The 58,352-nt window shown below is 36.7% G+C and overlaps 3 protein-coding genes across 5 annotated transcripts; 1 reads left to right on the top strand and 2 right to left on the bottom strand.

Moving 5' to 3' along the window:
- Positions 1 to 1,686: 1,686 nt before the first annotated feature.
- On the bottom strand, positions 1,687 to 10,327 carry zdhhc16b (zinc finger DHHC-type palmitoyltransferase 16b). Its single transcript, XM_016294917.1, has 10 exons — positions 10,196 to 10,327; positions 7,283 to 7,530; positions 6,923 to 7,117; positions 5,831 to 5,919; positions 5,642 to 5,670; positions 5,389 to 5,522; positions 3,399 to 3,484; positions 3,201 to 3,324; positions 2,587 to 2,657; positions 1,687 to 2,461 (listed from the first exon to the last, which is right to left on the bottom strand). The coding sequence occupies exons 2-10, from the start codon at positions 7,520 to 7,522 to the stop codon at positions 2,359 to 2,361; spliced, it is 1,071 nt and encodes a 356-aa protein (XP_016150403.1). The 5' UTR covers positions 7,523 to 7,530; positions 10,196 to 10,327; the 3' UTR covers positions 1,687 to 2,358.
- Positions 10,328 to 11,776: 1,449 nt separating this feature from the next.
- Positions 11,777 to 21,178, top strand: prkar1ab (protein kinase, cAMP-dependent, regulatory, type I, alpha (tissue specific extinguisher 1) b). Of its 3 annotated transcripts, none has more exons than XM_016294914.1 (11): positions 11,777 to 11,906; positions 12,878 to 13,077; positions 13,213 to 13,380; positions 13,465 to 13,556; positions 14,492 to 14,553; positions 14,645 to 14,691; positions 16,741 to 16,899; positions 16,982 to 17,042; positions 18,788 to 18,909; positions 18,992 to 19,073; positions 20,103 to 21,178. In XM_016294914.1, exons 2-11 carry the CDS (start codon positions 12,904 to 12,906, stop codon positions 20,273 to 20,275), a joined length of 1,140 nt encoding a protein of 379 aa, XP_016150400.1. In that variant the 5' UTR covers positions 11,777 to 11,906; positions 12,878 to 12,903; the 3' UTR covers positions 20,276 to 21,178. The 3 variants fall into 3 exon arrangements, with proteins under 3 accessions (XP_016150400.1, XP_016150401.1, XP_016150399.1); XM_016294915.1 differs by having other exon boundaries at positions 11,777 to 11,919; XM_016294913.1 differs by lacking the exons at positions 12,878 to 13,077; positions 13,213 to 13,380; positions 13,465 to 13,556; positions 14,492 to 14,553; positions 14,645 to 14,691 and adding exons at positions 14,805 to 15,004; positions 15,142 to 15,309; positions 15,394 to 15,485; positions 16,421 to 16,482; positions 16,574 to 16,620 and having other exon boundaries at positions 11,778 to 11,906.
- A 3,427-nt stretch (positions 21,179 to 24,605) lies between these two features.
- On the bottom strand, positions 24,606 to 41,879 carry fam20a (FAM20A golgi associated secretory pathway pseudokinase). The gene is made up of 11 exons (XM_016294916.1): positions 41,220 to 41,879; positions 37,788 to 38,037; positions 34,349 to 34,361; positions 33,011 to 33,089; positions 31,576 to 31,668; positions 28,271 to 28,386; positions 27,448 to 27,628; positions 26,979 to 27,088; positions 26,671 to 26,752; positions 25,131 to 25,190; positions 24,606 to 25,022 (listed from the first exon to the last, which is right to left on the bottom strand). Exons 1-11 carry the CDS (start codon positions 41,564 to 41,566, stop codon positions 24,755 to 24,757), a joined length of 1,599 nt encoding a protein of 532 aa, XP_016150402.1. The 5' UTR covers positions 41,567 to 41,879; the 3' UTR covers positions 24,606 to 24,754.
- Between the last annotated feature and the right edge of the window lie 16,473 nt (positions 41,880 to 58,352).

Raw genomic sequence — 58,352 nt, 5'->3', positions numbered from 1 at the left:
CGGGACATAGAGGAGAAACAATAATGTACAGTATGTGGAAAATAATGTGTTTTTTGAACCTTAAACCACATAAGCACATTTCATTACACCAAATACACAAAATCATGTTCTTTTTAGCAACATCATGACCCCTTTAACTTTTTCAATGCTTGGGTCACTTTTTGAAAACTCCACAAAGTGAGCACAACTGAATCATTTATCATTGCTTTGGTACAAAATTCATTCAATGACTAAGTCTTTAAAATTGCATGAATTCTTTTCCCTTTAAAATGCATCTTTGATAATCAAAAGGACACGCATAAATGTTTTTTTTTTTCAAATGGTCATTTCTTAATGTCTTAAAAAGGCTTGAATGTAAACCTTTCCTCATTTAGTATGTGAATCATGAATATGCTAATTATCCCCGCCTCTCAGTCGGACCTGCTCCACTTTCACGCCGTTAAGTAGTAAACGCAATGTAAAACGTTCACAAAGTTTTCCGTTATAACCAGTGAAGCGCTACACCGCACAATGAACCTCTTATTTACATCATGTCAACACTTTGTTGTAATGAGAGAATTTGCGAGTGCGCAGAATTCAGCACTGAAACAAAAACTAGTTTTTTGAGCAGTGCGTATTCTAATCTTAGACGCATTTGATTGGCCGGCGCATTCAAGAAAGCAACAGATATGTCTGTGATTGGCTACATCCGCTACAAACATTCTAAATCGAACCCTTTCACCAGTTATGAAAAGCCCCGCCCCCGCAGGTTGATGGGATTGGTTAAATGTCTGTGACGTAGGAAACGGGCAGATTCAAACCGAAGCGTTTTGTGAACTGTAGCAGTGTTGCCAAGTAATTGGGGTACTTTAACACCGTTGCCGCAGGTTGTTTTTCATGTCCGCGGGTTGAAGCGACTCCGATAACACTATATTTATCCCCTGGAATGCGAATTTTAGCAGCAAAACAAAACTGAAAAAGACAGGAATTTGCTACAGTAATGCCATGCTGAAATATAATACAAATTAATATATAATAATGGGCTGCTTCAAAGCGCGAAGGAAAGACGAACAAAAGAAGATTTAGGTCAAACAAAATTTATGTTTAAAAAGTAAAGATACAAATGGTGACCTTTGTGTCTCAATTTCCCAGTAGTTTTATATCACACTAGTATAGAATGTGCTGGAATGGCCTTAATATGAACCTTTTTAAGTTACAAACATATTTCAGGTAGTTAAACCACAAAATGATCTAATTACTCAAATCACTGAAACAGCAAAACAATATTTTCATCTTGCTTACATTTATGGGGAACCCAAAAGTCTGAGAACATGCTGAAAATATGGTCATTTTAGGCTTCATTTGTTTACTGCATTACTTAACATGAACTGACAACAAAATACTTATACAGTATTTATAATTTCAACATTTACTAATACATTTTTTTAAATCAAAAGTTGTATCTATTAACGTTAATGCACGTTCAGTGAACAATTGCATTTTCATTAACCAACAGTAACAAGGATTAATAAAAGCATTAAAAAACATTGCTCAATGTCAGTGTTAGCTAATACATTAACTAATATTAACAAATGAGACATTACTGTAATGTTACCTAATATGATTTTTTTTTTTTTTTAATGAACAAAACCTTGTAGTTTTAGGATTTAGAAAAAAAATTAAATCTAAGACATGAAATAAATATACTTGTACAAATATTATGAGTGTGTAATAATTCTAGGACAACGATTAAATTTTTTTTTTTATAAGTAATAACTTAAGTTATAAGCAAGTTAAAGCAAACAGGGAACTTATCAAATATCAGGCATCCTAAAATCCATGTTTATGCTTTTAATCTATAATGTGACAATTAGATCATGTAAAATAATATAAAATATGTACTTTTTTCCCCCAGTGCTCTCAGACTTCTGGAGCCCACAGTAAACACGGTAAAACTGCAGACGTATTTCATGTGTAAAACCTGCTCGTTAGAAAACATTTGCAAAAGAAGGTAAACTAACTTCATTTTAACAAAATGCATGGACCACTTTGTAAATATCTGGACATTCAAATAGTTTTATAAAGAACACAGATTCCCATTAATGTCCGAGTTAAAAAATATAAATATTCCACAGATGTCACCACAATCCATTCACATAAAGCCTTTGGCACCAAGTCCTACTCTGAACTCGCACGTGTTGAGAAAAGGATCTCGCGCTGTACCATAAACACACATTTCAGTAGACCATCATTAACAACCTCTAATAAGAGATTGTTCATTTGTAAAGGACAGGGGTGATGCAGAGACCCCTTCAGTCATCAGAGTTCAAGAGATGAGTTTATGAACGGATCTGATCCATCAGGTCCATGACTGTGAGGTCATATGGCCATGGTGTTGCTCTTGTGTGCGGGACCGTCCCACGTCAGGCCGTCCCCGTGAGGGAGATGACTGGAGGGCAGCAGAACTCGCGTCAGCCAGTCACTGGTGGATAAGAAAAACATGGCAGATATTATAAAATATTGAATTAGAAATAGTTGTACATTCAACTTTCACCTACATCTAAACTGGGGAATAATAACCGTGGGACAATAATAAAAACATCTCACCTCTGCTTCTCAACACCAAAAAATATTTTCCAGTTGTTAATTTTTCCATGATGGTATGGATTACGGAAAACCTGCGAACAGACAGTCGATTTCACAACAGTTTTGAGAATACAACTTGTTTTGTCTAACTTCATCTCTGAAAAACAAAAAACGATATATAATCAGCATTATTATTATTTTTTTTTTTAAATTTAGAAACAGTATTTTTTCATCTCTGAAAACAAAAAGAACATGAAAGCAAAATAAAAGATCTTATTTTATTATGAGATTTAGAAATTAATTTTGCAATTGTGCTGCTAAATTGACATTTTTAAAAAAAATTACTATTATTAAGAACAAAAATATCAACATCTACTACTTCAAACTCTGCACATATTGCATTTTGAGCTGCTAGTTTTATAACTTCCTCCCTGAAAACCAACAACTAAAAAATGTAATAATCAAATTTGATCAAATTATTATTATTATTAATACTACTACTCATTTTTTTATAATTATTCATTAAATAATATTTTTTCCAACTGCATTTAGTGACTTCAAAGTGTATACCTTGGTCTTATTTCTTCCAAATTGGTGGTTGTTCCGCTAATCTGATGAGCACATACTTCTCTTACCTTGCCCTTCAGTCGCAGTCGTCTCCTCTCTTTGTGGTTGATGTGTCTCTCCACGCTGGTCTCTCCTCTGGTGATCAGTATCGCGTGCCACAGTGTCAGGCCTCCTAACGCTACAGCCACTGAACTGGAAACACGTCAGAAACGTCAGGCCGCAAGCACAGGAGAAACACATGCCGAGTGTAAATTGAGACGTCTTACCTCGTCAACACCCACAGATAAACGAGGCTCTTATGTACCATCCTCTCCTGACGGGTGAAGGCGGGTGGAGGTGTTTGATAGGAGCTCTTCAACATAAAACAAAGACTCACCTTAAAGGAACACTCCACTATTTTTGAAAATAAGCAAATTTTCCAACTCCCCTAGAGTTAAAGAGTTGAGTTTTACCGTTTTCGAATCCATTCAGCCGATCTACGGGTCTGGCGGTAGCACTTTTAGCTTAGCTTAGCATAGATCATTGAATCTGATTAGACCGTTAGCATCTCGCTCAAAAATGACCAAAGAGTTTCGATATTTTTCCTATTTAAAACTTGACTCTTCTGTAGTTACTTCGTGTACTAAGACCGACGGAAAATGAAAAGTTGTGATTTTCTAGGCCGATATGGCTAGGAACTATACTCTCATTCCAACTATACTCTCAATGATATTACTCAGCGCTTGAAAATAGGCTAACTTCCGTCAACAACCAACGTATGTCATTCTAAATATCATTGCGCCTGCTGCACCCATGGTACAGCAGCAAAGTTCCTTGATTATTACGCCAGAATGAGAGTATAGTTTCGAAACTCTTTGGTCATTTTTGAGCGAGATGCTAACGGTCTAATCAGATTCAATGATCTATGCTAAGCTACAGCTAAAAGTGCTACCGCCAGACCCGGAGATCAGCTGAACGGATTCGAAAACGGTCAAACTCAACTGTATATCTCCAGGGGATTTGGAAAATTAGCCTATTTTCAAAAATAGCGGAGTGTTCCTTTAAGAAGATAATCATGTTAATCATAGCTAAAACCAAAACTTTCACAATTAGTCTACAGATCTAATATTCTACTGTGTGAACTAGTGCTTCTTCATCTACTGTCTGCGGCTGCAGTTCACTGGGCAGAAACTCTTAAACTCAGCCGCTAATATCTGATGTGGATTTCATTCGAACAGCAACCGTAACAAACAGCCAAGATTACCTCTCAAATAACAGCTAATTGTTTATATTCATGTCCACTTGATAAGCATTTCAAATGCATCTGTCTGTGATTATGATGCATGTGATATCTGCAATTATTGTCAACCTAAAGTTGGCTAAATCAGCCTTTTATTAGTGGGACTACTCCAATATTTCATAGGTGATTTTAATGCCTGTAGTGTCACGTAAACACATAATGTAGGTCTTGAGAAAGAGTCTACAATGCTTTGCACCATAGACTTCTCTTGTAAGAGCATTAGCGCAAACTGAAACTGCTGTAAACTGAAAACAGGCTGAACTTGTATTTAACCCGGGAACAATCCGTACAGTAACTAAAGTTATTGCCCTCTAGGAGTTTTGCCAGTGTGAAGCTGCAGCCTCTGTGTAGCTTCTACCTGCTGTGAGAACGAGATATAGATTAGCCCCGCCCCCGGGACCACCTCCCCCTGAGAGTGAGCGTCCAAATACCTGCCTGACTGCAAAAACAATACAAACGCAAGCCCACCATCCAACAGAAGCATTTTTAGAAAGAAATTCTCTCTTTTATTCATCAAGGATGCATTAAATTGATCAAAAATGATAGTAGTTTAAAAAAATCATATTTCAAATAAATGCTGCTCTTTTGAACTTCCGGATAAAAAACGTATCACGGTTTCCACAAAAATATTCTGCAACACATCTGTTTTCAACATTGATTATAATGAGAGCAGCAGATCAGCATATTATACTGATTTCTGAAGATCATGTGACGCTGAAGACTGGAGGAATGATGCTGAAAATACAGCTGCGCACCACAGAAATACATTACAGTTTAACACAGATTCACATAGAAAACGGCTGTTTTAAATTGTAATATTATTTCACATTTTTACTGTATTTTTGATCAAATAAATGCAGCCTTGGTGAGCAGAAGAGACATAAAAAAAAGCTAGTGCATGTAAATCAACAGAGAAAACAATCTGAAGGCATTCAGAGCTTCCCCAAGAGGAAGTCCAGAAGCTGATGAAGACTGACCTCGATGGCACTGTAAGCGTCCAGGAACATGTCTTTGGCACTGATGCTGCAGTAGATGCAGGCCATGGTCATGAACAGACAGAAACTGAAGAAGTAACGGTGGTTGAACTGACCCACGCAGTTATTTAACCAGGCTGGATGAGAGCTCAGTTAAGACGGAAACCACAACAGAACACCGTCACATAATAATGAAACATTACTTTTTCACGTTTCGGAAGGTCGGTTTTGTTTACTAGCTGCTTCACAAGGATACGACAGTGGTGGTCCATTTTCAAAATACATCTGAGATGGAACAAACACACAAAAAACGCATTATTTTATTTAAAACCTTATTTTCATAACTGATTAAATTGACCTTTTCTTTTTGATTAATCTGATGAAAATTTAAAAGTTATAATATACATTAAATTTATAATGTACATTATATACAAAATGTACGTACCGGTTGCAGATGCTGCAGTGATGGGTTCTAGCTGGTTTGGGAACGATACATTTTTTACAGATAGTAACAGTTGGTATATCACTCTTTTCCTAAAACAAAACACAGAGTAACAAACACTTAATTATAATGCTAAATGTTAAAAAAAGAAAAAAAAATACTTTTGCAAAGGACTCGGAAAATAGCAAAAATAATGATTTTTCCATTCATTTTTCTTATAGGGATATTAGAAAGTCTTCATTTAGGAGATATCAGCCATTAACCAATCCAATGAGCTATGGGGAGAACCACAACATTACAAACTTGGATTTGAAGTAAAAATGTATTTGAATTTTGCTTTTAATATTAAATATATAAATAAATATTTAAGAAGGTGAAGGAAAGCTGACTGAATTACACTGAATTTCAGGGGAGTTCTTTGGCACTATTTACATGTGAATCTCTGATTGTGGAGATTTCTTTGCAGAATCATGGGAAATGTAGTTTTTTTTAAAACAAGGAATTCCATTGTTAAACTTGTTTATTTAAAAAAAACAAGCTGAAATAATGATGGCTGATAACTTAGACAAAAGCATATTTATTGATTAACAACCTCTGAGCTCACAGTTAGTGTGTCTTTAAAGGTTTTTTTTAGTTATCCTTAAAAATCAGTTCCCCTATGGAGAAAATGAATGGGATTTTCAATTTTGGAATCTGACTGTTGTACAATATTGATTACTTAAAATGTGACACTAAATATAAATTAAATTAAATCAATAAATACAAATTCTTTAAAAACACACACATATATATATATACATATAGAAGATAAAACTAACTAAATAACTAAAAACATAAATAAATTAAAATTCTAAATGTAAAAAAAACATTTGAAAATAAAAATAAACACACACACAAAAGATATTCCTAAATAAATAAAAATTCTAAATAAAAAAAAAACAACGTTTGAAAATAAAAATAAATACACACACGAAAGATGTACCTAAATAAATAAAAATTCAAATGAAAAAAAATAACACGCACACAAAAAGATATTCCAGGATAAATAAATAAAATAAAATATTTTTTGAAATATCTTCTGAATGTGAAAAACACCTGCGGCGAGAACCCCGGACATGTGGTCGTGGCTTTATAGTAATGATAGACCAGCATGAGCAGGTTCCAGTGTCCGTAACAGAGGTGCCAGAGGATCCAGAGAACGGGGTACGTGCTGAAGATGATGGGCAGCACACACAGATACACGATAATCACCACGGAGCTGGTCAAGGCGATCACCAGAGACACAAACACCTTCACCGGGAAACAGAGACCGGGATTAGAAATGGTCAATCCTGTACGCTGTTAAACTTTAAACACACTTTAAAAGAGAGACTGTGAACTATGCACTAGCTTTTATGATGGATGCAGCTTACTTGGTGCTAAAACGCTATAAAAAAAAGATGGTATTCCACCTACCACTCCAAACCAGCGGGTCATATTGTCCACCAGCCAGTAGATGGGCTCAAAGACACAGTCCAGCGCCGTGTCTGAATTGGTCAGGACGTTGTAGTACAGGGACTTCAGCAGCACCGTCCCATAGTTCCACAGGTCTCGTAATCGGCTCGGCCGCTTTCTGCGTCCTCGTTGAGGACAGAGCCTGAACCAGCGCAAGAAGAGACGCATGACTCTGGAGAGGAACCACCTCCAGCTGCGCATGCCACCGCCTTCAACACACAACGACAGGAGCTCACACACACACACACACACACCCACGCTAACAGCTAACAAACACCCCGACCTGTACGACGCTGCCAGAAATCAGAAACACAAGCTTCCTGACCTTCAGGGTCTTCATCAAGCACACAAATCCTGTAAATAATACAGCAGCCTAAAGAAGCAAAGACTTCTGTGATTAACAAATGACTGATCATCAACAATTATAACTCTATTGATTAAGATTTTTTTTTTTTTATTATTATTATTATATATGAGAACATATATAATAAAGTGAAGTAAAGAAGTGCCTCCCTAAATGAAGGGGGAAACCATCAAAGAAGACATTCCAGAATATTCCAGAAAAAATAATACAATTAATTAATTAAAATCAATTTAAAATGTTTAAAACTTAAATAAACACACATACAGAAGACATTCCAAGATGTTTTATGAAAACTAAATAAATAAGTTAATAAATAAATAAAACAAAACAGACACACACACACACACACATATATATATATAGAGAGAGAGAGAGAGAGAGAGAAGACATTCCAAGATATTCTAGAAAACTTAATAAATAAATTCACATTTAAAAATAATGAATTACATATAGAAAATATTCCAGAAAAAAAAGTAAATGAATAAAGAAAAATATATTTTTGGAATCTCTTCTGAAGATCTTACTAAATCTTGACAGACTGTAATAATGTAAAAGTCCTTACCCAGCTGTTATGATTTCGGATTCTCTTCTCAAATAAATATATTAAAAAAAGGACCCAACAAAAACTGTTCTAACTCATCTGTATCAAGACAGAAACTGCCCTGAAGCCCATTTCCAAGACACTTACTCCAGCAGCGTGCACACACACACACACACACACCTTCTCTGACACACAAAAGCACTAGTTTGATTAGATAAAACATAGCGAGCTCAAAATACATTGTCAAGGGGGTGGATAACTATTGCACAGGATTATCAACTAATGTCCGAGACTAAATATTTGATCAAGTTCTTGGCAGTTCACCCAATGTGACAACAACCAACTTAAGAAAAGCTTCAAGTCTCAAGAGCAGTGTAACCCGGCACTGCATGCACTTCCTCAGGAGCACAATAAGAGCTCATCTGATACGGCCAGTGACTGATGAAAGTGAGTATTAGTTACAAGATGTTTCAATCTACGCCCCGTGGGGTTCAAATGAGACGGGACATCTGGCCACCCGTGACCCGTACACACTTCTTTTTTTCCAAACGTCGCAGGTGGAAGCTGAGCTCGAGGCAAAAACAACTGCGTGACGTGACACCATGATGATGCTGTCAGCTTGAGGTCACATGGTTACGATAAAAGAAAAACACTTGAACTCACTGATGCATCATGGTGACCACTACAGATGTTAGAATCATTTCCAATTATTAATTCCATATTATCAGTTTGAAATTTAGGGGGAAAAAAAGTTCAGTTACTGTTAACTATTTTTGTATTATTAAAAACTACTTAAAACTGTTGTTTTTCACTGAAATAATAAAAAAAGCGATATTAGAAGAAGAAAAATTCTTTAAAAAACATATAGAAAAAAAGGAAAAATGAAAACTACGTGGCAACTAAACGAAATAAGAATAAGAAAAGAAGTTCTAAATTACTAAAACTAGAACTGAAATAAATAACACTAAAGATAAATGAAATGTAAAAAAAAAAAAAAGACTAAAATGTAATATTTAAATAACCAAAATAATAAATAACACTGATTTTATATATTTGTATCACAGGGTTAAGAAAAGATGATGCTCGAATGTAAACTCTATGGTCAGTATATAGAGTTTAATGTTTTGATGAAAAAAATTAATAAAAAAATAAAAAAAAGAAGAGTAATTTTTGCTATGAAATAACAAGAATGGAAATATGGAGATTATGCAGAGACCAAAAATAAACAAAAAATCTTATATTTGAGCTTCTTTGTCTAAATTATATCTGATCAAATGCATCCATTAAAAAAATACTAAAATAGAATAATTTATAAAACAACGATATTACATTTAATAATTAATACATGAATAAATAAACATAAATAGGCACAGTTGATTTGCCTACAAGAATTCATTTAAGCATTAAATATTCATCATTTGCTCATGCTCCTATTCGCATGACTTAATTTACACAGACATTAGCCGAAGTACAGTCTCGCTTTCATTTTATGGAGAGAAAAAATGCAATGAATTTGGACGGTGACTGATGGCTGTCTCTAACCATCTGCATAAAGCGAGTTAATAAAGGCATGCATCCACTCTGTCTGCAGGGAAGGAGCTTACAGCAGATACTCTCACGTGTCCTGAGCACTACTCCTGCACTTCAGCACACTTCAGGACTAATATAATATCATACTAACTAGCAAAGCTGCACTATCAGCATGTAGCGCATGCGCACATCTGCCTGCACTGCAAACACACACGTGACCTGGTTATGACTGACACACTGTAACACTGAGACGGGTTCTGATCTCAGGTGTCCAACAGCACTTTCACTTCTGATCAGAAGATACACTTTCCATTGCGACGGACATATTAGCGCGCAAGCCCGTAAAGAAGCATGTGAATGCATATTGAAGTAACGAGGGCTGCTGTGTTTCTGCTGCACATTCACATCAGCCGAAGCGCAAAACACACAGATAACCTACCGAACCCGGTCCCGTGAACTTATTCGCCCGAGTCGCTCATGAAAAGATGCAGGTCATGTTCGCAGCGGAATGAAACGCACTCAATACAGCTCACTTAATGCTGTGCTGCTGCAGCATGAGCTGAGTGACAAAGGAACTTCCGGTGTTTACCGCAGTTTCCAAAATAAAAGTCGCGGCTGCAGCGCTCGAACGGAAAAATCGAATATTTTTTAAATTTTATTTAATAATTAAAAGATTAATAAATTATGTAATGTTCTTTTTCTGTAATACTTTATTATAATTAATTAATTAATTTTGGCCCTCCCAAAAATTCTGTATCAGGCAATGAGAATTGAAGATAATTTCAGGACTTCCTTCATAATATTTAGGGTAAACATACCAAATAGTAAAGGTCAAAGTTTACTGCATCTACATAATAATATTATGCATTTACACTAGGACACTAGGAAAATATTAAGTAAACCATACATTTGTAAATAAAATATGTATTAATTCATAAAAATAATATAATAATTCATAAAAAATTATGCAGTGTGTCCACGGTATTGGAAAGAGTATAAATAAGCTAATTTGACTGTTTATCATAGTAAAAATTTAATTAAATAAATAAAATATATTTTATATCAAATGTCTTACTGCATTTTCTGCAATTAGGTGCATATATTTATTTAATTGGTAGCAATTTATGATAAGGTTTAATTTGTTAACATTAGTTAATGCATTAACTATTAACTAACAAGGACCATATTTTTTTATACAATTCACAAAATAAAATAAAATATAAAATAAATAAGATATGATAAGACAAGACAAAATGAGGTAGATAAAATAAAGAAAATAAGATAAAATAAAGAAAATAAGATAAAATAAAGAAAATAAATACAATTAAATAAAATGAAATAAGACAGATAAAATAAATAAAAGAAGATCAAATAAAATAAAATAAAGAAAATAAATGCAAATAAATAAAATGGAATAAGACAGATAAAATAAATAAAATAAGATAAAATAAAATAAAATAAAGGAAATAAAGAAAACAACTACAATTAAATAAAATGAAATAAGATTGATAAATAAAATAAAATAAGATAAAATAAAATAAAGAAAATAAATACAATTAAATAAAATGTAAATAAGACAGATACAATTAAATTAAATTAAATCAAATAAGACAGATAAAATAAATAAAAGAAGATAAAATAAAATAAAATAAAGAAAATAAATGCAATTAAATAAAATGGAATAAGACAGATAAAATAAATAAAAGAAGATAAAATAAAATAAAATAAAGAAAATAAATACAATTAAATAAAATGAAATAAGACAGATAAAATAAAGAAAATAAGTGCAATTAAATAAAATGAAATAAGACAGATAAATAAAATGAAATAAAATAAAATAAAATGAAATAAAGCTGTCTAAACAGGTAACATACATAAAAGATCAAGATGTTAAAGATCAAGTGTTTTATTAAGGAAGGTCTGAGTACGGTACCCAGGTTGAGTCGTGCTACGCGCGCTTTAATGTTGCCAAGGTTACCGTTTCCATGCGCGAACGGGGCCTATTGACGTCACCGGCAGACTTTGCTTGGTGTTGTGCTGCTTCCGGCGAGCACGAGCAGACGTCCGAGCGCCTGTGAGGAAGAACGAGCTGCTGTGCCGCGTCTGAATAACGGAGTAACGCAGAAGCCGAGTCGCGTTTTAAAGGCTCGGTAAGGAATAACGGTAGTTAACGTGTCATGTTTGTCGTGCAGCATCTATGATGATCGCTGAATGCTGGAAATGACATTTGTTTATGATACAGATAAAGATGGCGACCGCTCAGCGGCCTTCTCTTAGAGACTCAACGGCTGCTTATTTTCAAATATCGAGCAAAACCGCTCACTAACCTTTTATATGTTGTGCGCTTTACGGGTTTAACGTTCTCGTGGAGGTTAGATAGCGCCATGTCTGCTCAGTGTTGTATTTAGACCGTCTAAATGTGTGTTAAACTCATATTTCATACGCATCGCATAATATGTGTATGTTCCTCTGGTCGTGTAAAATAGATCTAAGTGTATGATCGCGTGCTTAACCTTCGTTCTACACACACTAGTATTCTGATGGATGTTGTTGAAGTGGAAAAATGATGTTATGTCAACATAATAATAATCAACCTGCAGCATTGAGTTCATGCAGTGGATCAAACTGTCCAGGTGTGCTGAAACAAAGATAATCTCCAGATTATTTCTGAGATGATGCTGTAATCCAGCTCGGGCAGAACATTCAGTGACCCCTTTAAATGTATTTATAGTCATGTGCAGGCATTAATGATATTTTCATGAATGTTAATTACTTTGAGTGTTTCTGCATTAATTCTGCACAGGATTGCAATAGCCTCTTTTTCCATCATAACAAACAAAGTACATTACACGACATTTAAAAACTCCAGAATAACATTATTAGGGTTCGAGACAGGTGAAGGTTTGTTTGTTTAGTTTTACTGCATTTTCTGCAATTGGGTGCATATATTGATTTAATAGTTAATATATAATATAATATATAATAAATTAGCTAATATAGTTAGCAAATGAAACCTTATTGTGAAGTGAAGCCGTTTCATTTTGTCCGCCAAGTTACATTTTGTCGGTGTGTCACTTGTTGTAATTGTAACGCAGTGATTGGTGTTTGTGCACCGCTGCAGGTCAAAGGTCAGATCCAGCGTTCAGCATGGCATCAGGCAGCGTGAGCAGTGAGGAGGAGAAGAGTCTGAGGGAATGTGAGTTATATGTGCAGAAACACAACGTCCAGCAGCTGCTGAAGGACTGCATCGTGCAGCTGTGCACCTCACGACCCGACAGACCCATGGCCTTCCTCAGAGAATACTTCGAAAGGCTGGAAAAGGTTTGCACTTATTCGTACAGAATTCTGACATGACATAAAAGCAACAGATCAGGAAACGTCAACAACGGTTGGCCCATGCGGTAATGCACAACCACGTGTATCTTTGTATTTATATTCATGCATCTTCATGTGCAGGAGGAAGCTAAGCAGCTCTTAAACCAGCAGAAGGCCAGTTCTCGCTCAGACTCTCGTGAAGATGAGGTGTCTCCTCCCATGAACCCGGTGGTGAAGGGCCGCAGGCGGAGAGGAGCCATCAGCGCTGAGGTCTACACCGAGGAGGACGCCACCTCCTACGTCAGGAAGGTCTGTATCTCTCAGAATGACGTAATGTCTCGTGTGTTGGACTGCATAGGTCAGTCAGTCGTGTTTTCTGTCTTCTCTGTGAAGGTCATTCCTAAAGACTACAAAACCATGGCTGCTCTCGCCAAAGCCATCGAAAAGAATGTGCTCTTCTCACACCTGGACGACAATGAAAGAAGGTGACTTAGTGTTTTAGTTCCTTTATCCATTATTTAGGTTTTTAGGCGGGACACTACAGGCAAAACGTCTTTTTTTTTCGCATGCACTGGTCACTTTTGAGATTTTTTCCCCCCCAGACTAGTGAAAAGGAAAATGCAAAACAAACTTTTAAGTGTTTATTTTGTTGCACGTTATCTATATGTGTTTAGATTCTTTAAAGGCCATGATAATTTTTTCCACTTAAGCAACATTTTCATACACCAAACATTATCATTTGCATGATTTTATACAATATTGTATTCCTAAAAAAAAAATACAGTTTTTTTTCTTTCTGATTTCTGATAAAAAGAGAAATCCAAAATCACCTGTGTAAAAAAATATTGAAACTGGATTTGATTTTTGTTCAGGATATTTATGTGAATTATCGCATATTTAATTAGAAAATGCTTCATTTGCATATTTAAACATAACATTTACGAAAACGTGTAATACAAAAAAAAAAAAAATTTCTCGAGACATAATGACTTTTTTCTCGAAATTTAACGATTTTAATCTCGAGATGGTTTTATTTTTTATTATTGCTTGGCCCTAATCCTCTTCCGTGTATGAAAATGTTGCTTAAGTGGAAAAAAATAATCGTGGCCTTTAAAGAATCTAAGCACATGTAGATAACGTGCAATAAAATAAACACTTAAAAGTTTTTTGGGAGATATCCAAAATCGCCTCTGTAAAAATATTGAAACTGGATTTGAATTTTATCCTGGATATTTATGTGAATTATCGCATATTTAATTAGAAAATGCTTTATTTGCATAATTAAACATAACATTTCAGAAAACATGTAATGCAGAAATGTTTGTAACTCCTAATGAAATCAAGCAACAGGGGGAGTGTGGTGATGTAAAAGACATAAAATAACTTACTGACCAAATTTGTCTTCTGTTTTACCCTACAGTGACATATTTGATGCCATGTTTCCAGTCACCTACATCGCAGGAGAGACTGTCATCCAGCAAGGTAGAGCTTTAAAAACACTGATGAGCAATCATATTGACCTTATTTATACATTGATTTACCTTTGCTGTTTTGTTTCACACTTGTTTCCTAGGTGACGAGGGTGATAACTTCTATGTCATCGATCAGGGTGAAATGGATGTGAGTTATCCTAAACACGTCTTCGCATAAAAACAACCTAAGAGTGCCATCCTGGATTTGTTCTCAATCAATACGGCACATTATGCAGGTACAGAAGGTCATAAGTGCGTTTGGTCAAAGGTCAGATCCAGCGTTCAGCATGGCATCAGGCAGCGTGAGCAGTGAGGAGGAGAAGAGTCTGAGGGAATGTGAGTTATATGTGCAGAAACACAACGTCCAGCAGCTGCTGAAGGACTGCATCGTGCAGCTGTGCACCTCACGACCCGACAGACCCATGGCCTTCCTCAGAGAATACTTCGAAAGGCTGGAAAAGGTTTGCACTTATTCGTACAGAATTCTGACATGACATAAAAGCAACAGATCAGGAAACCAACAACCAACGGTTGGCCCATGCGGTAATGCACAACCACGTGTATCTTTGTATTTATATTCATGCATCTTCATGTGCAGGAGGAAGCTAAGCAGCTCTTAAACCAGCAGAAGGCCAGTTCTCGCTCAGACTCTCGTGAAGATGAGGTGTCTCCTCCCATGAACCCGGTGGTGAAGGGCCGCAGGCGGAGAGGAGCCATCAGCGCTGAGGTCTACACCGAGGAGGACGCCACCTCCTACGTCAGGAAGGTCTGTATCTCTCAGAATGACGTAATGTCTCGTGTGTTGGACTGCATAGGTCAGTCAGTCGTGTTTTCTGTCTTCTCTGTGAAGGTCATTCCTAAAGACTACAAAACCATGGCTGCTCTCGCCAAAGCCATCGAAAAGAATGTGCTCTTCTCACACCTGGACGACAATGAAAGAAGGTGACTTAGTGTTTTAGTTCCTTTATCCATTATTTAGGTTTTTAGGCGGGACACTACAGGCAAAACGTCTTTTTTTTTCGCATGCACTGGTCACTTTTGAGATTTTTTCCCCCCCAGACTAGTGAAAAGGAAAATGCAAAACAAACTTTTAAGTGTTTATTTTGTTGCACGTTATCTATATGTGTTTAGATTCTTTAAAGGCCATGATAATTTTTTCCACTTAAGCAACATTTTCATACACCAAACATTATCATTTGCATGATTTTATACAATATTGTATTCCTAAAAAAAAAATACAGTTTTTTTTCTTTCTGATTTCTGATAAAAAGAGAAATCCAAAATCACCTGTGTAAAAAAATATTGAAACTGGATTTGATTTTTGTTCAGGATATTTATGTGAATTATCGCATATTTAATTAGAAAATGCTTCATTTGCATATTTAAACATAACATTTACGAAAACGTGTAATACAAAAAAAAAAAAAATTTCTCGAGACATAATGACTTTTTTCTCGAAATGTAACGATTTTAATCTCGAGATGGTTTTATTTTTTATTATTGCTTGGCCCTAATCCTCTTCCGTGTATGAAAATGTTGCTTAAGTGGAAAAAAATAATCGTGGCCTTTAAAGAATCTAAGCACATGTAGATAACGTGCAATAAAATAAACACTTAAAAGTTTTTTGGGAGATATCCAAAATCGCCTCTGTAAAAATATTGAAACTGGATTTGAATTTTATCCTGGATATTTATGTGAATTATCGCATATTTAATTAGAAAATGCTTTATTTGCATAATTAAACATAACATTTCAGAAAACATGTAATGCAGAAATGTTTGTAACTCCTAATGAAATCAAGCAACAGGGGGAGTGTGGTGATGTAAAAGACATAAAATAACTTACTGACCAAATTTGTCTTCTGTTTTACCCTACAGTGACATATTTGATGCCATGTTTCCAGTCACCTACATCGCAGGAGAGACTGTCATCCAGCAAGGTAGAGCTTTAAAAACACTGATGAGCAATCATATTGACCTTATTTATACATTGATTTACCTTTGCTGTTTTGTTTCACACTTGTTTCCTAGGTGACGAGGGTGATAACTTCTATGTCATCGATCAGGGTGAAATGGATGTGAGTTATCCTAAACACGTCTTCGCATAAAAACAACCTAAGAGTGCCATCCTGGATTTGTTCTCAATCAATACGGCACATTATGCAGGTACAGAAGGTCATAAGTGCGTTTCCTCACAGGTGTATGTGAACAGTGAGTGGGCCACCAGCATCGGGGAGGGCGGCAGCTTCGGAGAGCTGGCACTGATCTACGGCACCCCGAGAGCCGCCACTGTTACAGCCAAGACCAACGTCAAGCTCTGGGGCATCGACAGAGACAGCTACAGGAGAATACTGATGGTACAGCTGCCCTTTACTCACACACATAACACCACACACAACAATACTCCAAAACATCCTTCTGTCTTGTGTTTGATCATAGGGAAGCACATTGAGGAAGAGGAAGATGTACGAGGAGTTCTTGAGCAAAGTATCTATTTTAGGTAAGTCTTGTCTGTCTATCTAGGTATTAGGGGTGTGACGATACACTTCACTCACGAGACAAGACGAGATGATACATGATATTGAATTCACAAGAAGATGTTTTTTAGAATCTTATTTTATTTCAAAGTCACAAAATGCAAAACAGTTCAAATGCATTTTGAAATGTTTTAATTAATCATCTCGGAATGAATGTCAATTCAGTTCTACTTTCTGTGTGTGAATTATCATATGCAGTAAAAGACCGAACAATATCCAAGCACTGTAAAAGTTTTTGCCACAGACTCAAGACTGGCTTCTCTCCTGTATGATTTCACACGAGTCTCTTCAGACCTTATGACAGTCCATGAACTATGCATGAGCTTCTGACTTCTTTTAACTCTTTCCCTGCCAGCATTTTTGAAAAATTTAGCATTTTTTATCATTTTCACTAAAATTTCATGGCCTCCCGAATATTTTGTTGCATGAATATCTGAACATGCAATGCATCAAAATAAAGAACAGAGCCTCTACTTTTAAACAAAAAAAAATCTATATATCAACACTTGAATGTAGGTAAGCTTCATAAAAAAAAATTTTGTTTAATTTTTTTTTATCAAACTCACATTTTTATCAAAAACTGTATCTGGATCATATTCAGTTCGATGACCAAAGCATAGATGCAGTAGATCGCTTTCATCAACACCCCCAAAGATTCACAGTCCTTTACCACTTCCGGGATCGCCATTTCACTCAGTAACATTTGGCAGTTTTCATTTATATGCTGTTTATTGTTGATGATCGCATTATTTTTCATATGCATCTGCTTACATATGAGATCGCTCGTGGCCTGTGCTTTTGATTGGGAGATCGTAGACTCATTCAGGAGATGTGTAATAGTGCCCCCGAGCATATAACAGTTAAAACGGAAAACCTTAATCTCTAGCTTCCGCTAACTGTTGTACGTGCGTTCATGAGAGAGTGGCGTCCAGCGGAAGACGTAAGACGTAGGCGTAGCATAGGCTCTGGTGAGAATATACTAGTCTCGCGAGAAACAAGTTTTGTTTACATCAAAGAAAACCAGTGTCCTCTTGGCTTATATCGAAATCCTCCTACATTTTTCTTTACAAATCCTCGTTTTGTACTACTAATTCGTGACCGGTGTTTTGTTTTGCTTTCTCCTCTGTGCTTCCGCGTGCATCACTTCTGCGTTCTTCACTGCGTTTGCCTACGTCTTACGTCATCCGCTGGACGCCACTCTCATGAACGCACGCACGACAGTTAGCGGAAGCTAGAGATTAAGGTTTATAAAGTTGCAAATATGGATTTTTTTCTGACACAAACACGTCGCGTCGCTTCAGAAGGCCTTTATTAACCCCCCCGGAGCCGTGTGGACTTCTTTTATAATGGATGGGTGAAATTTTTTGGACTTCAAATTTTGGGCTACCATCCACTCCCATTATAAAGGATGGATTAGCCTGGACATTATTTAATATAACTCCGATTGTATTCGTCTGAAAGAAGAAAGGCATATACACCTAGGATGGCTTGAGGGTGAGTAAATCATGGGGTAAGTTTCATTTTTGGGTGAACTAACCCTTTAATCTAAACAATTACATGATGTGCGATCAGTATCATGAACCGTATCGCATCGTAAGTTGAGTGAATCGTTACATCCCTAACTACAGATGATATATAGAGAGAGAGAGCGAGAGCGAGAGCTTTGTCTGTGTAGTTCCTGTATTGTGAGTGTTTCGGCTCTCTGCAGAGTCTCTGGATAAGTGGGAGCGTCTGACCGTGGCTGACGCTCTGGAGCCGGTGCAGTTCGAGGACGGCCAGAAGATCGTGGTTCAGGGAGAACCAGGGGACGAGTTCTTCATCATTCTGGAGGTGCAGTATCCCGTCTGCTGAAAGTGTGTCCGTGTTGGTGAAAGTGTTGTGTTTTCTGAAGTCCTGCTGTCTGTTTCCTCAGGGATGTGCAGCCGTTCTGCAGCGCAGGTCAGAGAATGAGGAGTTTGTAGAGGTCGGCAGGTTAGGACCGTCAGACTACTTCGGTAAGTGACATTAAACATGGAGGAATCAGAGCACATTCTTAAAGGATAGTTCACGTCTGAGCTTCTGTTTTCCATACAGCAAAAGTGGATGGTGAATTTTGCAGTATAAATCACCCTCCACTTTCCTTGTTCTGAAAATGGAACCTCAAACATTTCATGAAAGAAAGAAACTAATTTAGGCTCAGAACAACATTTTTATATGAACTGTCCATTTAATGTAAAATATATTTATGCAGTAAGTCTCTGAATATGATCTGTTAGTCAATACAATTCTAAATGTATCTCATCAGATAGGATACAATTTATTCATTATAATGGAATTCTTATTAGTTATTCATGAAGCTATAAAGAGCAAGTATAGAAAATAAAACAATATAAATGACATAAACCTATGAATTCAGTATTTATGGATTGCATGTTTCTCACACCTCACTCTCACTAGTCAAGCTAGCTTTGTTGATATTAATAACAAAATATATTAATATAGTAGGTCTCTGAATGTGATCAGTCAGTCAATACAATTAAAAGTTTATCTTAATGGATACATAGTTTATTTTTTTTATAACGGGATGCTTATTAGTTATTCATGAAGCTATATTATGGAAGCATGTGAAAAAAATACAAATAAAAAAGGTGATAGTGACTTTTTTCCTCATAACTCTGAGGGAGATACAAGTCAGAATTACGAGATATAAACTCAGAATTCAGATTTAATTTTTTTTTTTTTTTTTGGAGTTTACTGAATTTTGCAATTCCGTTTTTTGTTTTCACCATAGAAAAATAAAATAAAAATGTGACTACTACTCCTGTCTTTTTTTTTCTTCTCAAAATTGTGAGTTTATATTTCACAATTCTGACTTTTATAAAAAGTTTATATCTCGCAGTTTAGAGTCTATATCTCGCAGAATTGTTAGACCAAGAATTTGCAATTCTCTTTTTTTAAGTCATTATTAAGTTCATTATTATACTTAATTAGTGCAGTTAGTTAAGTATAAAAATAAAATCTTTGTGTTTCTTTGCTCTCACTAGGCGAGATCGCTCTGCTGATGAACCGACCCCGTGCAGCTACCGTGGTGGCGCGCGGGCCGCTCAAATGCGTCAAGCTGGACAGGCCGCGTTTCGAGCGTGTGCTGGGACCATGTTCGGACATCCTCAAACGCAACATCCAACAGTACAACAGCTTCGTGTCGCTCTCCGTCTGAGACGCCCCACCCCTAAAAACCTATACCGCAGGGTCCACCTCACCATTTAGCTTCTCATTTAAGCGTTCCCAGGCTCATTACTGCTTCATTAAGTGCTTCCCATGTGACTGTCACGTCAGCCGAGAGCTTTAACAGCCGCTTTCATCGTCGGACATTCAGAGCCAAATGAAAGGCCAGACAATCAAACGTACGTTCCTCCAATCAAATCACAGCCTTTACTCTGCAGTGTTTTTACCTTTAATTCCAAGCAGTAAATGAAAACAACATAAATATATTTATAGTAGAGTTATTCTAAAACCGTTTTAAATTCCTAGTTTTATAAGGTGAACTGACTACATATGTAACAGAGTAAGACAGACGAGTGATGTTTGGCTGTACTGATTATATTCTTTAAGCCTTACTGCCTCATTTCCCTCCTCTATCAAAGCTACACGGAGAAAAAGCAGTCAGGAACATGAACATACATGCGGTTTTATTTCTTCTCATCATTCCAGCACACACTCTCACTATTTGTGTTTCAGTTGCTTACTGTAGTAACTAGTGAGGCCGTTCCTGTGCAGTATCTAAACGTTTAGGGTTTATTGTAAGAGAAACTGGCTGACTGATTTTTAAACTGATATCTCCTCAAAACCATAGTAGTTTCTGTTCTGTTACGATGCCAGTGCCAAAAGTTGGACAGAGCCTCACGTCTTGACTTGAATTTAGCTTCTAGAGGTGAGCGTGACAGATATTTGACAGCGTGATAAAAATTGTATTTGTGTATTCCCGCATGTGCGCCGTCACCGAATGAGCTTTCAGTCCGACTGTTTCAGTATTTACCTTTTTGTCAGTATATGCCGAGAAATACCAGTTTTATTTTTTAATAAGCTTATTTTTCCACAACGGTGCGCAGTGGCATATTTAGTCGCATGTCATAATTTCAAGTGTTTCTGTGGCTGTTTTTTTAAGGAATAGTGCACCAAAAATGAAATTTTTTCTGAAAATGTACTCATTCTCAGGTCAGCCAAGATGTAGATGAGTTTGTTTCTTCATCAGATTTGGAGAAATGTAGCATTGCATCACTTGCTCACCAAAGGATCCTCTGCAGTGAATGGGTGCCGTCAGAATGAGAGTCTATTTGTTTCTTACAAACTCACAGCTTTTGTCTTCTCCAGATGTTAAATGATGCACTGGAGTGCTGTGGATTATTGTGATGTTTTTATCAGCTGTTTGGACTCTCATTCTGACGGCACCCATTCACTGCAGAGCATCCATTGCTGAGACACTGATGCAATGCTACATTTCCCAAAATCTGATGAAGAAACAAACTCATCTACATCTTGAATGGCCTGAGGGTGAGTACATTTTCAGCAAATATTTGGGAAAACTATTCCTTTAAACTGGCTTGTAGCAGTTTTAATGTCGAAATAAAAGACTGAAACGATTATAAGCTGAGGTTTTAACGTCCACGCCGAGGTCTCTGGTTTCTAGTGGTACTGTTTGAAAACAGAGGCTCACAAAAACAGTCATAAAGCAGAAAATGAAATTCTTTCTGCTTACAACATCATGAATGACGTCAATATCTTTGATAAGTTTTTATAAAAACTCCACAAGGAGTTCTTTAAGTTAAAATGAACATTGGTGATTTGATGTTTACGTGTCCATATTCTGTTTTGCTGTTAAACAATCCAAAGCGATCAATGTTTGATTCTCTTTTAGATAACAAGTCTCATTGTTCCTTGTTTTAGTTTTTGAGAAATGCGTATTAAAATGGTGTGCAACACAAAGGTTTTTCAGATTCTTTCAGCTTTATCTTGGCATCTTCGTCACATTTATTAGGTTAATTTCCCCTGAAATAATAGGGCCAGAATCTCACGCACACCCATCTTCACGACCGTGACGCTTGTGTCTGTGTGAATGGGCAGAATGACTGATGAATAGAGCTGCACCTTCAAACCCAAACGTTTCTGCTAGTTCTGTGACCTGCAGTCATCTTATGAGCTGCTGATATATTGCGGACCACTGATGATGTTTTATTTGTCAATGTTACCCATATGTGTAGTCTGATTTCCAGTGAGTTTTGCGCAGAAAATAATCTTTTTGGTATAGATCATCCAAATGGCAGTTTAAGCAATAAAAAGGTTGTTATTGAACCATCAAATGCAGTAGAAGACTTTCTTTCCAGGCAAATGCTCAAATTTCTTACAAGTTGTCATAAATATACAAGGGGGCAGCGTTCAACCGAGAAAAAAATCTGACCGTTCAGAATGGAATTATTACTATATATATATATAATTTTAATAGTAAGTCAAACTTGTAGGCATTATGCAACAAATAAATAATCTCAAACGGCAGTATGTTACATGGTTGTCATGATCATGTGGCATATGAGTGCTGTTCAGTTATTACACTGAAAATAAATTATTTGATCAAATAATTTTTATTTTGTGTTAAAATATATTCATTTTTGGCAGTTTGATTAAAATGAGTTTCTGTCACAGAAAAGGAAGGTCCACTTGAGTACACTGCATTGTGGGATATATTACATGCAATGTGCTTTGTTGTACACATTCAAAAGTTTGTGGTCAGTAAGATTTTAATTTTTTATTTCCGTTGAGTTATAATTTCAGATATCCTTGGTTTGTATGCTGTGTGGCATTTGCTAAATCTGTTCTCATCCAACAGATGGGACTGAATGAACTGAATTGTAATTTTTTTGCATGTCATGTTCTTAGACAAGTCATGACTGCTTGAGTGCTAAAATCAGATGTTTTTATGCTTAAATTTCAATTTTATTATACTCAAATGTGTTAAAAGATAATACAAGTGTTTACACGCGTCACACAAGGCTTTCTGTCAGCTGGCAGTCAGGAACTGGACTGAATCGGAAAGAATGCAAATATTTAGTTATTTTAATGAGGCAATGTGAGAATGTGACAAACAGTCATGAATAACTGACCGGGATTTGATTTACAGTTTTTCAGATTATGTTTATCCACCACCACCAATTCAGAAATTAACATTTTGAGCATTTGATCTGGATTTGGTAAACCCAAATTTATTTCTGCTAGCTGAGACACTAATGATGACGAATTTAATCTAGCTTCGACTTGCAGTACAATACTGCAACAGAGTGGTGAACCACAAGTTGCAACAAGGCTTTTCAAAGATCCCACTTGACAGCCTGTGAAGTACAACCAGATGAGACCGCTGAGGATTACACACTTCGGATCCGTCTGGAAAGTCCGAAATCTGTCTCGCAACCTACCGCAGAGTTTCTCTGGTGATGTGGCCTGTTTGTGTGCTACATCACCAGCTCAGCTGCCACTAATAGTTGTTTGTATAAAAATGGACAGAAAGGGAACGGATAATCAGAGGAAATGCTTCTTGCTGTGCAGTTAAAGCACCACATGAATGGTGTGTTTGCTGATGTAAGGAGATCTGTAGATCATCTGTCTGGCTCTGGGATTTTAGAGCCGTCGGCAGCTTTTGTTAGGGAGCTTTTTGAAGTAATATTACATGGCCTCTTTTTAGCATAATAGAGTCATAAACATGAGATAAAAGGTCCAAATGATAAGATGAGAAGTTGAAATTATGAGGTAAAAAGTGATACTGAGAGATATGAGATAGAATGTTGGAATTATGAGATATTCATCATGACAGTCAAAATTGACAAAAAGAAGTCTTTTTTGGAATTGACTTTTTTTATTTCACTGGTTTATGATCATTTGGGCATTTTTGTGTCAATAATGACCTATTTATCTCATAATTTTGACATTTTTGATTATCATATTTATAAGTCATAGTTTCAACTTTTTATCTCTGGCTTATCTCATAATTTCTACTTATGTGATAATTTTGGCTGTTATAATTATGACTTTGTATCTCGTAATCTTGACTTTTTGTCACTTTTGACAATTAAGATTTGTTTAGTAATATCAGACAGCCCTTTTTAGCCAATCATAATTAGGATAAAGTCATAAATATGAGATAAACAATCAACATTATGAGTTAAAAATACATACCTTTGTAGTTGTATTATAGTTATATATTGACATTGAGATACTAAGTCATCATGACAAAAATTTTACTTTTTAGAATTGACGTTTTATCTCATTTTAAATGTTTCATGATCATTTAAACTTATCTCATAATTTACATTTCTTGTCAATTTCAGAGCTCTTCATCTCGATAATTACTTAATTATCTCATAATATTGATTGTCTCATAATTATAAGTCATAATTTCAACTTTTTTTTATCTCTGTGACCTTTATCTCTTAATTTTAATTTGTGAAATTTTGTTAAATTCATAATTATGACTTTGTATCTCATAATTTTGAACTTCAGAAATATGAATGATTTTTCCTCCTGGTGTCCTTAGATGCCATGATTTTGGACAAAAGAGGTGATTTAGTTCAGTGGCTTAGTCTGGAAGTTATCATAACGTCACTTCAGTGGATTGCTGATATCTCCTCAAACCCTCGCTCTTCTCGTTCCGTCACCTGTTATTTCCTCCTGGGTGGCTTGTAGTTACTCTGGATGACTCTACAAAATCTCTGATCACCACTTGTGGTTCTCCCAGCTTCTTCACACACTTTCCTACTGTCCTGAGCACATGGCCGAGCCGGCGGTCCAAGGCCTGCAGGTGGTCCTCAGTCAGAACTGGCGAGAGAGGGTCTCTGGAGAGGGATTCCCTCATGACGTCGCTCAGGCGGTACTCGGACTTCGCCAAAAGCTTCAGTCTAAACAGCGTGGAACGCTTGATCCTGTGAGAGGCCATGTGTTTTGTGAGTAGGACTATATGTCTCATACAACTGTTCGTAAATGAACTTCAGAATCATATAATTTAGTAAATATTTCAGAAAGATTCTTACATGCAACATTGGGTCAATGGAGCAAGAATGGACATCTCATCGTCGGAATGCCGGCCGAATCTGCAGTAAACAAGAGGATGAAGAAGCCCGTTTTGGCCATATAATAATAATATATATATATATATATCATGCTTTGGTAAATCATAAATTAGGAGATTTAAAAAAAAAAAATCCAATTTATGACAAAAACATACATTTTTAGATACTCATATCTAATATGTTTCTATCTAATAATATGTCATAATCATAACAGACAAAATTATGACAGTCATAATTATGACCTAAAATTCTACTTTTTATCTCATATTTCGATTTGTGTGTGATCATTTCCACTTTCTCATAATTTTGACTGTCAAAATTGTGAAAAAGTCGATTTTTTTTATCTCAGTTATGACCTACTAAATACATTGACTTTTTTTCATAATGTTGACTTTTTATCTCATATAGATATTTTTCTCATAATTTTGACATTTTGTCACATTTTAACTTCTCAATTTTGACTTGCGTGATTATTTTGATTTATGTCATGATTATGACTTTGTATCTCATTAATTTCAACTTTTTATCTCTTGACTTTTTTCTATGATTTCGACCTTATCTTATCATTTTAACTTTTTTGTCCATTTTGACTTTGATCTCAATTATGACTTTATCTCATAATTTGAACCTGTATCATAATGTTGACTATCTTATAACTGACTTTTACCTTATAATTGACTTTTTGTCATGATTTCAACCTTTTATCTCATAATTTTGACTTTTTTTGTTAGTTTCGACTTTTCTCTCATCATGCCAATTTTTTTTTTGTCAATTTCAACTTTTTATCTCATAATTGACTTTGTCATAATTTCACATTTTATGTCATGATTTACCAAAGCATTATATTTTTTCTTATATCAAAAATGAGCTTTCATAACCACTCAGTGGAAGGGGCTATTCACACATAACATGTTTTTTTTTTGCATTTAAAAATGTGAGATACAAGGCAGTGGAATGAAAGAGAAACGAAAGATCTAGAGACACGTTTTAAAAGCTGAACTTTTGACTGGAGTGCTGTGTTTATTGAACACCATGTATTGCACAAGACACTGCAAAAGACGCGAGTGCAATGGCCAAAAACAATGAAAAAGCAGTGCAGTGCATTGTGTCAATTTCAACTTTTTATCTCATAATTGACTTTTTGTCATAATTTCACATTTTATGTCATGATTTACCAAAGCATTATATTTTTTCTTATATCAAAAATGAGCTTTCATAACCACTCAGTGGAAGGGGCTATTCACACATAACATGTTTTTTTTTTTGCATTTAAAAATGTGAGATACAAGGCAGTGGAATGAAAGAGAAACGAAAGATCTAGAGACACGTTTTAAAAGCTGAACTTTTGACTGGAGTGCTGTGTTTATTGAACACCATGTATTGCACAAGACACTGCAAAAGACGCGAGTGCAATGGCCAAAAACAATGAAAAAGCAGTGCAGTGCATTGCAAAAATGCGTTCAGTGTTAACGGCCCCAAAAGTTTACAGATGAGAACATACCCTCTGGCGTTGTCTAAGTGGAGCAGGAAGCCATCATCTCCAAACTTGGTGAAAATTTCATAGTGGTGCCTGTCCATGTTTCCTGAAACATGAAAGAGACATTTTTTCCTTTAAGGTCAGTACACTGGCTTATGTAACTCTGGATTTAAAGTTTCCTTATTGTCGGTGTGATGCTTATTTTGGTGCCAAACCAACCATCAACACCCTACTTTGATCGTCAGGTATGAAAAATTGTTTCATGTAAGTTTTACGTGACGTTTTGACAAAATTAATTCCATCAAGTGTCGATATGGAAAGCGTTTACATGCCTGTAAGAAAGTCAAATATTGCCATGTCAATAATGTTGAGCAGTCTGTTCCCAGAGTTGTAGGGATAAAGTTTTTTGACATTATCACAATATAACGCATTGACCTCCCACCTGAGAAGAAAGAGAAGATGTTAATTGCTTCAAGCTGTTTGGACACATCTGAACATTACTGAACTTTAGACCCTTTTGTGAGCATGACAAACATTTTTGTTTCTTAGCCATGGTCTGAATCAAGAGCTGGATTTCTCAAATCCAAATAAGGACATTCTACACTTCATAAAACAACAAATGTTGATCGGACCGGAATACTGTTTTATTTTCTGTATAAATCAAGTTAAACTGAATCTAAACGGACCCATTTTACTTTCTTAAAACACATTCCTGCTCTTTTTAAGTCCCAGAAAGAAAAGAATCATTCTTTGCACTCAAAACTGAAGAGTGATTTAGTGCGTCTGAGAGTCAGAGCGTACTCCTCTCTCCCGGTGAAACTGTAGGCACGTATCCAGGGGTTTGGGATGGAGATCCGCGGGGCGATGCTCAAGCCCGGTAGATAAGCAGACATGGAGCCCTCCAGCAGATCAGGATGACCACACACGGCGTACTCCGACTTGCACACGTATAAACACTTAGCAAAGAAACACGTGTTGTTGGCTGGTCAAGAAATAAGAAAAGCATTTAAAGCAACTCACTCTGATAGAAACTGGCCCAAAATTATACATATAAACAGACAGAACCGTTCAAAAGTTTGGGGTCAGAATTTTTCATTTTGTATGCTCACCAAAAGTGCATTAATTTGATCAAAAAAATGCAGTGACATTTTTGTGATATTGTAATATATTAATAAAGTTTGAAATGCACATTTTTTTATTTCAATATATGTTAAAATGTATTCGATTTCTGTGATCAAAGCTGAATTTTCAGCATCATAACTCCAGTCTTCAGTGTCAGATGATGCTTCAGAAATCATTCTGATATGCTGATTTACTGTTCAAGAAGCATTTCTGATTATTATCAATGTTGAAAACAGTTGTGCTGCACAATATTTTTGTGGAAACTGATACTTTTTATTCAGGATTCAGGATTCTTTGATGAATGGAAAGTTCAAAAAACAGCATTTATAGAAATCTTTTGTAACATTATAAATGTCTTTCCTGACACTTTTGATCAGTTTAATGCATCCTTTCTGAATCAAAATAATAATTTCTTTAAAAAACGTACTTACCCCAAACTTTTGAACAGAAGCCTTTATTATATTTATTTTGTTAAAAATGTGTTTTGACTAGTAATGCAAACCTGGAGAGTTGAAGAAGACACTGCGCAGTTCCTCATTGTGTGTTATGTACAAAATCTCACCCGTCACATTAATGAATCGTCCCGCCACGGGTGGAACTCTCCGGAAGTCCAGCACTCTGCACACAATCCACATATTCACACACTCATGGCTGGCCATCTACAGGAGCATCTCAATAAATTAGAATGTCGTGGAAAAGTTCACTTATTTCAGTAATTCAACTCAAATTGTGAAACTCGTGTATTAAATAAATTCAATGCACACAGACTGAAGTAGTTTAAGTCTTTGGTTCTTTTAATTGTGATGATTTTGGCTCACATTTAACAAAAACCCACCAATTCACTATCTCAACAAATTAGATTACTTCATAAGACCAATAAAAAAAACATTTTTAGTGAATTGTTGGCCTTCTGGAAAGTATGTTCATTTACTGTACATGTACTCAATACTTGGTAGGGGCTCCTTTTGCTTTAATTACTGCCTCAATTCGGCGTGGCATGGAGGTGATCAGTTTGTGGCACTGCTGAGGTGGTATGGAAGCCCAGGTTTCTTTGACAGTGGCCTTCAGCTCATCTGCATTTTTTGGTCTCTTGTTTCTCATTTTCCTCTTGACAATACCCCATAGATTCTCTATAGGGTTCAGGTCTGGTGAGTTTGCTGGCCAGTCAAGCACACCAACACCAGGGTCATTTAACCAACTTTTGGTGCTTTTGGCAGTGTGGGCAGGTGCCAAATCCTGCTGGAAAAATGAAATCAGCATCTTCAAAAAGCTGGTCAGCAGAAGGAAGCATAAAGTGCTCCAAAATTTCTTGGTAAACAGGTGCAGTGACGTTGGTTTTCAAAAAACACAATGGACCAACACCAGCAAATGACATTGCACCCCAAATCATCACAGACTGTGGAAACTTAACACTGGACTTCAAGCAACTTGGGCTATGAGCTTCTCCACCCTTCCTCCAGACTCTAGGACCTTGGTTTCCAAATGAAATACAAAACTTGCTCTCATCTGAAAAGAGGACTTTGGACCACTGGGCAACAGTCCAGTTCTTCTTCTCCTTAGCCCAGGTAAGACGCCTCTGACACTGTCTGTGGTTCAGGAGTGGCTTAACAAGAGGAATACGACAACTGTAGCCAAATTCCTTGACACGTCTGTGTGTGGTGGCTCTTGATGCCTTGACCCCAGCCTCAGTCCATTCCTTGTGAAGTTCACTCAAATTCTTGAATCGATTTTGCTTGACAATCCTCATAAGGCTGCGGTTCTCTCGGTTGGTTGTGCATCTTTTTCTTCCACACTTTTTCCTTCCACTCAACTTTCTGTTAACATGCTTGGATACAGCACTCTGTGAACAGCCAGCTTCTTTGGCAATGAATGTTTGTGGCTTACCCTCCTTGTGAAGGGTGTCAATGATTGTCTTCTGGACAACTGTCAGATCAGCAGTCTTCCCCATGATTGTGTAGCCTAGTGAACCAAACTGAGAGAGCATTTTGAAGGCTCAGGAAACCTTTGCAGGTGTTTTGAGTTGATTAGCTGATTGGCATGTCACCATATTCTAATTTGTTGAGATAGTGAATTGGTGGGTTTTTGTTAAATGTGAGCAAAAATCATCACAATTAAAAGAACCAAAGACTTAGACTACTTTAGTCTGTGTGCATTGAATTTATTTAATACACAAGTTTCACAATTTGAGTTGAATTACTGAAATAAATGAACTTTTCCACGACATTCTAATTTATTGAGATGCACCTGTAAGTCAGCTTTACTATTAACCTGATTTTCGACAAATTAAGTCTCTTTAAATCATATTTTGAGTGAGATATCCTAAAATATCTAAATAGGTTTGCTAAAGGAATTTCTGTAAGATTTCAACTTATCCAGTAGCATCTTACTTAACTCTGAGAGGATTTTCAATTCAAACTACGTTTGCTTTTCCTTCAGTGTGTTTTTGACTAGTCATTTCTCTTCAGCTGAAGAGGTTTAGCTGAGTGTTTAATCAAGCTCAGATGAGGAATAACCTGCAGGAAAACACCCTTTTCTCAAGTGGCTTTGCTTACACCACTAATGACAGGGTGAAACTCCTGGGGAATTTTTCCTTGCCACTTGTTCACTGGGGCTTTGGAAATGATATGCATTGTAAAAAGCACTACACAAATAAACTGAACTGACCTGTAAACCTCAGTCATTAGAAATGCATACAGTGAGAAAAATGAGGATTCTTCAACATGTTTTACGATAGCTAACAATACAATGACATTATTAAAGTATTATTGAAGTGCGTAACATCTGTGCCACTTATGTCACCAAACAATATGCCAAAATAATCTGAACAACCCCCCCATCTGCAATTGGTCAATCAAATAGATAGACCCGCCCCAAACTCATGCTATGCAACAGAGCCCGCCCATTTTTTAGGTTCTAGTATTTTTCCTATTCATTTTTTTCCATAGGGATTTTGTTTTAAGAGTTATAAGCCATGAACTAACAAGCGACAAAGGTACAAGTCTGTGAACTTACTGGCTTTGATAACTTAAGTGAAAGAACTACAATCCCATGAAGCATTGCGAATGACAATGAATGAAAAACAATGGATATATATAAACAACTATTGATTTGCCTGTTTTGATTCTGGAAGAATTATGGGTAATGTAGTTTTTCACCAAGAATTCTAACGCTCAACAGGATTATTTAAGAAACAAGTTGAAATAACGCAACTTCAACAAAAGCATATACAATCTATCTACAACCCTGTAGCTCAAAACAGGTCTGTCTTTAACAGCTTCAAAAATCAATTCCCCTGTGGAAAAAATAAATGGGATTTTTACTTCCAGAACCCGACTGTTGCACTCTATTGGATGAAGTAATGTTGCTGTGCTAGTCTGGACGAGATGTTCAAAAAAGAACTTGAAAATCAACAGGACAATTGCTGACCGAGTTTTTGTGTCTGTAATCTCTAAGATCTTTCCTAGTAAATCATAAGTGACGTTTTATAGCCTCTGTTTTAGTGAATTCCCTTGATGTCTGTTGCAGTCTGCCCTAAGGTTTCATCACCATATAATCGTCCACAATAGACCTCACCAAATATGCTTTGGCGAGAGTAATCATGCTGAACCTCACTGTCTCAACAGGCCTAAACAATGATGTACAGTATCCCACTGAGGTGCAGCCTGAGGGATTTCATCTGTTTACTCATATCAGATCCTTCACTGTATAATTCATTCCTGCTTTTGTCTATCTGTCCTGTCATTCCTGTGCGTCTGTCAATCCGGTCGCATTCGCTGTGCGACTCTAATCGACGTTCGTCTGTGTCACCTGTCGAGGTGGAAAGCTGCTATCTCAGCATTGTGTCTCTGAAAGTCGACAAAATAGAAGAAGTTCTCCGGCGTCTCTTCATGTCTCTTCTGTCTGAAATCAAAAAGGACCATTTCTATCAGTTCAACCTAAACTTGAACCAAAGTGTAGTAATATGTAAATCTAAATAGAAAAGTGATACCTCATTGGTTTAAACATAGCTTTGCCAAAATCTTGGAGCTTTAGGGCCAACTTCAGGTGAAGACCGCTTGGTTTAACCACTGATTGGACAGTCAAAAGAAAAGAAAACAGTTATATTTCCTTCTTAATATGAATGTACAGGTTAAAAAAATTATATGTATAGTAATGTGAAAATATTAGTGCTGTCAAAATAAGAATTAAGAAAGAAATTATTAGTAAAAAGACTATTAATTAACAACAGTTTTTGTGTTAACACATTTAAAGTGCCCTATTATGTCATTTTTAAGGTTCCTAATATTGTTTTGGGAGTCTCCTTCAATAGGTTTACATGCATGCAAGGTCAAAATACACTTTTGTTGTCTCAGAATATGCATTTAATATCACCTCATTTTCCAAGGATTCTCAAACGATTCGTTCGAAGCAGTTCAAAGATTCAGTCGTTCTAAGCCCCTCCTTTCGGAAACGATACACCGATTGCCATAGTTCTGTATTTTGAACGCGCGATGGAAAAATTGAACATTATTTATCATACTTACGGGATGTGATTCAGTGGAGCCAGCTGGTCCAATTAAACTGGGTGCTGAGCCGTCTTTCAAGAGCAAGCTTTTTGTGAATCCCGGGCAGTGTTGCCAGATTGGAAATGTCCAAGTATCGTACCAGAAGCTCAAAATTATCGTATTTGGAAGAAAATTATCGTACGCGAGAAAAAACGTACAGAATACAGCTATTTATCTACTAGATTAGAACAACAACTTTTTGACACAACCTTAAAATCACCACAATAAATAAATAACTATGCTAGGGCCCTATGAAATACGTTACGTATGAAATATGTTTTGTTTTTTTTTATTCCAAATTAAAAAAAATTTGGATTCTGTTTTTTTTCCATTTTAATTTTTCTGGACTCCTTTTTAAATTGTTAAATGACATTTTATTAATCAAAAGCACGTCTAATTAAATAATGAAACGTATACAATTTAACATAAAATGAAATGTTCTATTTTTTTCACCTTGTTTATTGTTACCAAATTCTGTGTTTTAATATGTCTAATTATTTTAATGCATAAAAACTACTTTTATTTATAGCCTTATGTTTTTTTTCTTTAGAAATTCTGCATTGTGTGTTTATCGAATGAAGGCATAACACATTAATTTAATTGATCTTTTAATTAATGAAAATTAAACAAATTTTATTTGTTGGCAAACAAAGGGGATTTACAATTAAAATTAAAACATGGAAGAAGAAAAGTGATACCTCATTGGTTTAAACATAGCTTTGCCAAAATCTTGGAGCTTTAGGGCCAACTTCAGGTGAAGACCGCTTGGTTTAACCACTGATTGGACAGTCAAAAGAAAAGAAAACAGTTATATTTCCTTCTTAATATGAATGTACAGGTTAAAAAAATTATATGTATAGTAATGTGAAAATATTAGTGCTGTCAAAATAAGAATTAAGAAAGAAATTATTAGTAAAAAGACTATTAATTAACAACAGTTTTTGTGTTAACACATTTAAAGTGCCCTATTATGTCATTTTTAAGGTTCCTAATATTGTTTTGGGAGTCTCCTTCAATAGGTTTACATGCATGCAAGGTCAAAATACACTTTTGTTGTCTCAGAATATGCATTTAATATCACCTCATTTTCCAAGGATTCTCAAACGATTCGTTCGAAGCAGTTCAAAGATTCAGTCGTTCTAAGCCCCTCCTTTCGGAAACGATACACCGATTGCCATAGTTCTGTATTTTGAACGCGCGATGGAAAAATTGAACATTATTTATCATACTTACGGGATGTGATTCAGTGGAGCCAGCTGGTCCAATTAAACTGGGTGCTGAGCCGTCTTTCAAGAGCAAGCTTTTTGTGAATCCCGGGCAGTGTTGCCAGATTGGAAATGTCCAAGTATCGTACCAGAAGCTCAAAATTATCGTATTTGGAAGAAAATTATCGTACATGAGTAAAAACGTACAGAATACAGCTATTTATCTACTAGATTAGAACAACAACTTTTTGACACAACCTTCAAATTACCACAAGAAATAAATAACTATGCTAGGGCCCTATGAAATACGTTCGTATGAAATATGTTTTTTTTTTTTTTATTCCAAATTAAAAAAAATTTGGATTCTGTTTTTTTTCCATTTTAATTTTTCTGGACTCCTTTTTAAATTGTTAAATGACATTTTATTAATCAAAAGCACGTCTAATTAAATAATGAAACGTATACAATTTAACATAAAATGAAATGTTCTATTTTTTTCACCTTGTTTATTGTTACCAAATTCTGTGTTTTAATATGTCTAATTATTTTAATGCATAAAAACTACTTTTATTTATAGCCTTATGTTTTTTTTCTTTAGAAATTCTGCATTGTGTGTTTATCGAATGAAGGCATAACACATTAATTTAATTGATCTTTTAATTAATGAAAATTAAACAAATTTTATTTGTTGGCAAACAAAGGGGATTTACAATTAAAATTAAAACATGGAAGAAATATTGTGATTATTCCTTAATAATTTTAGTAGTAGTAGTTGTACGTACATTCTACTGAACAATAGTACATTTCTGGCAGAAACTATATATTTTTGACTCTCAGAGCAGTTCTGGGGATGTTGTTCATGTATTTATGTCCTATTTAGTGAGAAGGCAGATCCTGAAATCACCGCGAGCGTCACGCGCACTTCAGTATGTGTGTAGTAAACAAAACCGCTGACATTCATTCAGACCATAGACTATGATTCAGACAGACACAGAACATGCAGGATTTATATTTAAATAGCCTTTTTGCGGCTTAATATTTACAGATACTAGTCCATATCACGATTTAAGTGTAATGACCTTCCTTTGATTAATTCATCCAAACTTTGACAAATTCCGTGACATTCCGCATTATACAGTAAATTCCGTTGACTGGATTCCGCAATTCCATCCATGTTTTCTGCATCGCAGATATCATAGGGCCATAGGCGTACCTTGCGGGAAGGTCGCTGTCATCAGAATCCTGCGTGTTGCCAGATGTTGAGGGTCCTGAGGTGTGCACCAACCCATTTAGAGCGTCTGTAATGAGCCGATTTCATGGCTTTGTTTTGATGAGGTTGACTTTGGAAAAAAACACGTTCTGAAATTATCGTACATTATGGAATTTTTTTCCTTTTTGATCGTACATCGTACAGAGGTCAAAATTATCGTACAAATACGATAATTATCGTACGTCTGGCAACACTGATCCCGGGTTGATTAGAGCAGCAGTCGTCAGTAAAATGACGTGTTTGAGGGCGGGTCAAGTTGTTGGGGCGGGAATTATGCAAATGTGTTACCTCGTGTCGTGTAGGGATTCGAATTACTAACGAAAATTCTTTCTTTTGGGAGAGAAAAACTTTATTTATCGGTTTTCAACTTTGCAGATGATTTGCATTCACATACAGCTACATTACACACCACATGAAAGGCAACATTCGAAATGGCACAATAGGGGCACTTTAACAGAGAATACTTATTTTTCTGTAATAAAACATATTCAGTTATATAACTAAAGTAAAATAATAAAACAATGTTTCTAAATGATGTATATATAATAATATACAAGTTATTATACTGGATATCAGTTTGAAAATCATTAATAATGATTATATATTAACATTATCATTAATATTATGACTATTCGTGGATATAATAATTTTTCTCTAAAACATATTCAGTTATATATTTTAAGTAAAGTAATAAAAAAGTTTGTAAGTTTTATATATATGCAATATGTTTCTAATTTATATGCAAAATGATCCAGAATAATTACTTCCTTTTTTTAATGTGTTGTGGTGGAAAATAGGATTAAAAATGTCAGGAGATTGATCTAGCACTTGACTCTTTTTGGACTGTGAGATCTTATTTTTTGCTCCCCAGAGTCGACCTTTCGGCTGTAATAGTTTAATTATAGAGGGATCTTTACATAACAGGGCTTGCGGTGAACACAACGCTCCACCAGTGCTGTTCCTTTAGCTTTTGTCTGAGGGTTTGGCAAGCCGTGGCAGGCTGCCGGCAATCCTAAACCGCACCGTTCCAACTTCATTTAGCTCCTTTCCAGCACAATCATATCAATAGTTCACAAACTCAACCATGCTCCAAAATAACACACGAGTAATAAGCGAAACAGAAAAACAACACAAAAGTTCAAGGCAAACAATAAAAACGTTAGTTATACTGTATTAGACATTCAATAAGGCCAAAAAGAGCTAAAAGGAGAAAACGAACAATAGCATTTGGTTCATGTGTAAGCACTCGCGGCCAGATGCGGTTGTGTGGTTTTAGCATCACTGTCTGTTATGGGATGTGCTGGTGGACATTAAGAGACGTTTACTCTAGACTTTCGTGAGGGGCAGCTGTTTGTTTCTGAAAGGGTTATAAAATGGCCTCATCTATCTTAAACCAGTGGCCATTCATTATAAAACACGGCCATTGAAACTAGGCCTTTGTTAGTGGCTTTCTACTCTACACCACCGACTTGCGATTAGTGCTGGGCGAAATACCAGTTCAAACAGTAAACCGGTTTGAATCACGCACACGGTATGAATTTTGAAAAAAAAAGGTATACAAGTGGCTAAGCAATGTAGAAAGCGTCTTGAATTGAGAGGTTAAGGACACCAACAGCAGCAAGTAAATTAGGCATGGTCACTTTAAGACACAATGCATGGCTCTAATATAACGATACACATCAGATTGTTGAAACAACTGTTTGCGTTCACTTAAGACATAGCCAACAGTTTTTCGAGGATACTCGCCAAGACGGGTATTTTGACATGTATCGTGTATTTGTCTGTTCAAGCGCAAGAAGATGCCAAACTCAATTCGATGATCATTGGCTCTCTGTGTGTGCACCGAACAATGCATGAGTACTTGCACTTCTTCTTATGCTTGAATGCTTTAAAATCTCATGAATGTTTAAAATGACAAGGCTTAAAAACACATGCAAATGATAAGCTTTCACGACGAAGCGCAGCAATGGCCCATTAACTGTCCTGAGCGTCTTTCATGCTGGGAAGTCGGTTGAAATCGCCCCCCCCACACACACACAGCCGTGGGCCCCTATAATCATCAGCACCTTTCTCCCCACTAACGACGGCCCTGGTTTTATGTAGCATTATTGCACAAAGCTAAGGTCAGACCATTCTGTTTTTGCTTTAAATTTTGAAATTATACAATCTAATTTACATCAAAAACTGCTCATACTATATGTAGCATGTTCGTTTGGATCGTGATTCAAATGCAGTGGTTCTGCAACAGTTTCATGCATTCTGATGAATATGAACGCGCAGTCAGGTAAAAACATGATACAGATTTTTGGTCAAACCACTCAGCATTACTTACAATATATATTGGTTTTACTCATTAGCGTCAAAGCTACAGAACTCAAACTAGATCAACTGTACGTAATCTTCTTTTAAGGGAAGTCGTGGCCTTATGTTTAGAGAGTCGGATTCATAACCCAAGGTTGCGGGTTCGAGTCTTGTATCAGCAGGGATTGTAGGTGGGGGGAGTGAATGTACAGCACTCTCTCTAAATGCACTCTCTAGCCTCGTTTCCACCAACGATGCAGTTACAATACAGTATGATTCAGGACGGTACACCCTGATCCGGCTTGCGTTTCCACCGCCAACAGTACCCTTCTTGATAGGCGTGGTGCATGCCGGAAAGTAGCGATCTACGTCATTCTCGCGCGTGTGCAAAGTGCAACATTGTCTGTGTGTATGTGTGTGAAAATATAAAATTCTAAAATACACTGTTATGTTTTTTGTGTTTGCGCACACTGATGTAAACAAACCCAACACGCATGAGCATTCCCTTTGCAGCACATGCAAGTGAAGATTTTCTGTCAACCAATCAACGTTCTGCAGTGAGTTTAGCTCCACCCTTTAGGTACCGGACTACTGTGCTAGGTACCCCAACGGAAGGGTCCCAAAAAAGTGGTATGGTACGGTTCACTATTTTTGCACCATTCACAACTTCTGACAATGGAAACGGAATTGATTGTGTACCGTACTGAACCGTACCGCTCGGTGGAAACGAGTCTTCTGACATCTTATAGCATCACCTGCGCTGATGACGGTGGCCGTCTGCATGTCCCGCAGGAGTCTGTCGACGCTGCTGTCGTCTCTTGAATACAGCGCATATCGATTGATCCCTAGATGGAACTGCAGCCAGCTGGCCTCCGGGTCAAAGGTCACGGGATGATCGAGTATAGTGATGTTTGAAGCTGCTGCCGCCTCGATGTAGAACTTTTTCATTCTGTGCAGGAGAACAAGAGCTGGCATTAGAGATCGTTTGGGCTTTTACACAAATGTTATCCGTCATTATATAATATTCAGATTCAGAAATTTAAATCTTTTCTCTTTAAACATGAATGAGAGGTACTTTCCTGCACAAGAACTGGGAATGAAACGAGTAGAAATTACACATTTGGTGAGCTCTCTTTTAAGTCATTAACCTAGATAGGTATTATTAGGTGTTCAAATAATGACTTCTCTTGGCATGCACAGGCCTGTGACATGTAGAAACCTTTAAGATGTACAGTTATCCTATTCCAAAGCCTCCCATAGAAAGAGACTTTATTTTCTATTACTTTAGAACCGAGCCATAAACTGCACACACACACGCACACACACGCTCGCACGCACGCACACACACATAGAGAGAGAGAATTATAAATAATAAATATTATAATTTTGCTTTATTTGTATTTAATTTTAACACAAAGGCATAATATAATACTATTATGTTATTTAAATAGCATTGCATGAAATATAATTCACACATTCCCAATTTACTGCTGTAACTGTGATAGTTAATCAAAGATAATAAATTAGGGTGGGGCTACATACTGTATATGTAATGTAATTGAATATAATATAATATGCTTAACATAATAGTTTTATATTAATTAATAATAATCAATATTTAAATAAATGTTACAATTTTACTTTATTTTTTTAAACAAAATGACACTATATCCATATAATAATGATAACTAATATTTAAATAAATATTTACATTTTTGCTTCATTTTAATTATAAAGTATATAATACTGTTATATGAATTAAATGGCATAGCAAGTAATGGCATTCACACATTCCCAATTGACTGCCATAATGTGAAATATATTTTCAGAGTAAATAAGATAAGATATTACATGAGGAAAAAGGCAGGACTATAATAAAATATTGGTATTTCAGTTTTTGGAACTCCAATGAAATTCAGGTAATGAGGTTATAATGTGCAAGAAAATGCTGTAATTTCTCATTAGATACCAGAGGAAAATATTAATCTATAATATAGTATTTTTTAACCACTATTATTTGTGTAACCTTTAACATTTAATTTTGAATGGATGTGGCTGATTTTTTGCTTGAGACAACATCATGGAGAAAAGAGAAATTAGTTGAAAGGCAAATATAAACTCTTGAAATGTTTACTGTGGCAGCGAGCCAGCAGGAGCCCACACATGAAAATATATGTGAATCCTCTTCTCTCTGCTTCCATAGTTACCACACGTCACCAGTGCTTCCACATACTGCGCCGACTCAGTACTTACAGCCAGACTCACATTACGCCTCATCAGTGTGTTTATGCTTACAAATACAGCGCAGGGGAACTTTTTAGGTGTTTGTCACCCCCAAAAGATCAGCAATCAGAGATGCTGACCACTGACGGACCCACAACTTCTGAAACAGCCAAGTCTTGATTAGTGTGACCTGATTAACGTGGGTGGTTTATGGCAAGCCTCTGATTATGTGGGAGACACTCGTGTTGCCCATTGGCCTGGCTGCACTTTAACTGAACGGCATCATGGCCAGTACAATTAAAAGAGTGATTTGTCTACACCACAATTAATTAATTAATTTATGCATTTAGCAGACGCTTTTATCCAAAGCGACTTACAGTGCATTCAGGCTATACATTTTTTACCAGTATGTATATACTGTAAATGTACAGTATGTATATATTGTAAATGTGTATACTGTTTATGTACTATAAAACGCAACATAAAAAACAACTCCTTACTAAACTAAACTGAAAATCCCATTTCCGTGGGGTGGCAAGAGGGAGCATTGCTATAAAAAGCTCTTTTAAGCCAAATATTCTGCAGCAAGGCCTTATAAAGAAAATTTAGTGGCCAAGCTAGAGATACAAAAAATATGAAATGAAAAACAATCATTTTTCATTGTTATTTATTGATATATTATATATAATAAATTTGCTTTATTTAAACACACACACAAAGGCATAACATAATACTATTAGATTAATTAATATAATTTTGATTTATTTAAATAAATATTAGAATTTTGCATTATTTTTGTTGTTTTAATAATAATACTGTTTTATTTATTCACATAATTAATATTTAGTTATTTAAATAAATGAATATCATATATATTTTTTTGTATTATGATATATGTGATATGATATAATATATATTTTTTATATTATGGATATAAAACGGATTTTTTAAAACACCAAGGCATAGTATAATTCTATTATATTAATATGATTAAAATGATTATATATGACTATATAGATACATACATACATATATATATATATATATATATATACATTATATTTAAAAATTTTATACAAATTATAAATGTATAATTTATATTTATGATATATATATATACTTTTTTAAACAACATAACATAACACTATTGTAGGCATAATATAATACTACTAAAATAAATAACACATTTAAGGTACTTAAAAAAAAAAATATATATATATATAATATTTTTTAATAAATAACACATTAAGGTGCTTTTAACAACTTTTTTTCTAACCCTAAGTATGGCAAAAAGTATCAAACTGTGTGAGATTCCCAGATTTCCACTATAGTTCTTTGTTGTCGTACTTTGACCCTGACATCAGTGACCACACGCTGTGACCTGCCACCAGGATATGAGACGTTAATTCCACGTGTCCCAATCCCGAGCATTACCACACACGGATCTGTGCACCGCTGGGCCAAACGCAAGCAAACAAGCACTGTGAGTCACTTGATCTTCTTTAATCTGCTGGCTCTGTCAGTAATGTCCTGACTGATGTTTATGGGTACACCATCTCTTTTCTCAGATCTCAAATGAGGTTGTTAATAACAGTAAACTCAAATAACCTCACAAATAAAAAAGCTTTTTTTTTTTTTTAAACAAAGCTTCTTCTAAAATTTGTCAGTAAACTACAGGTTGCCATTATGACAACTTACCCCCTATCGTCAATGTGTGTTAAGTACTGGTGGAAATGTTCAACACTTATTCCTAGTCAACACTTTAAAGTATGTGTCTATACAGAAGCTGATTTAACAACTTAAAGTGACAACTAGCCCTAGTTTCCCCTGCGATTCATTCTGCTCTGAGTGCGTTCCTGCTAATTAAACACATCACATTATTTAAGATGAAGCCAAACAGTTGAGTACCTCTCCCAGCGGCTCACTTTCCTCTTGCAGTAATTCCTGAGCTCCTCTTCCTGCAGTAGCCGTTCGTCGGGCGCCAGTTCTGGAAGACGGATGTTGTAGAGCGGATGTCTGAACAGCCGCTCCAGCTTGGAGCCTCGCTCGGTGGAAACCACCGTGAAATTCTGGCTGGTCGTCCACGGGACGGTTGTAGCACCTCCGTTCTCCAGGCTGCCATTGGTGACCCTGCATGCACAGCTTTCTCTGGGCAGGTGATACCAGGTTTTGAGTCTGGGAAGCAGGACGAAATGGATGTCGGCCGCCAAGAGTGTGACCAAAGTGACGGCCACCAGCAGCCGGTCCCTCCTCATGTCGCCAGACTGGAGTGACCAGTTGGGCTGAGATGTCCTTCAAGCTGGCTAAGTTTGGAAAAATGATCTCCGCTTCTTCATCGACGAATCCTGCAACTTCTAGTCAGACCAGCGTTAGGTTCCCCGCTTATTCCATTCAACACAGCTGCATGCTGCTCCTCACAGTAGCTCGCACATCTGACCCAGACAGCGCAGTGCCCTTGTGAGTCAAGTTGCTTTGCTCTCTCTCTCTGCGTTGCGCTGCTTTGGACTGGAGCGTGGAAGCAGTGCGCTTTCCTTGCCTTCGGGCAACATTCCAGCTGCACCTTCCCACTTCCCATGTAGACACAGCCTCCAATCAAAAAACACACACGCAGATAAACACACACACACATGCTGGAGAGAGACAGAGAGGGAGAGGCAGGGAATGAGTCGGAAAGCAGGTCTGAGTGCCAGCGCACACAAACTGAGTGTTTTCAGTCGGGAAATAAAAAGGCCTGGGTTTTTCTCAGCCTCAAACATTCGCTGGTGAAATGTGCACGTTTCATTGAAACTGCACAACACACTGCTGTGTGAGGTGGATGGGAAGCACTGGTGGAGTTTCCCAGACAACTATTTTGTCTTTGGGATGAGAAGGAAAAAAGGCAAAAACCTACAAAAACAAACAAAGGGATACAGAATGAAGCCTAAAAATAGATTTGTAAAAAATACATGGTTTCTGAGGCTTTTGAAAAAAATAAAAAGATTTATGTATTTGAATTTCATATATATAATTTGGATTATAGAGTTTTGGCAAACTAATAAACTTGCATTAAAGTGTAATGCATATTTGTCAGTCATACATAAATGAAACGAGATTTCAGCACTCAAAACATTTGCATTTTCGTTCATTTAAATAATCATATTTTCAAAATGCGTTTATTCAAACGGTTTAGTATCAGCATAAATCTGTTAATTGTGAAAATCATTACATTTATTCAGTTAAAAAGTATGAACACGGTTAAAATACGGCTATACTGGCAATATTTAACTAATTAAAATGTATGAAATTGAAACAAATGTGATTTTTGGTGAGAATTGTGTATCTAAAACACATTTCGTTTACAGGAAATTGACCTGTTTCTTACGTTTCATTTATATATGACTGACAAACATGCATCGCATTAGGTTTATTAGTGTATGTTAAAACTGTGTAATCCAAATAGATGGAAATTGGACATTTGACATAGTCTTAAAGTGATAGTTTACGCAAAACCGAAAATTCGGTCATCATTTACTCACCCTCAAGTTGTGCCAAACACAAAAGAAGATATTTTGAAGAATGACCAGTTAATGGTCTCCACCGACATACACAGTATGGGGAAAAATACCACTGAAGCCAGTGGCTATACCAGCAACTCTTTGGTTACCCACATTCTTCAGAATATGGTCTTTTGTGTTTGGCAGAAGAAAGAAACTCACACAGGTTTGGAACAACTTGAGGGTGAGTAAATGGTAACAGAATCTTCATTTTTGGGTGAGCTATCCTTTTAAATCTAGGCCTGAATATTTCTTTGAGTGTACAAAAAAACCCCCAGGTCTTTCCCAACACTGCACGGGTGGATGAGTCCAAAATCCATTGCTATTTTGAAATGCAATCCACTTCATGCTCAAAAACAAACATGTCTTTTGCTGTTGTTGACGTTTGAAAACACTGAACAGTAAGTATTTGGGTAACACCCCATCCATCGCTGCTACCAGAGGACCTCAATGTTGACCGAATGCCATCATTTAGAGTGTGGCGGTACTTTCAGGGAGAGGTGGCTTCTGGGTAATGCTTGAGGAATTTCATAAGCCAACTCTGATGTTCAGATGTGTGGAGTTTATTTCAAGCTGTTGGATTCGGTTCGGGAACACTCACATTGCACTTCATCTTTCTGCCTGATTTGAAGTGTCACTGATGCTTGATTTATAAGGTTGTTTTTGTTCGCAAAGCTTTGCGCTTTGTTTACTTGTACTCTTCGTTATCTGTCTTGGATTATTCATGCAGAGCAGCTCCAAAGCTTCCAGGAATTCTTTCAACAAATTATATAACAGCATGTCAAAAGCTGGCTTTTGGGAAATCTTGGTGAGAAGTTGTGAGGAAAGTTTCCTAGTCAAAAAAGAAACAGAAATATTCATGCATACAGTATCTGTGACAAGAGGAACTTCACACAGGGCATCATTTGTACTCACTTGTCTTCCTATCAGATGAATGCATTCCACATTGAGAGGGAGTTTCTGCATTCCCAGACAAGAGACGAGAGCAGGCCAATCACATTTCACATTTGTGCGTAAAATTGTCCACTTCTTCTTGAATGGATGCATGGAACAACTAATAAATCCCGGTGCAGAGCTGTGCTCATGTTCAGGTGATGAATGATCGGCTTGCGGAGCGCCAGAGGACAAGAGGTGCAGGTGAAGCAGTGCTGACTGCGCTTGTGATATTTCATGAATTAAACGACTCATTATGTGTGACTTTATAAGCTCTAGGGAGAACAATGATTCAAAACCGTGTCTTATGGACCATAACTGTGTAAATTTGATTTGAATGCCACAAATTTTAAATTTTGTAGTTCCTTGGGAAATAAAAAACAGATGATTTGAGGTACTTGGCTGCTTGTGTTTGGGATCATTTTTTGGATTTGATTGCTATGCAGGTCCTAGGGTGATCTTTATGGTTGCTAAGGCATTGCTAGGGTGTTGTTTGTAGTTTCTATGGCCACGTACACAGTGTAAAGTTTCAGGAGTGTCAGCTGCATTTAAATATGGATGTGAATCCACTAAATTATAATTTTGTGTGTGTGCAGAACAGAACTCTCTCTCAAAAATGCAATGACTGACACTGTTGTAACCATAGCAACATTTTGGCGTCTCACGCTTTTGGTAAACAGTGACCAAAACTCGTTATGTTCATAGATTTTAACCAAAGACTATAGAATACCCGAGACGTGTCACTCGTATAGTTTTGAATGGGGAAAAATGCAACACTCAATATGGCCGCTCTGTCAAAGGAAGTCCCGCCTTCTGAATGAAAGAGCCAATCGCTAACCGGTAATGTCATCGCGTCACTGCAGCTGCCGTTAGAAGTCCCGGTTGCTATAGAAACAGTCAAGGTTCTGAGACGGCGCATGCGCACTGGCTGGTCTAGCCTAAAAAAAATCTGCTTTTTTAAATGCTATTTGAGCAAAAGAAACACAATTTATGAGACAACTGTTTTCAGATTTTATTGATGATTTCAAATATGAAATTGAATCGTAATCTTGGTGAACAGTTTTGGAGAATTTGATGTTTCCCCCTTCAGAGGAGCTGCACTTGTGTGCCGAGAGGCGTTTCAAAGATGGCCGCCGAGTGACACGACTTGCCTTAAAGGGATTTTGATTTGAACTAAACCACCATCAACAGAGCCGTCATGTTTTGTTTATGTTTCGAAGGCTACTTTGCAGAGTGAACTCTTGAAGGGTTGCCATGACCACTTATTACAAGCCACGCTCGGCTCATAAAGCTATCCAGTTTATGGAGTTAATGAAGCAGACAGGCACAGGTCGCTATATTTTGCTATGTGGCTAATTTCCAAGATAATGTGTTTGGATTTAATTTTATTATTGGCCTGTTCTTATTTGCTGTTTTTTTATAGAAAGATCTGGCAACACTAATGAGTCAGACAGTACCCTGTAATTTCTTGCACCGCACATTTAGAAAAGACCCAACTCTGAAATTGAATTTCTGTAAATGTGGTTGTCACTACCTGAAGTTTTCGGGAGTTAATTTTGTTGCAGAATGCGGTTGTCACTCCTGTAAATGACTGAATTGTGTGTGTACTGGGTGGTTGCTAAGGTGTTCTGAGTGGTGCAGGTGTAATGGAGGATTGTGAAGCAGTGCTGATTGAGCTAGTGATCATGAATTAAATTTCATGAATTAAACGACTCATTATGTGTGACTTTATAAGCTCTAGGGGGAACGATGTTTCAAAACTGTGTCTTATGGAACATAACAACTGTTTAAATTTGATCTGAACACCATAAATTATGAATTTGGTGGTTCCCTGGAAAATATTTTTTTTTTTCCAAACGAGGTACCTGGCTGCTTGTTTTTGGGATCATATTTTGGATTTGAAAGGGTTTTATGTCCAGGGAGGTGTTTATTTTGGTTGGAGCTGTGTCTGACTTTGCGGTGCTGCAGTGGACACATTCCTCTCCGAGGTCTGGGCTGCAGCTACGGTCTAAATGTGCTTTCAGCAAGTACAATCACAGGCTGCTAATTGGTATGTACGGACATCCTAGGGCCACAGCGCTACATGGAGCCCCTGGCCTGCACCTGTGATCAGGAGGGCTCTACGGTGTAACTTCCAGGTCAATTCAGGGTGACACATACATAATTATATATTTTTTTCAGAAGTACATGTGCTTGCTTGTGCAAAATCCTGGATGATGCTAGGGTGTTAAAAAAATAAGCTTTTTTAACGCTGTTCGAGCAAAAGAAACAACATGAGACAATTGTTTTGGAGAATTTGATTTGGGCCGTTTTGGAGAATTTGATGTTTCCCCATTCAAAGAGATAGAAGCTGGACTTGCATGCCCGAGAGGCGTTTCAAAGATGGCCGCCGAGTGACACGACTTGCCTTAAAGGGATTTTGATTTGAACTAAACCACCATCAACAGAGCCGTCATGTTTTGTTTATGTTTCGAAGGCTACTTTGCAGAGTGAACTCTTGAAGGGTTGCCATGACCACTTATTACAAGCCACGCTCGGCTCATAAAGCTATCCAGTTTATGGAGTTAATGAAGCAGACAGGCACAGGTCGCTATATTTTGCTATGTGGCTAATTTCCAAGATAATGTGTTTGGATTTAATTTTATTATTGGCCTGTTCTTATTTGCTGTTTTTTTATAGAAAGATCTGGCAACACTAATGAGTCAGACAGTACCCTGTAATTTCTTGCACCGCACATTTAGAAAAGACCCAACTCTGAAATTGAATTTCTGTAAATGTGGTTGTCACTACCTGAAGTTTTCGGGAGTTAATTTTGTTGCAGAATGCGGTTGTCACTCCTGTAAATGACTGAATTGTGTGTGTACTGGGTGGTTGCTAAGGTGTTCTGAGTGGTGCAGGTGTAATGGAGGATTGTGAAGCAGTGCTGATTGAGCTAGTGATCATGAATTAAATTTCATGAATTAAACGACTCATTATGTGTGACTTTATAAGCTCTAGGGGGAACGATGTTTCAAAACTGTGTCTTATGGAACATAACAACTGTTTAAATTTGATCTGAACACCATAAATTATGAATTTGGTGGTTCCCTGGAAAATATTTTTTTTTTTCCAAACGAGGTACCTGGCTGCTTGTTTTTGGGATCATATTTTGGATTTGAAAGGGTTTTATGTCCAGGGAGGTGTTTATTTTGGTTGGAGCTGTGTCTGACTTTGCGGTGCTGCAGTGGACACATTCCTCTCCGAGGTCTGGGCTGCAGCTACGGTCTAAATGTGCTTTCAGCAAGTACAATCACAGGCTGCTAATTGGTATGTACGGACATCCTAGGGCCACAGCGCTACATGGAGCCCCTGGCCTGCACCTGTGATCAGGAGGGCTCTACGGTGTAACTTCCAGGTCAATTCAGGGTGACACATACATAATTATATATTTTTTTCAGAAGTACATGTGCTTGCTTGTGCAAAATCCTGGATGATGCTAGGGTGTTGTTTTTTTATATGGTTGTTAAGGTGTTCTAGATTGTTGCTAGGACATTGCTAGGGTGTTTTCTATTGTTGCTAGGGTGTTGGTAGGGTTGTTCATCCTGGATGATGCTAGGGTGTTGTTTTTTTATATGGTTGTTAAGGTGTTCTAGATTGTTGCTAGGACGTTGCTAGGACATTGCTAGGGTGTTTTCTATTGTTGCTAGGGTGTTGGTAGGGTTGTTCTAGGTGTAACAATCTCTTTTTAGTTTCATTGCATGCTTGTTTCATTTTTCCTGTTGCCCGTCTATGTTCCTCACTTGTTTCCATGGTTTCTAATTAGTACTCACCAGTCATTAGTTCTGTTAATGATCTCCATCTTGTATTTAAGCCCTTAGTTCTCCCCAAGTGTTTTGTCCAATCTTGTTTGTGTTTTGCGTGGTTGTGTTTCCCTAATCCTGAGTTTTCCTGTTCCTATTGGATTTACTAATCAAAAGACTATTTTCTGACTGTTTGCACTGTCTAGATCAGGGAGATCGCACCCTCAAGGACCACACAAGGGACTTTTTAGACCTGGCTTGCCTTAACAACTACCCAGGTAACCATGTAAATCAGTGTATAGTCACTAACCTGTGGCAAAAAAACAAAACCGGTGACCTCCATCATACCGGCTATCTAGTCCTTCAGTGTTTCAGTGCTCACTTCTGTTCCTCTGGAGGAAATCTGCCGTATCTTCAATTTCCAAGGCTTCAATGGTACGTCTTTTAGCTCGATGATCTCCTAGAAAGAGTTCAAAGTATTTTTATATGTCATGGTTCTCATTCACTTGTGGTGAACATGTGAATAAAACACTGTCAACTGATTCTCGTTTAATTTAGATGAGGATTTGAAATGCTTAAAGCTCGTTTTTCCACTGTGGTGAAGACTTCTGTGTGTCTGACTTTTGTGATGTGGTTGCCATAACAATGTCTCGCTCCCTTAAACGTGCCTTTACAGTCAGTAGCCCATCCTGGCACACGCCAACGCATCTGCACTCTCTCACCATAAACTCACCATCCTCCGTGATTCATTTTCATTTCTTTTCCAGCCAGACTCCAAAAAAAACATTTGCGTTTGCTCATTCAACCTCACCAAAGGCTTCACTGTCCAAGCAAAACGTCAGTGTGTTGAGGCGTTCATGGCAACAAACAAACAACAAATGCTGAAAGCGAAACTCTGGTGCTGTTCTCATCACACAAGGGATAAAAAAATTGGGTGGTGTTTTTGTTTTTCTTCTCTGCTGGTTTTGCAGACCTTTCAATCAGTGCCCAGTATCATGTAGCCACAGGTATGTTTGTCATTTATGGTGTGGATATGCCTTCGCCACTTTTCTTCATGGCCAGTTTTGTCCCCACCTCTTAAAAATAAAAGCACCTCCAGCAGGATAGTGTGTGTGTGTGTGTGTGTGTGTGTGTCATGATGACAGGTGATCCATATTGTTATTTTTAAGAACAATTTTAAATTGTTATATTTATTTGTTTTAAATCTTGAATTTTTATATACAATTTTGAATTTGTTATTTTTAATAAAAACAATAAAAATACAAATAATTGTATTGAAATTTTGGATCTGGATTCTGGAAAATTTCTGTATCAGTTTATCTCACAGATCAGTAGATTTGAACCTTTTTACCCATATATATAATGAAGATATCTCTTCTATTATTTCTGCTATACTTATGCTTTTATTATTATTATTTTTTTATGAACAGAAACTGGGAAACAAACAGAAACAATAGTTATTTAAAGGGAAACAATAACACAATATATATAGAATTTTAAAAACATTTGAATTCAGTTAGATTACCTTAATTTATTTATAATAACAAAGATAAAATGAATTAATGTAATTAATATATTAATCATTTTAATTTGAATAAAGTTTGCTGAGGTACCTAAGTGGGTTTCCAGACCCCTAGTCGAGAACCAAAATTCATAGACTATTAATTTATTCAAAACAATAGAAGATAATGTTAAAATATGTGTGCATAACTTCATTAATAATCATGAGTTGAGCCTTTGCTTTTTCATGACATCACAACGAGCATGTCTATGCCATAAGAACTGTCCCATCCCCACTATTTTAAAACAAAGTCATTCTCATGTTAACAGCAATGATTTTAACATACTAAACATCTAAGGAAAGACTGACAGACCGGCAGCTGAAGAGCCTGAAGCGGTGTGAACTCGTTTCCAAAGCGACAGAGCTTTTCACGGCCAGTGTCTTGTTGCCGCGCATTCATCTTAATCTCCAGATCCCTAAATGCATGATTTCCAGAGAGAACCTGGGACACACAGTGAAGTCCGATAAATCCTTGACAAGCAGTCAAATACTATAGTTTTAGCATCTACATTTCAATTTCTTGACTTACCTTACTGTATTTAGGCAGTGGGAGCTACTGCGGTCAGACATGCACTCAAAGTCTGGGGTTTGTAGAGTCATATGACCTGTTTGTAGGTCTAGAGCTAATTCTGCACTGAGAAATAGACGTTACATGTTAACACATAAATGAAGCTTATCTGGAATCAATGTTTAAAGGCAACATTTAACGCATTTATCTTATGTAATGTGACATCTTTCTGAACCAGTGTTATTTTAGTATTATTTATATACTATTACAGTTTTATTAATATTTTGAATTCGATTTAATTTTTATACTTATAGTTTTCATTTCAATTTTAGTTACGTTTTTAATAATTTTTATTTCAGGTTTAGTTTTTATTTATATTACTTCCTGTTAGTAATTTTAAATGCTTCAACTTAATTGAAGTCAGTGCTGTTAAATTGTGTGTGTGTGTGTGTGTGTGTGTGTGTGTGTGTGTGTGTGTGTGTGTGTGTATCTGGAATCAATGTTTAAAGGGACAATTTAACGCATTTATCTTATGTAATGTGACATCTTTCTGAACCAGTGTTATTTTAGTATTATTTATATACTATTACAGTTTTATTAATATTTTGAATTCGATTTAATTTTTATACTTATAGTTTTCATTTCAATTTTAGTTACGTTTTTAATAATTTTGTTATGTGCTTTTGTCTTTTTTAATTAGTTTTTGTTTATTTTAAATAATGCTATTTAGATTTAATTTGTTTTTATTTCAGGTTTAGTTTTTATTTATATTACTTCCTGTTAGTAATTTTAAATGCTTCAACTTAATTGAAGTCAGTGCTGTTAAATTGTGTGTGTGTGTGTGTGTGTGTGTGTGTGTGTGTGTATGTTTATGTGGTTTATGAGGACACAAATTTGTATAATAACATGGGTATGACATAGGTATTACAACGAGAAGGTGATTTATGAGGACATTTTCAGTGTCCCCGTAATTCAAAAGGCTTATAAATAATTCAGAATGAGTTTTTTTGAAAATCTAAAAATGCAGAAAGTTTCCTGTAAGGGGTAGGTTTAGGGGTAGGGTTGGTGTAGGGCAATAGATTATACGGTCTGTACAGTATAAAAACCATTACGCCTATGGAGAGTCCCCATAAACCATAAAAACAAACCTGTGTGTGTGTGTGCATATATTTTTTCGTCTTAATGGGTCATTTTTAACAAAATGAGCTTCAGAGTGGATCACACTTTAGGCCAAAAGTCAGATTTTATTAGACGATGGAAAACATTTTAAACAATGAAATATTTGGTTAATATTATTTTTCATTTTTACATCATAAGAAAATTCGTTTCTAAGTGATTCTGAGAAATGAAACATTTCATTTTGTCCAAGGACATTTATCATGAAAGTAAAAAAGGGTGAATTTTTCAATGAATGTCTTCTCTACATGTTGTCCCAGAATCCCCTGAGCAGCTGCTCTGAAAGATCAGCGCTCAAGAAGACACTGGAGGAAGTCTGAGCATCAGCAGACATCTAATTCTCCGACGAGTGTCTAGACAGCTGCAGGAACCGAGTAACACACCCAGCTCTGTAGGGAGGCTCAGTTAATCGCTTGTTTTGGCATGACGAGCCGGAGTTGAGAGAAGTGAGCTCAGCAAACTGCCAGATCCTGTCTGTCTGTCTTACAGTCAGACGGTCAATAAAATCATGGCTTTTGAAAGGCTGTAATATATACTATTACAGTTTTAATAGTATGTCATATGATGTCATAATAGTCATATGACGTTGCTAAAAAGTGTATTTGGTGTAATGAAATGTGTTTATGCGGTTAAAGGTTCAAAAAACACATTATTTTCCACATACTGTACATTATTGTTTCTTCTCTATGCCCCGCCTTTCTGAAACGTGTCGATTTTTACAAAGCTCATCGGTCTGAAAAGCGAGGTGTGCTTTATCTATTCACTAACAGCTTGTAACACTCCAAAGAGAAAGGAAAACTTGAAATCGCATCATATGACCCCTTTATATATTGAGGTGAGAAGTGAGTGCAGATGTACTGATCGGTAAGATTTTTTAATGCTTTTGAAAGACGTCTCTTCTGTTTACCAAGGCTGTATTCATTTGATCAAAAATGCAGTAAAAAATGCAATATTGTGAATTATTACAATTTATAATAACTGTTTTCTATGTGAATATATTGTAAAATGTAATTTATTGCTGTGATCAAAGCTTTATTTTCAGCATCATTACGCCAGTCTTCAGTGTCACATGATCTTCAGAAATCATTCTAATATGCTGATTTGCTGCTCAAGAAACATTTCTGATTATTATCAATGTTGAAAACAGTTGTGCTGCTTCATAGCATTTATTTTAAACTGAATTTTTGCAACACTATAAATGTCTTTACTGTCACTTCTGATCAATTTAATGCACCCTTGACGAGTAAAAATCTTACTGACCCCAAACTTTTGAACAGTAGTGTCATTTAAAACTAGTTAAGATTACTAATTGTGCAATGTGGACACATTTCTGGTCATTAAGTGGTCACTGTAAATGTCAGGGGTCATTCTGTTCCCATGGTTTGTGTGTGTGTATGAGTGCTTCAGTATATATATACACACACATACACACACACATCAAGAGGGCAATCTGAATGGGCGGAAGGTACTTTTTTACATAACAAAAATTTGATCTGTGATGATAAATAGTTAATGACAGAATTAAAAATGTTTTTGTGTGTGCACTGTCTCTTTAAGACAGAAGCTGTTTTCTAATCTTGTCTGTATATGTGATGGATTCAGTCCAAAGCAAGTCTAAACAGATTGATGCAGTCTAGTGATTCAGGGGAGGAAGTCTGTGGAGAGACTCTTCACCATGACTAGACATATTGACAGATGTCCCATTTCCCCTGCCTTTCAGTAAGTCAGAAGTCCCAGACCTGGACAGTGATCCATGGCCAGGATATCCTCGCTGTGCTGACGACCAGACTTCCAGAACAGGTCTGCTTATACATAGATGTCCTGTACTCATAGATACACTTCAGTAAATGTCTTTGAGATCTCCAGTTCTGCTGTGTCAGACCATCATTAAAACCCACTTTGATGTCACAGACGTCTCAAGGTATGACCACAAAAGCACACACCCAATTGAAGAGAACCAGAAAAAATGCACATTATGTGTGTATTCTGGCTGAAAGCCCTTTTTGCTTTTAAGTAGCCATTAAAGTGTGTGTATGATTGAGACACAAACCGGCCCTTACTTTTGAAAGCGCAATGCTATACTGAGCGATCAGTCGACTCCAGCATGTGGTTAGAAGCTGGTTGTCATGGTGACAGATGATCCCGGTGACCTCTGAGTTGGAGACAGTTTCTAGTTTATGAAGATTGAGGCCATTCAGTAAGTTCCACACCTTCAGCAAGAGAATGTACTTGTTACTAACAGAAGTGACACCAAAAAATGGCCAATCAACAGCAATTTCATATTTCAGTCATCACAATTTAATTGCATGTGCAGAACTTCTGTGTGTGCCGAACACAAACTCTGTTTCCCCCTTTTGTCAAACAGATACAAAATAAGGGAACAGATTTCAAAGAACAGGACAAAACACACACACACACATTTACAGTACCTATGTACATACACAGGCATATAAAGGTCACCAGATACAATTTATATGACATTCATAAGGGTTTAGATTGATCAAATTCTACAATATAAAGTTAAAGCATTTTATAAAGCATTTGGTCTAAATCAAGGGGAAGAAGAAAAAAACACACACACACACACACACACACAACTTTTCTTTTCAACCACTTCCCCCAGTGTGATGATTAATTTTTATTAGTATGTTGTCTTAATGAAAAGGTCAGAATTTCCATATTGCACCCACTGCTTAATGCATTTGAGACGTGTTTTCCTCAGCACATAACTTACATCTTATGATTTTAATGTTAAGATTTTAAAGATCATGTAGTGTTTTCCAGCCTTTGCAGTCTATGTAAGGCCAATTCACACTGCACCCACAGACACAGATGGTCACCAGATTACAGTATGTAACATTTCAGACAAACCAACACCCAAAAATGGCAATTCAACATGTTCAATCACTGAAAATAAGCACTGAACTACATCAACAGACACATTCATCTGAGAAAACCAGACGAACGTGTCTGATGCCATTTGTCTGCATCTGTTGGTGCAGTGTGAATTGCCCTATACAGTACAGATATGCAATATACTGTTACTTGCTAATAAGTGTACGTTCAAACAAAAATCCTGAATGTCTGTCAAGGATGTGTGAACCTCACTTTGGTAAATCCAAGCGTGCCTGGAAATACACACATTTTATTTCTTGTTGGACTGGTAACCTTTGCATGCTGACTACTACTAAAGACTTTAAATACACAAAGATGGCGCACTCATATTACTTATGAATTGGAGAGAGTGCAAAGCACAATATGGCACAATATGGCATTGGTGCCAGTACTTTAGCCTGAAAAATATATTATTTGAGCATAGGAAACTAAATTTATAAGACAGTTGTTGTCAGATTTCATTGGTGATTTTAAATATGAAATTTAATTGTAAGCTTGGTGAACTGCTTTGGAGGATTTGATGTTTCCCTATTCAAAGAGATGACTGAAAAAACTGTCCGAAAGGCGTTTCAAAGAAAGCCTCCGAGTAAAATTACTCGCTTTAAAGGGACTTTGCTATTATTAATTTTAAGAGTAACTCTCACACTTGCCTTAATAGTGCCATTGGTGGCTGCGGAGATCAGTCTGCACTAATGTACGTCTAGTGCCATACAGGAAACCTCCTCCTTACCGTGAGCGTTCCTTACTTCTATCTTCTTAATGCCTGTTTTCACATCTCACACAATGTGGAGTCAGCGCAGGCTGTGATTACCTAGACCATGCACATTAAATAAGAACTTATAATGTTCAGTCCACAAACCATCAATCAAACAAACCCAAACACCAACCTGTTGAAGATGTGGATTATAGAGGGCGCAGGTGCAAATCCCAGACCTGCTGTCGGATTCGGTCTTCGGCCAGATACTCCCTGCAGGTCACCAGAAGCACAGGATCTGCAGTCAGGTTGAGGAGCAGAGGAAAGCTGCCCTGCTCTGGAATAAAGCCTAGTTGGATATTAGGGAAATGTCTTTATGCATTGTTGAGAAGGAATATCCCATATTTTCAGCACCTGAAAGGTGACAGAGAGAGAGAGACCAGAGCTTTTGACTTGCATTTCAACTAATTATCTTTGACTTTTCTTGCATGGAAGAGGCATTTCCATGACTTTCTTTTCTCATGCCAACAGCCATCAAACTGGCATGAAACTTTAAATGCAAAACAAACCTGCTCAAAATGTATTCACCCTTAGGCCATCCAAGATGTAGATAAGATTGTTTCTTCATCAGATTTGTAGAAATTTAGCATTCCATCACTTGCTCACCAATTGAACCTCTGCAGTGAATGGGTGCCGTCAGAATGAGAGTCCAAACAGCTGATAAAAACATCACAATAATCCACACACACCCAATTGAAGAGAACCAGAAAAAATGCACATTATGTGTGTATTCTGGCTGAAAGCCCTTTTTGCTTTTAAGTAGCCATTAAAGTGTGTGTATGATTGAGACACAAACCGGCCCTTACTTTTGAAAGCGCAATGCTATACTGAGCGATCAGTCGACTCCAGCATGTGGTTAGAAGCTGGTTGTCATGGTGACAGATGATCCCGGTGACCTCTGAGTTGGAGACAGTTTCTAGTTTATGAAGATTGAGGCCATTCAGTAAGTTCCACACCTTCAGCAAGATAATGTACTTGTTACTAACAGAAGTGACACCAAAAAATGGCCAATCAACAGCAATTTCATATTTCAGTCATCACAATTTAATTGCATGTGCAGAACTTCTGTGTGTGCCGAACACAAACTCTGTTTCTCCCTTTTGTCAAACAGATACAAAATAAGGGAACAGATTTCAAAGAACAGGACAAAACACACACACACACATTTACAGTACCTATGTACATACACAGGCATATAAAGGTCACCAGATACAATTTATATGACATTCATAAGGGTTTAGATTGATCAAATTCTACAATATAAAGTTAAAGCATTTTATAAAGCATTTGGTCTAAATCAAGGGGAAGAAGAAAAAAACACACACACACACACACACACACAACTTTTCTTTTCAACCACTTCCCCCAGTGTGATGATTAATTTTTATTAGTATGTTGTCTTAATGAAAAGGTCAGAATTTCCATATTGCACCCACTGCTTAATGCATTTGAGACGTGTTTTCCTCAGCACATAACTTACATCTTATGATTTTAATGTTAAGATTTTAAAGATCATGTAGTGTTTTCCAGCCTTTGCAGTCTATGTAAGGCCAATTCACACTGCACCCACAGACACAGATGGTCACCAGATTACAGTATGTAACATTTCAGACAAACCAACACCCAAAAATGGCAATTCAACATGTTCAATCACTGAAAATAAGCACTGAACTACATCAACAGATACATTCATCTGAGAAAACCAGACGAACGTGTCTGATGCCATTTGTCTGCATCTGTTGGTGCAGTGTGAATTGCCCTATACAGTACAGATATGCAATATACTGTTACTTGCAAATAAGTGTAAGTGTTCAAACAAAAATCCTGAATGTCTGTCAAGGATGTGTGAACCTCACTTTGGTAAATCCAAACGCGCCTGGAAATACACACATTTTATTTCTTGTTGGACTGGTAACCTTTGCATGCTGACTACTACTAAAGACTTTAAATACACAAAGATGGCGCACTCATTTTACTTATGAATTGGAGAGAGTGCAACGCACAATATGGCACAATATGGCATTGGCGCCAGTACTTTAGCCTGAAAAATATATTATTTGAGCATAGGAAACTAAATTTATAAGACAGTTGTTGTCAGATTTCATTGGTGATTTTAAATATGAAATTTAATTGTAAGCTTGGTGAACCGCTTTGGAGGATTTGATGTTTCCCTATTCAAAGAGATGACTGAAAAAACTGTCCGAAAGGCGTTTCAAAGAAAGCCTCCGAGTAAAATTACTCGCTTTAAAGGGACTTTGCTATTATTAATTTTAAGAGTAACTCTCACACTTGCCTTAATAGTGCCATTGGTGGCTGCGGAGATCAGTCTGCACTAATGTACGTCTAGTGCCATACAGGAAACCTCCTCCTTACCGTGAGCGTTCCTTACTTCTATCTTCTTAATGCCTGTTTTCACATCTCACACAGTCAATGTGGAGTCAGCGCAGGCTGTGATTACCTAGACCATGCACATTAAATAAGAACTTATAATGTTCAGTCCACAAACTATCAATCAAACAAACCCAAACACCAACCTGTTGAAGATGTGGATTATAGAGGGCGCAGGTGCAAATCCCAGACCTGCTGTCGGATTCGGTCTTCGGCCAGATACTCCCTGCAGGTCACCAGAAGCACAGGATCTGCAGTCAGGTTGAGGAGCAGAGGACCAGCTGCCATACAATCAGATAATGCCAAAGTTTGTAATTTTTTCTTAAGAAAAAAATAAGATGTTCTTAAGAAAATATGTCAGAACTTCTTAAGAATGTTCAAGAACTGCACTTAGGAACATTCTAACTTCTTAGAATTTATCTTAAGAAACTAATTCTTCTCGTGATTTTGTGAATCCAACCACAGGATCTTTTATATAGCGCTCTCTGTTTTGCACTCTGACATTTGGTAGGTGGAAAACTAACAGCATCCTTGGAGTAGCTGAAGATCTTGCCCAATGCTTGGTGAATAACCACATCCACCACAGTGTTCTGGTGACTGCGCAGAACCGCAGTTGGGTGGGAGGTCACATAGCGGTTCCACAGTCTGACAGCAGGACCCACTCCAGCTGTTACCAGCAGACTGAGAGAGAAGCTGAAGTCAAAACACTTGACTCCCTGCATATGATCTAGTGAAAAGGCTGTCATTATTTGCTGGTAGCTATGTTGCTATTTAGTCTGACTAATAAATGACTTATAGTACTCACAGTGCTTGTTTTACACAATATCTAGGCTCTGGTTTTCTTCTCTAGCAATTAAATTTGTAACTACTGTGGGGGCGGCTTATTTCTCAAAATATTACAGAATGGAAAATGCTGGGGAATAGTTTTTTTTAGATTTGAATAAATCCGTCAAAACAACTAAATGAAGACTTTTTATTTTGTGTGAACACTCTCTTTAAAAACCACCACAACAGCCTCTGAATCATGAGTGTGTGTTTTAAACGCTCTGTGACTGTCCTTTAGAAAACATTACTTCGACGTATGATCTACAAATAAGCTTTGTAGTCTGTATGTCTGTCTATCTATCTGTCTGATTTACCTGTATGTCTATCCAGCTATCTGTGGGAATAGGAATGTTTGGATGGCATGGTTGGGATGTTTATATGCACATTATGCATATATGTTGCTATAGTATCCTGTAAAACTGTCTCACAAGAAAACTAATAACACTGCAAATAAAAATAAAAATGCCATTGGAATACAGAGAATACAATGCACCATTGTTGCAAACATTTTATATCATCACCTTTTCTATTCTCCAAATGTATTCCTCTCTCTTCTGATTGACATCAATGATGACCACAGAGCTGGTTGGACTTTCTGATGATGTAATAATGAGCTCATCATGCGGCTCATACAGGATCGGCTTGCTGTGGATTTTTGGGATGTGCTGATAGGAGACCCGTGCACTGTG

Source organism: Sinocyclocheilus grahami, unplaced genomic scaffold (assembly GCF_001515645.1).
Source record: "Sinocyclocheilus grahami isolate Dianchi unplaced genomic scaffold, SAMN03320097.WGS_v1.1 scaffold326.1, whole genome shotgun sequence".
NCBI classification, from domain to species: Eukaryota; Metazoa; Chordata; class Actinopteri; order Cypriniformes; family Cyprinidae; genus Sinocyclocheilus; species Sinocyclocheilus grahami.
Note: the sequence above shows the minus strand (reverse complement) of the source record. Positions and strands in the feature narration are given on the sequence as shown.

Excerpts from the sequence above, each read along its gene's own strand:
- zdhhc16b (XM_016294917.1), bottom strand. The coding sequence starts at position 7,522 with ATGCGCAGCTGGAGGTGGTTCCTCTCCAGAGTCATGCGTCTCTTCTTG. Across the intron at positions 7,118-7,282 it reads TGACCCGCTGGTTTGGAGTG|GTGTTTGTGTCTCTGGTGAT; the intron begins GTAGGTGGAATA and ends TTCCCGGTGAAG. Across the intron at positions 2,462-2,586 it reads TTTGGTGTTGAGAAGCAGAG|TGACTGGCTGACGCGAGTTC; the intron begins GTGAGATGTTTT and ends CTTATCCACCAG.
- prkar1ab (XM_016294914.1), top strand. The coding sequence starts at position 12,904 with ATGGCATCAGGCAGCGTGAGCAGTGAGGAGGAGAAGAGTCTGAGGGAA. Across the intron at positions 13,381-13,464 it reads CCACCTCCTACGTCAGGAAG|GTCATTCCTAAAGACTACAA; the intron begins GTCTGTATCTCT and ends TTCTCTGTGAAG. Across the intron at positions 13,557-14,491 it reads CTGGACGACAATGAAAGAAG|TGACATATTTGATGCCATGT; the intron begins GTGACTTAGTGT and ends TTTACCCTACAG.
- fam20a (XM_016294916.1), bottom strand. The coding sequence starts at position 41,566 with ATGAGGAGGGACCGGCTGCTGGTGGCCGTCACTTTGGTCACACTCTTG. Across the intron at positions 38,038-41,219 it reads AAAGTGAGCCGCTGGGAGAG|AATGAAAAAGTTCTACATCG; the intron begins GTACTCAACTGT and ends TCTCCTGCACAG. Across the intron at positions 27,629-28,270 it reads TGTCTTCTTCAACTCTCCAG|CCAACAACACGTGTTTCTTT; the intron begins GTTTGCATTACT and ends TTTCTTGACCAG.